This window comes from Temnothorax nylanderi, unplaced genomic scaffold (assembly GCF_030848795.1).
Source record: "Temnothorax nylanderi isolate EJ_2023f unplaced genomic scaffold, tnyl_v1.0 TNYL_tig0153_pilon, whole genome shotgun sequence".
Lineage (NCBI taxonomy): Eukaryota > Metazoa > Arthropoda > Insecta > Hymenoptera > Formicidae > Temnothorax > Temnothorax nylanderi.
This window is the reverse complement of record NW_027249215.1, coordinates 154147-226235: the sequence shown is the minus strand read 5'-3', so window position 1 is coordinate 226235 and position 72089 is coordinate 154147. Positions and strand designations below refer to the sequence as shown.

Below are 72089 nucleotides of genomic sequence, written 5' to 3'. Positions count from 1 at the left end.
TATTTTGATTAGATAAATTTAAAAGTACAATACAAGAATAGTTTTCATTCTTAAAAAATAAAGGACTGATCTGACCTAAAATTACGATTCTTTGTTCTTTGAATCGCGTACGGGTGTCACATGAAACGCAAACGTTCTAAAAAACCACTAAATAACGACGATGCTATTATCGTAACTGTATTAGGAATGGTAATAATGAGTCCGCACATTAGCCAACGTGAAATTAGTCGTGCTTTAAATGTGTCTCCTGCGACTGTAAATAGAATTTTACGTGCCAATCACATTCATCCTTATCAGATTTCACTTAATCAGTAGCTTTCTGATAATGATAAAGTTCTTCGTGTCACATTCTGCAGGTGGGCTGTAGCTCAAATTCAGCTCAATCCCACATTTTTTTCTCGTGTTATGTTTAGTGACGAGGCTGCATTTGAGAGTAATGGCTTACTGAATCGGCATAATAGCCATTATTATTCTGATGTCAATCCGCACATGGGTTCGTCATGTAGACAATCAGCATCGATGGAAGGTGATAGTTTGGTGTGGTATTTTAGATGGTCATATTGTTGGACCCTACTTTTTTATGGCAATGTTACAGGGGAATCATATTTACGTATGCTACGAGATGTGTTGCCAAGGATGTTAGAGTTTATAATAGAGGTATAATGTTCGACTCAACTGGCCAAATTTTATTGCTCAAAACAACGCTACGTTTCGACCGTAGATTCCGGTCCTTTTCAAGCGTATGTATTCACAAATACTGATTGGTCAGACATAATGTCCAAACTATGTCGAATCTAAAAACTAAGCAACAAAGTTGAGAGCTCCGCAATAAATATAAAAGAATATAAAAAAAATGTAAAAAATTCTACAAATAATATAAACCTGAAACTTACATATTTGTGCGTTGAAATTAAAACGATAGAAAACTTATTAAACGGCATAATTCGCTGTGTCAGAGCCGTGCGGTGGTAAAATCCAAACTGACGAACTTGACAAACAGACCAGTACCGTCAATAACAAACTAAGTCGTGGAGAGGGAAGTGGCGAAGAAGGAGAGAAGCAATTATATTTTCTTTATAATATGTTCGTAGAGAACGTTAAGATTCTCCGTGTCCTTTTGTAAGTTAATGGTGTCATCAAATTTTTTAATAAAAAACATCTCCGCCAATTCCCTCTTTTTGATCTGTCTCTCTTTATGCATTACTTCTGGTTTTTCCCAATCAAAATCGTGCCCGTAAGATATTCGGTGCTCGCTCACTACGGAATGATTGCTAGATTAGCCGTATTCATAGTCCTTCCTTGAGTAAGGATTCCTTGTTCCTCATTCTACACTTCATAAATTTTAAGGTTCCTTGATCGATCAAGGAAGGTTAATGAAATGTAGAATAACTAATAAGGAACAAGGAATCCTTATTCCTCAAGGAAGGACTATGAATACGGAGCTAGAGATAAAAAATGAAAAGGTTAATATATCAGAAGATTAAACAGTAAATGATTTATAATGATTATCTACAAACATTTTGTCTATAATAGTAAACATGCAACAGAATTCTATTAACCTTTACCTAACCAATTTTTATTTCTTATTTACAATTATTCATTATATAATATTACACACACATACAACACACGCTCGCACATATGTACACACATATGCGCATATACACGCATACGCATACATATACATAAATTATATTTCCTCTTCCAGCCTGCAAGAAACGAAGTACCCAGTTTAGAAGAAATGTGGCAAGAATTACAAGTGCTTCGCCAAAGAGTTAATGAGGATAATAAAACTGTTGGACATATAAGAAACCGCATCCAACAATTAGATATTAATGAAGAGGCTAGAGGACGCGGGCGTGGGCGCGGACGAGGATGAGGACGAGGACGAGGACGAGGAAGAGGGCGAGGACGAGGACGTGGACAAAACTATGTTCACATACATAACCCATACAGCACAAAATATTTCAAAAATATTTTTTAAATATTTTTTAGAAAGATTAAAATAATTCACAAAAATATTTTTTAAATATTTCTATGTCCGCCAGATCATGTCAGAAAATATTTCAAAAATATTGTTAAAAGATTGCAAATAAATATATTCAATAATATTTGTAAAATCTTTTTAAAATATTGCTTCGAAAAATGAAATATGTTTAACCCCATCAGCAACAATTATTTCACGTTTGAAAGATTTTTTTAATATTTGAAAAATATACATCTTTATATCTTACTTTGGAAAATATTATTTTATACATTAAAGTGCCGAAACGTCCGAATATGTATTGACTAATATATTTTATCTTATTGACTACCTATACTAGGTGCGCAACTAAGTTTCCGGGTTTCACACATAGATGGCACCAATAACACATGTACTCGACTTACATGTCTGTAGTTGTCTGAAGTTATAGCTTGGACATCTGTTAACAATAACCAGTCGTTATATAAACACATATCGCAACGCAAAAATATTTTTTCTAACAACGGAGATGTCGAGTTTTGTGCCAAATAAACAGCATTTGCGGGAAGCTTTGCTTTTCTGCTTTAACTTGAAAAAAAAATGCAGCTGAAGCACGTCGTTTGCTTGAGGAGGCCTACGGCGAACATGCACCATCGAAAACTACCTGTGAAGATTGGTTTAAACGCTTCAGAAGTGGCGATTTCGACACTGAGGACAAGGAGCGCTCCGGAAGACCAAAAACAATTGAGGACGCCGATCTGCAAGCGTTATTGGATGAAGATGATACGCAAACACAAGATCAACTTGCGAAGGCATTAAACATGACTCACCAAGGTATTTCCAAACGTTTACATGCCATGGGAAAAATTAAAAAGGAAGGAAAATGGGTGCCGCATGAGTTGACTGAGAGACAGATAAAAAATCGAAGAGCCACTTCCGAAATTTTGCTTTTGCGGCATGAAAGAAAGAGTTTTCTTCATCGAATTGTTACTGGCGATGAGAAGTGGATATATTTAGAGAGTCCCAAACGCAAAAAATCGTGGCTTTCACCTGGTGAAGAATCAACATCGACGGCACGGCCAAATCGTTTTAGAAAGAAGACAATGCTCTGCGTTTGGTGGGACCAGAAAGGAATCGTGTACTATGAGCTGCTGAAATCGGGCGAAACTGTCAATGGGCATCGCTACCGACAACAACTGATCAATTTAAACCATACATTGCTCGAAAAACGGCCAGAATGGGACACGAGACACGAACGAGTGATATTGCAGCACGACAACGCTCCGTGCCATCGCAGTTCCATCGTCCAGGACACCATCAAAACGCTGAAATGGGATCTGCTACCGCACCCGCCGTATTCGCCAGACCTGGCGCCTTCCGATTATCACTTGTTCCGGTCGATGGCGCATGGCTTGGCTGGGCTACACTTGACCAATTTCGAAGAAGTGCAAAATTGGTTGGATGAATGGTTTCGGTCCAAAGACGCGTCGTTTTATTGTCGCGGTATTCATGTATTGCCAGAGAGATGGCGAAAATGTATAGCTAGCGAGGGACGATACTTTGAATAAACCATTTTTTTTTATTTCTCTTGAAATTTTCCATTTTTTATTGATCAAAAAAACCCGGAAACTTAGTTGCGCACCTAGTATATTGATTGCGCAATAATTACCGCGCGTGGCTCTGATTGCCTCTCTCACTATTTCCTATTTGATTTATTCAGGAGAGCCTATACTTAGTTCATTATTATTACACACAGGCTGAAAAATGCGTTATTCGTTTTTTCAAAGTATCAAATATCATTATGGACCTCACGCGGTCAAATCGTTCAAGCTTTGAATCAAATATAATAAAGCCCTTATTAGATGCAATCTTAAAATTGAATTTTTACGTAAATGTATCAGATATGACATTATACCCTCGCACATCTCGAATTGTTTAACGAACTTTGAAAACACTTTGTTCAATTACAGGTCGATTGGTAAATATAAATATTGTAAGCTCCGTTTTACCAGACAACTGTTACATGTTGAACTTATGGATACATATTGTTATGTTAAGTTTGCGTATACACAAATTTTTAAAATTTCTAAATTGTTGTACGGGGACATTCCGATGTTCATATGCAAGTCATTTTTTAATAGACAAAGCGGCTCATTGCATTCCTTCTTTGTCAATCAGCGGATGAGGATTAATCAAAAATTCGACTTGCTTATCTCAAGATTCAATGACCAGTCCAAAAATATTAATCCGATAAAATATTACTGCAGCCTCCCACCTACACATCAAAACTTGAAATTCTCATTCAAGCCTCCGTACACTCCTCCGAACCACTCTCTGATTGAGGTTGATATTAAACCTGAATCGTTTAAGGATATACAATCACCGATAAGTAAAATTAATGACAAGTGGTTAATTAATTTATCCACCACGGTCATACCTAACGACATTCAAAGTTTACTACAGTTAGGAGACAATTTTAGTCTTCCTGCATCAAATACCAATAATCTAACTGTTGAATTCATTAAAAGCATCGAAAATAATTTAAAAAAGTTTCCTACTACAACACAAACTGCCGTAAGGAATCGTTTTGTCCATATTATCAACTACATCCCTAATTATTCAATTCCTAAAAACAATTTCAACAATAATATCCAAAAATTAATCTCCACAACTAAAAAATTCCTCAGTAATAACACGAATTTAATCTTTACAAGGGTTGATAAGGGGAACTTGCTCTTGACAAAGATAAATACATTGTTGAAATCGAAACACTTTTAAATGACAAATAGACTTATACAGCCATTAACAAAGACCCCACGAAAAAACTCACTTTATGCTCACGAGAATTACTAACTAGATGGGAGGACTTCCGCTTCCGGTGCGATAGAGTGTGACACGTGGTGGTTAGACGAGTGTTTTTCGGTAGTGTGTGAGAGCGTATGAGAGGGCTAGTGGAGGTGTGCATGTGAGAGGGAGAGAGTGGAGGAGCGAGAGTACGTGTGAAAATGGAGGGAGACCGTGAAAGAAAGAGAGAGAGGGAGAAAAGGGTGCGAGAAGCGTGCGTGAGAGCGGGACGGGCAAGGAGCACGCGAAACGTAGAGAGGGGACAGTGCTGAGCGGAAAGCGGCCGCGGAACACGCGAAGTATAGGCGGTGCGCAGAGCTGTGAGAGAGGCGGGCTAGGGATATATATAGAGTTATTAGAAGGGACTCTTCCTAAAGGTAGGAAAGGTAGAGGACAGTAGGTAGAAGAAATAGAATGATTGGGAGGATGGGGTATAATAAAGGGGAGGTGGGGGCGCAGGGAGTAAGAAGCGGCAGCGGCGGGAAGGCAGAGGACGCGGTAAAAAGGAAGAGGAAAAATGTCGGAGAGCAAGAGAAAGGGGAGGAGGAGGAAAAAACTTTAGCTAGGGGTAGTAAGAAGCCGCCCAGATCGCCAGGAGGTAGAAAAAAGGAGGAAAGTGAGTGGAGGGAGGACATGAGGAGGTGGAGGGAGGAAGTGGAGGAGGTTATGAAAGAGTTGAGGGGGGTGAAAGGGTGGAGGGAGGATTTTAGACAGATGATGGAGGAGGTGAAGGAGGGATTTAAAGAGCAAAGGATGTTGATGAGGAAGGCATTAGAGGAGTTGGGAAGAGAGTGTAGGGAGCGAGAGCGGAAATGGGAGAAAGAGAGGGAGAAGATGATGAGCTGTATAAAGGGTCTGGAAAGGAAGGTAGAAGAGCTGGAGAGAAAAAAAGGGGGAGGAAAGGGGGATAGGGCAGGGAGGGAGGGAGAGGGGGGAGATGGGGGATAAGGTAAGAGAGCTGGAAAAGAAGGAGCGGGAAGAGAGGAGAAAAAACGTAATAATAAAAAGATTGGTGGTAAAAGAAAGAAAAAGGAGAGAGGCTGTGGAGGTGTTAAGCGTTTTAGGGGTGAGAGGAAACGTAGAAGAGGTTAAAAGAATTGGGGGGGATAGAGAGAAGGATAGGGAGATGATCCTGGTAAGGATGAGGAGTGAGGAGCAGAGAGCAGAAATTATGAAAAGAAAGAGAGAGTTGAAGGGTAGAAAGGAGAGAATTATGGAAGACTGGACGTGGAAAGAAAGAAAAATAAGATGGAGGTTAGAGGAAATTGCGAGAAGGGAGGAGAGAAGGGGAAGAAGGGTGAGGATCGGATACGGAAGGTTATGGATAGATGAGCAATGCTGGAAATGGGATGAGGAGGAAGAGGTTTTGAGGGATGGGAGGGGAAAGAAAAGAAGGGAAAAGGTGGGGGAGAGAAGGGGGAGCAGAGTAATAGAATAGAAGTAGGGATGAAGAGAAAGAAGAGGAGGGAGGGAGAGAGAAGGAGAGAGTGGAGTGTGGCTTTTTGGAACGTGGCCGGGGTGGAGAACAAAGATAAGAATTTTTGGACAGGGCTGAAGGAATGGGATGCAATGGTGTTGTAAACATGGCTTGATGATAGAGGGTGGAAAAGAATTAAGGAAAGGTTACCGGGAGAGTATGAGTGGGGAACGCAGGTGGCGAGGAGAAAGATTAAGAAGGGAAGAGCTATGGGGGAATGGTCTTGGGTATAAGGAAGTTGGTGGAGAAGGAAGAAAGGATTGTGGGGGTGGAAGGGGGGATCATGATAAGCAGAGTGAGGCTGGGGGAGGAGAGGTGGAGGATGGTAGGAGTCTACGCAGGTTAGGGCATTGAGAAAGCGCTGAGGGGGCTGGAGCAATGGGTGGAGGACAGAGAGGCAGGAGTTAGAACACTGATAGGGGGGATTTTAACGCGAGGACAGGAGAGGAAGGGGAGAGGTAGGCGGAGAGGACGGGGAAGAGGGAGAGAGATGCAAGAAAAGAGACGGTCAAAGGTTCGGAATATAAATAGAGAGGGCAGGCTTATGGTGGACTTCCTTGGGAAAAGAGGGTGGAGCATATTCAATGGGAACATAAAGGAAGATGAGGAGGGAGAGTATACATATACCGGGGGAAGGGGGTGCACAGTTATAGATTATGTAATAGGTGAGGGAGAGGTAAAAGATAGAGTGGAAAGGATGAGGGTAGGGGATAGGGTGGATTCTGACCATCAACCAGTGGAGGTATGGCTAAAAGGGGAGCGGGGGAAGGGGAGAAAGGGCAAGGGAGGAGAAAGTTGGAGGGGTGTGTGGAACAAAGAAGGGAGAAATAGATTCAGGCAGAAGCTGGGCGGGGTAGAGTTAGGGAAGAGGGGGATAGAGGAGGAGTGGGAGGAGATCTCTCTCGTGGTGGACCGCCTTGGCGCTGCGAGAGGGCTCCCCGTTCGGATCCGGCGGGTCATGTCCGGTGGCTTCTGTTGGTAGAAGTCACTGTGGTGACCCGTCGGTGAGGTGCGGGGTCTAAGAGTCCACCCTTCCTGCCGCCGATCTATGGATCGGAGTGGCGGGAAAAATGGGAGCCTGGCGACTCCCTTAGGGACTGGCCTTCGGGCCGGTCCCAATCGCCGGTAGGGGAAGGCGATCCTGACTTCAAACGCCCGGTCGGCCGGGACCATTAGGGGGGAGTTTCTACTCCTCCCACCGGCCTAGAGGAAAAAAAACCTCGATAAAAAACCATGGGGTGGGGTTTTTGGGGGAGGGTGGTCCCCGTTCCCGAGGTGGGCAGGGATGCCGTCTCACCGAGGGGACGGGAAGACCCTCTTTCCTCTTTCCATTGCACGCCGGTGCTCCGGCAGGAGAGGGAGAGAGGGTAACCCTCTTCCAAGCCGGCCCAGGACGTGGTCCTGGGTCAGTTGGAGGAAAGGCCCACACTTGGCGGTTGCACACCAGGGACGTGGTCCCACGGTCTGCCAAGTGTGGAGGGTCGCCTGGGCCGCTCGAACATATTCCGAGGTCGGGGCCGGCGGGTCTAGCTGCCGGACGTATGGGCCGGCAGCGCGCAGATAACTCCGGTGGTCGGGGATCGCATCCCTCCCGAACCCAGCCATCGGAGTAGAAGGTTAGCCGCCGGCGCGGAGGTTACCTCTGCCGGCGGTTAAAGACATTAGCTGGTCGCCACGGCGGGCAAGACGCTGGAGAGGGTGCGACCTCCTGCGCCTCAACCGTCCGTGGGGCCCCCCGTGTGGCGGCGCCCGTCACGGTGCCCGGGTTGTCGGAGGCCCGGGACCCCCGAAAGCCCGTGGGAAGGAGCTTGCTCCGCCCACGGGTCAGTAGGGAGCTGGAACCCTGCGCCCCCGATGATTATTCCGGGGGCCAGAGGTATAACAACCCCCCCGGGGGAACTCGGGGGAACCCGGCCGGCTAGGAATTTTTTCCTGGTCGGTCGAAAAGGGCATGCCCTGGGTGGCATAGCTGTGACGGGTAGTGGGATAAATGAAAAATGAACTCTCCAATAAATAAAAACGACGCAGCGAGGATGGAGGAAGTTGGGAAGCCTCTAGCAGCCTCATTCAAGGCCAATAGAGGAAGGACCAGGAACGCTAAGACTAGCTCTCCTGACCCTAAGAGCGTGAAGGATGGGATAGGAGCAGAAGCACCTCCAGAATCTTGAGGAGCCACTCGAGATCGCGGAGATCTTCTGGATCCAGTGCGGATGAGGGGGAGCAGGGGGACCGCGTGTTCGCGGTCCCTGGCACCCCCGCATTGGCACGATTAAAAGAGGTGGTAGTGACCTTGAACAGAGTTGACGGGGCGATGGATAAATTTGAAGGGGTTTTGGCCGAGGCAAATGCGCCAAAACCAAGCTCAAGGTCCAGATCTGCATCACGCGACTCTCTGGAACCCAAGTCCAGATCTGCGTCGCGTGGTTCGCAAGCGTCGGAGCCGCCGGCGCCGGTGGAGCCGGAGGAAGTACCAGAGGACTCCTTCGTCCAGAACCCACAAATGGGTCTCTGGCACTCTAAGGAGAACAAGGGACACAGAGGAAGGCCCATCACCCCGGGCGAATATAAGCGCAAAAAAGCCCAAATCGCCCAGAGACAGGCTAAGGAGGAAGAAAGGAGGGTCAAGGATCTCACAGATCCTACGTGGCCCCCAACCTCTCCAAGGATAGGAAAAAGCAGGAGGTCCTTGTGCTTAACGAGCTGAAGATGGCGGCCACTTCGGACCTGTCGAGGAGGATCCTGGAGGGGGTAAGGACCATAGACAAGGTCTGTGGTTCTGCCAAAAGTTTGAGCGGCCGTGACCAGAGAGCCCTGAAAATGGCGGCGGCAACCATCACAGCGGCGATTACCCAACCCATCCAGAGAAGGAGAGAGGAGGACGAGGTTTCGAGAAACATAGACCTCGAAGAATCGACAGCAAGTTCCCGAGATGGGCCCTGAGGAGGCTGGGTCGCGACATGTTCGGAGCAGCTATACGCCGCGACGGTGCAGTCCGTGGCACTCTACGGGGCCCCAGTTTGGGCCCCAGAGGCGGAGAGCACTGAGCGAATCAAGGCAATTCTTCGCCGAGTTCAACGCCCAGTGACTCTAAGAGTGTCACGGGCCTACTGCACCGTCTCGCATGCGGCGGCGACCACCCTGTCCGGACTTCCCCCGCTAGAGCTCGCGGCTCGCCAGCACGCGGAGGTGCACAAGCGGATCAGGCAGCTGCGAGCTGGGGGAAGAGAAATCCCGGACGGGGCCCGAAGGGTCATTAAGCTCCAGGAGAAGGCGGTCCTCGTAGGGAGGTGGAGAGAGTATCCCCAGAATCCGGCTATTGCCGGCAAGAGGACCGTCGATGCCATCCAGCCCTGTCTAGCCGAATGGCTAGACAGTCGGCGGTACGGGATATCGTTTCATGCGACACAGGTGCTCACCGGACATGGATGTTTCAATGCGTACCTGTGTCGCATAGGGAAGGAGGCCATCACCATGTGCCACCATTGTGAGGAGGAAAGGGACACGGCGCAGCACACGCTGGAAGAATGTCCAGCGCCGTGTCCTAACAGGCGTGATCGGCAACGATCTCTCCCTCCCGGCCGTCGTCGCGGCGATGGTCGAGAGAGAGGAGAATTGGCGGGCATTCTTGTCCTTTTGTGGACAAGTAATGTCCGCCAAAGAGAAGGCTGAGAGGGTCCGCCGCGGGGAGAGAGCCCCAGATGCGGCGGGTCCCTGTCAGCGATGAGACAAACGGGCCTCCTAGGCCCGTCCTCCGTCCGGCAACAGCTGGACGGAGGCACCACTGCTGCTGCCAAACAAGGCAGCAGCAGTAAGGGTAGTGCTGTACCTCCGGTCCCTTCTCCCGACGGGGGCGGGTCCTGGGGGATGGGAGGTCAGCATCCCGGCGGGGACCCTGGGGTGTCGGCCATACTCCCGCAACAATGGGAGAGACGGCGGGGTGTGGGTGTCCCCATCCCGCCGAAACGATCAGTAGGCTCCCCAGAGCCACCGAGCTTCGGCTCTAGAAGTGGGCCTGATGGCCCGTCACCGGGGGGCGCCTGGACGCAATAGTAAATGTTCCCAGGCGTCCCCCGCAAAGGCGCAGGTGGGACACCGTAGGGTTTTAGCCGGTAGGCTATGCATGCAGTATCGTGGGCGATGTGCATGCATAGAATCCGGCACTCCCCTTGTCCTCTCCCCGGAGGGCAGGGGGGTCTTCCCCCTCTCATAAATAGAGGGACTACCGAGGGAACGGGCCTGACCTATGATCCCTCGGTAGTGGAAGATTTCCCTACGTTAAAAAAAAAAGAATGGGAGGAGATGGAGGGGAGGTTGAAAGAGGCAATGAAAGAGACAGAGGGGGAGCTAGATAAGGGGGGAAAGAGGAAAGGGGGTTAGTGGGACAAGGAGTGTTTAGTAAAAAAGAGGGAAATAAGAAGGGAATTAAGAAGGTGGAGAAGAAAGGGAGGGAAGGGGGAGGATTATAAGAAGATGAAGCAGGAGTTCAAGGAGTTATGTGGGAAGAAAAAAAAGGAAGAGAATGACAGGTGGGAAAAAAGGGCGGCGGAAGTTAGTAGGGAAAGTGAGGTTTGGGAAATAGTGAATAAGGAGAGAAAAAAGAGGAGGAAAATGATAGAAGGGATAGAGATGGCGGAGTGGAAGAAACATTTTATGAGGCTGTTTGGGGGGTGGAAGGTAGGGTAGTTAAGGGAGGGAGAGAAAGGAGTCGGGAGGGAGAAGAAGATGAGGAGGAAATAAGTAAGGACGAAGTGGGGAGGGTCTTAAGGAAATTGAAGGAGAGGAAGGCGGCCGGGGTAGATGGTATTCCGAGCGAGGTGTAAAAACACGGGAGGGGAAGAGTTGGAGAAGTGGGTGAGAGGGTTTTGCAACAGAGTTTGAAATAGAGGAGGGTGGCCAGAGAGTTGGAAGGAGGGGGTGATCGTGTCTATAGTAAAGAAGGGAGAAGGGAAGAGGGTAGAAGATTATAGGGGGGGTCACCTTGTTATCCACCTTATACAAGGTGTACGTGGCAGTGTTAGCGGAGAGACTGAGGGAGGAAGTGGAGCACAAGGGGATCATCCCGCCAAATTAAACGGGATTCAGAAAGGGGATGGGGACAGTGGACAACATCTATGTGCTTAATTATTTAGTGAATAGACAATTGGAAAAGAAGGGGGGAAAGTGGTGGCGATGTTTGTAGATTTAAAGGCAGCCTTTGATTCGGTAGACAGGGAGGTGTTTATTGAGGCGCTGAGGGAAAGGGGAGTCAGGGAAGGTCTAGTTAAGCGGATAGAAGAAGTGCTAAGAGAGACAAGAAGTAGGGTCAGAGTTGGAAAGGAGCTGGGCAAGAGCTTCTGGACAGCAAGAGGGGTAAGGCAAGGGTATCCGCTGAGCCCGCTACTCTTTATTATACTGTTAGCGGACTTGGAGGAGGAGATAAAGAAGGTTAAGTGGGGTGGGATCAGGTTGGGAGGAGGAAGGGTGTATGACCTAGAGTATGCGGATTACATGGTGCTGCTGGCGGAGGGGGAAGATGAAATGAGAAGCATGATAAAGAGGCTAGAGAGGTATTTAGATAAAAAGAGGTTAGAACTTAACGCGGAGAAAACTAAAATTATGAGATTCAGAAAGGGAGGAGGAAGGATGGGGAAAAGAGATTGGAGGTGGAAGGGAAGAAAAGTGGAGGAGGTGAAAGAGTTTCAATACCTAGGGTACACGCTACAAAGGAATGGAGGTCAAGAGGCACACGTGAAAGAAAGCGTTAGGAAGGCGGCGGCGGTAATGGGTCAAGTATGGGGGATAGGGAAGAGGAGGAACATTCGTATGGTTTATTATTTTACTGATTTGACTGCGCTTGTCGACCGATCGACTATATCATTTTATCGCTTTTGACCGTTAATCTTATATCGTTTGTAATTTTCATGTATATTAATTTTGTTTACACGCTGAAGATGACACAAAGAAAGTGTTGAAACGTCCGAATATGTATTGACTAATATATTTTATCTTATTGACTATATATTGATTGCGCAATAATTACCGCGTGTGACTGATTGCCTCTCTCACTATTTCCTATTTGATTTATTTTATACATATATCTATATCATCGCAGCAGTGTTGGGTGAGCCTTGCGTTGTATTCCTGGCAAAGATATGTCTCGCAGATGTCATGCTTTTGCTTCGCCGGAGGCCTGCTTATATTAGCCCCCAACTGAAATTTACTTACAAGTTAGTCTTACCATTATGCGCCGCCTAGCGGCGTCATTGCGAACTAGCACGGAAAGATGCGCTACCGTGCATCTTTCTTAATTAAGAATATTTCACAGTATTTTGAAAATAATTGAAGAAGAATTATAAACCCAATAATAAATAAATTTTAAATATTTTGGAACAAGATTATAACACAATAAATATGTAGATTTAAATTAATATTTCAAAAATATATTTCAAATATTTAAGAAAATATTGTCTGGGTGATAAAGAAGAACATTTTAGTAGAAATAGAATGGGCGTTCTACCCCGGGTGCTCCGAGGGGGGTGAGGGGGGTACCGCGGGGAGGGGGGTACCGCGTTTTCGGGCGCCGCGGGGTGAGGGGGAGGGGGGTACCGCGTTCACGTTTTCAAGCGCCGCGAGAAGAGGAGGAGGGGGGAACCGCGTTCGCGTTTTCGGCGCGCCGCGGAGGAGGGGTCCGCGTACAACGGCAGCGTCGGTCCGCGTGACGTCACACGGCGCGCTCCCACTCGCGTTCTTTCTCTCCCTCGCTCCCGTTCCCCCCTCGTTGATGTTCTCTCTCGCTCCCGGCCCCCGTTCGCGTTATCTCTCCCTCGCTCCCGTTTCCCCCTCGTTGATGTTCTTTCTCGCTCCAGGCCCCCGTTTGCGTTATCTCTCCCTCGCGGTCTTTCTCCATTCCTCTTCATAGCTCGTATTCATGTCCTCTTTTAACAGTATTTTATTTTTTCGGGTAATTATTATTAATTTATTTAAATAAACCTGAGGACAATATTGCAGCGTAATTAAATTTGCATAAGTCAATGACATGATACCTTTTTCAAGGACACATCGCAAAGCGTCTCACGATGATTTCATCGAACACGTGCAAAACTGCAATTGTTGCATTTTTCTGGTCAATGTACGACTACTGTGATTATGTATGGTAACGAAGTCCACTTTTGATACAATTTTAGCATAAATCAATGGCGCGACATCGTTTTCAAGAACATGTCGCGACGTGTCTCGCGATGATTTCATCGAACACGTACAAAACTGCAAATTTTGCAATTTAGCATAAGTTAATGACGCGTTATTGTTTTTAAAAACATGTCACGATGCGTCTCGCGATGATTTCATCGAACACGTGCAAAACTGCAAATTTTGCAAATAGCACCGATATATGGCTGCTGCAGGTATACAATCAACTGCTATTGAACCGCTATCAAACATCTTTAAAACATCTTTAAAACAACTAAAACATCGTTAAAACATCTTTTAACCCTTAAATGCCACCCGGAGTCCAGCGGACCCCAGACTCTTTAGAATAATATATTTTCAAATGTTCCCGCCAAAAATAGAGCTCATATTTATTTATTTATTATTTATTATTTTTTTAATTTTGGAGCCAATATTTTAACTGTTGGCGATCTTAATTTTTTATACTATGTTGAAATTGAAATTTTAACAATATAAGCATTTTATTCTCTTTTCTAAGTCTTGAACATTGAAAATAATTTTCATAACTAAATATAAAAAAATCAATAAGTAAGGAGACATTTTTCATGCTGGGGTCTTTTAGACCCCATGTGTCATTTACGAGATTCTTGAGAGGTGTGGCATTTAAGGGTTAAACAACTAAAACATTGTTAAAACATCTTTAAAAACAACTATCAAACAACTAAAACATCTTTAAAACAGCTATTAAACATCTTTTAAACAACTAAAACTTCTTTAAAACATCTTTAAAACAACTATCAAACAACTAAAACATCTTTAAAAACAACTATCAAACAGCTAAAACATCTTTAAAACAACTTTTGAACAATTATTAAACAACTAAAACATCTATATTATACTACAAACTATGTGGGAAAAGGAAATAAAACATTGTAACATTTATATATACATATATAGTTTATTTAAAAAAAAATCATATATGTTTCTGGTGTTGTGACCACCAGTTAAATAATTTTAATACATTTTGTAAAGCGCAATTCTTAACATGTTTTCCGCATCGTATAGTATTAGTAACATCTAGATTATTTAAAGATTCGATATCTTCGTAATCTGCATCTAAAGTCTCAATGTTTAGGTTTTTTTCTCGCTTTATTCTCAAGCAGATCCACCAGCCATTCTCGTTTCTGGCATCCCTTGACGTATACAAGAGTCGACGTCTCGTCACCCTCTCCAAGCACGGCCGATGTAATTAGGTGTTTCGCCATGCTGTACGGCACGTTTCCGTCCTCCCATCGTAGTCCATGGTGATTTGCAATCAACCAGGAAGCACATGACTTATCGGATTTTGTGAGGAGATTCCATGGCATGGGGCATGTAAAAATGTAATGCGCCAGAACGGCCCCGTTTCTCAGAACCGCCACCTCCTTTACGACAAATTTCATCCCGACGACGAATCCTTGCAGATCGACAAACGTTGGTACGATCATGACGAAGCGACGGAGCAATCTGTATCTTATCGCGGTACATCAGTGCCTCTTATATGATTTTGCGCACTACGTTCGACAACGGACAGTATTCGATTACGCGATCATGCAAGATGAGACAATAGGCGGTAGTATTTGCCGGTACATTCTCTTTGCAGTCAAATTCTATTCGCACATCCACTGTGGCGCTCTTGACAGATTCATTTTGTCGCGAGCAATCAATGACAACAAAAGGTCCTTTTGTTAGAAATGTGACTACGGTGCAAAGCGTATCGAAGCAGTCGTATCCGTAATAAGCTTTACGAAAACGCGCATACATATCGAAAAGGACGACGTATCGATTTTTGCCAAAATCCAGATTCAAGTCATCGTACGGATAAAATTCAGAGTTTAGATAAAGTTTCACGTTGGACAAGTTACAGTCATCAAATACGCTAACATCTTGTGACATATTCTTGCGCCCGGTCTGCAGCGCAAAGATAACGTACCGCGGCTTCTCCAGCTGATTCGCCGTTTTGACGGCCCACGAATGCTTGGTCGTGCTCTGCAACATGGGGTACTCGTACAGATCCCACGAACGGAAACTGACACTAAGATATCGCCCGCTTTCCAAAGCCCGTAGCATGGATAGTTTATTGACCTCGTTTAATGTGACGTGAGGCATTCGCCACTGTACTTTAAACAATTCAATTTCCGGCTCCGTGGCCGGATTTCCTACAATGCAATTGTTATCGCTGCGCGCTCGTATCAAAATTAATTCGTGACGAGCGTTAACAACCACGCGTTTGTAATCCTCGCAAAAGCCCAACAATGTGTTGAGCGGTACGCAAAAGTTGAAATATCCCTCCGGGTGAGAAGATGAAAAGTCCCATCCAGCATTTTGCATAATCTTTGCTTTGTCATTTGTAAACGATACATAGTTCTTGATGGTACTGATTATTCCAACGTTTCTGTTGCGATCAATCTCCACGCCGTTGAGCTCGTATCGAATTTCGTCAAACATGAACGCCACGCAATTATTCGCAAGGGTTGTCTCAGACTCGTCATTTTTTCTCTTTATCGTCAATCTTTCTTCAACGTAGAGAAAGCTTTCGCACGGCAACGTATATAAATCCTGCTGTTGTATGGGTATTCTTATCTCATCGTTATGTCCAAACGTTTTGTTGGCGTACGGATTGTACGTGTGTGTCTCAATCTTGACGACGCTGTCGTCAAAGATCGGTTTACCTCCAATATTTAAGATATTAGCCATTTCGTACGACAAAACGCAATGATTTCAAAAATTCAACGTTCGACGCAGTGAGTTTCTTCTTTGGCGATCGGATTGTCTCTCTAATTTTGTTTCTCGTCTGTTGCACCTGCTCAGCTTCGTTCAGTACGAGCATCTCACGTTACCGCTGTCGTCTTCGTACATGCAGTCTAACGGTCATCTCCTCTCCGCGAAAATCAATCAATCGACCGTCCTGATCCACGACGCGAAGCGTCAAGTCCGAAATGCTCCGTACGATGATCGGAAGGTAAATGATCTGTGCCGGCGTTTCCGAAATCTTATATCCTGGAGGCACACTCGGTGAAAACTCGTGTATCGTGTGCACGTACTTGTCGTTGCTGTACGCACCCGCGGTCACGTTGAACTCTATGCGAATGATGTTTACGTTGATGATATTTATCGGAACATCCGATTCGTGCCATTGTCGCGACTCTAGCACGCGATTCGCTGAAAATCTCAGCAGCGATCCAATATTGTTCGGTTTGGTGAAATTTATCTGATAAGCACACTTGATCTCGCTCTTCATCATATTGTTATTAGCCGAATAATAATCAATGGGTGCGGTTCATCTTCGTTTGTCGAGACATTATTGGATTGGTTCCATAAAAGGGCGCGTTTCAGATACATGTCTATATCACGCAGTTCATACGATCCTTCGGGAATGGTAATCTCTTTGTCGTCGTCAAAGTAGAATTTATTATTCGACGAATTTACATTCGGTATCGTGTGATAGGTTTCAAAATCTGTCAGACCGAGCTCGTAATCGCTATCGCTCAAATCCACGGCGAGAAAGTAGCTTACCGCGAGGATGCTGCTCTTGCCGGTGAGCGTTAATGTCAGTGACATGTTTGAATGGATACTGAGTTTAAACAGCGCAACGCAGGTCTTTAAATTGATTGTCAACCGACTGTAGAAAGCGCAGACACAGTTGTCCGCAATTGCTCTGATCGTATCGCTGATAAGACGTACGATTGTACTCTATCTTTGTCACATTGTTCTTTAGATACTGCGCCAATTCTCTCGGTGGTCGAAGATTGCCAAAACTGTCGAAATATATGGCACGATCTCCCCTCTTCGCATACGCCACCCAGTGAGTACCCGGCCTCTCAGCATTATCCAAATACACGATACCGCTCTCGTTTCGACGTATACCGCCGATCGGTAACAAGTCGCTCATAAAAATACCTCTAAAATATAGAATGCGCATACGTTTTGCCAGTTGTTGCAGTTGTACGTTGGTAGTTACACCCTTGGGAATTTTTAGCGTCTCTTCGACGTTTTTTTTTCTCGAGACTCCCCGTCCGCGTTTGTACGGAGCGAGATAAAGTCCGTGACCTTCCATGGCGCGATTGTGACGTTGCATCTCTTCCAGCTGACGCCGCGCAGCTTTGTTATCGTTCACGGCCTTTGCGACTCCCGCCTCTCCACCGACCAACGAACCGAGAACCCCCAACAACGGCAGGATCGGCAGGATACCGCCGCGTTTCACTACCGGAAGTATTCGCTTGTTCTTCTTCTTTTTCTTCGTTTTCAAACCCATACCGAGTTTCGTTTTAGTCTTCATGGCTGCCCAGACGGCTGTAGCTGCAGCTCTCTCTCCGAGAGTAGAATCTTTCGCGGTGACACGTTTTCGCGCTTTCGCGGCGAGTATATGGTCGGCCACGTGTCGTTCTGCGAGATCGTTGCTACGCGAGTAGGCTATGTCGTGCTCGCAACACGCTGCGTCCAATGGATTAGTACCCCGATCACCTCTTGCTAATCGTGTTTCTAAATGAGTTCCCGGACCGCAAAATTGATAACCGGGAATATGTAATTCGATCGAAAGTGCGTTTATCGCGCGATTCAACAGACCTCGACCTATCTTCGGTGGCATTCGCCGCAGTTTTTTATCAACGGCGGCGGACCGTCGATGTGCGTTTGATGACACGGCAAATTATAATGTATTAAACAGCGTCGATATTGCTGAACCTACAAATCTGCCTTGATATGTTCGGGAAGCTTATCCCACAAATAATCTATGTAATTATAAAACTGTCGTAGTAGAATGACCTTTGGTATATACTACAACTGCTCGACGGTTAAATCGTAAATATTGCTGTTATCCGACATGAGCAAAAACATTTTAAAGACTGAGCACCTTACCTCTACGCGCTTCTAGAAATAGGCCAGCTTTCTCGATACTGTTTTTCATTCGTTGTGGAGGGGAGGTAAAATGCGGTTCGTACGACAATCGCGGACGATCAAAGTGACAAACTTTGACGATAGGATACAGTTAACGAAAGAGGTACGCAAACATGGAGACATGCTACCGATTTCTATACGTGGTATCATATGCGGTCCGTCGAATTGCGGCAAGACAAACGTCTTGATAAGCTTGCTGGAAAGTCCGCACGGTGTACGTTTCGAGAACGTGTATGTGTACTCGAAATCGTTGCAACAACCGAAATATTGATATTTGGAGAATATACTAACACCGATAGAAGAGATTGGCTACTTTACGTTCTCGAATAACAGTCATTCCACCGAGCGAGACGCTCCCGAATTCTATTTTTATCTTTGATGACGTGGCGTGCGACAAGCAGGATACGATAAGAGAATACTTTGCAATGGGCCGACACGCGGACGTTGACTCCTTTTATCTTTGTCAGACGTATGCAAAGATACCGAAGTAGTTATACTAGGAGAGTTCCACCCCGGGAGCTCCGAGGGCGGTGAGGGAGGGGGGGTATCGGATTGCGGGGAGGTGAGGGAGGGGGAATCGGGTTACACAAGGATATCGGATTTCGCGGGGGGGGTGAGGGGGGGGGGGATCGGGTTACACAAGGGTGTCGGACTTTGCGGGGGGTGAAGGGAGGGGGGGTATCGGGTTACACAAGGGTATCGGATTTCGCGGGGGGTGAGGGGAGGGGTTATCGGGTTACACAAGGGTATCGGGTTACACAAGGGTATCGGGTTATACAAGGGTATCGGGTTACACAAGGGTATCGGGTTACACAAGGGTATCGGGTTACACAAGGGTATCGGGTTACACAAGGGTATCGGGTTACACAAGGGTATCGGGTTACACAAGGGTATTGGATTACGAGGGGGAAGGAAGAGGAGGGGTGTGACCTTGGCATACCACGTGTATGACTCACGTGTATGACTCACGTGTATGACTCACCAGGATGACTCACCCGCGCCGCGGGTCCGCGTGGGGGTGCGCGTCGCGCCGCGGGGTCCGCGTGGGGGTCCGCGTGGAGGTCCGCGTGAGGGTGCGCGTCGCACCGCGTGGTCCGCGTGGGGGTTTGCGGGGTCCGCGGGGTCCGCGTGGAAATCCGCGTGGGGGTGCGCGTCGCGCCGCGGGGTACGTTTGCAACGACGCCGCTCTATTTCGTCATCTCTAATTTTCCCCGCGTGTCTCTCTCTCTCTTTTTTTTGCATTTATCTGTTGTCGTTTTGCGCTACTGTGTTTGGTCTTGTATATATACGCATACACGCACGCACACGTTTAGGTTTGCTCCCCGTGGCGGCAATCGCGTTTTTTATGTCCCCCAGCAGCGTATGCAGACAGCCCGCGTGTGTCATTTAGTGTGTACGGTACGTGCGCGGGCGCGAGAGCCGCGATTAAAGGTCGATGACGATGCAACGGGTTCAAGATCAGGACAATGGGATCAACATCAAGTTCGGCCCGAGCAAGCCCCGGAAAAGCGACTACAGGCCGGTGTCGCAGAGTCCCGATGACAACAAAGACCGTCAAAATGGGACTAATAAGCCAGGTACCGCATTTTGTATTGATATGATATCGTTAGCCCGAGTTTGTGGAACAGCTTTGTCCTTACAGTATCGTTAGCGCGAGCGACAATCGCTAGTTAACGATAACATTGTCGTTAGGAAGTTAAAGAACCAGGCCTGCAGGTGAGTCAGCCGATTGTCGACAATTGAAGCCCGGAAGAAGCGACTCCGCTCGCTCTTTCCGCACTTTGGTGGGCTGATTTTTCAGGGAAATCCAGGAAATCGTGTGTCTTTTAATCCCCGGACAGCATCCGGCCTCGCGATATTTTTACACGACCCATCGCGGTTTTCCGCGTGAGATTGCGAGTCGCGAGGCGTTATTCAAAATTAAATGGGTCGTGGCGAGAATTTTCTCCAAGGTTTATTTATATGTACATTTATTTTAGTATTTGATATTACGAAAAGAATATTTTAATTAATTAATATTACGATCTCAATGTATATAAATAAATATGGTCGAAACTCCTCGACACTGTGAGAGAGTATTTCTCGATGGGCAGGCACTCGAGCGTCGATTGCTTTTATCTCTGTCAGACATACGCGAGAATACCTAAACATCTGATACGTGACAACGTGAATTTGCTGATCCTGTTCAAACAGGATGGCACTAATTTGAAACACGTGTACAACGATCACGTAAATACCGACATGTCGTACGATGAATTTTGCTCGTTGTGCCACGATTGTTGGGAATGCAAGTACGGATTCGTAGTGATAGACAAAGACAGCGCGCTTTCGAACGGCCGATACAGAAAAGGATTTAACGTGTTCGAGATACCGCAAAAGCGGTCAGTCGTCGCCGATACGTCGTCGAAGGTGAAACGTTAGCGTTAGAGAGAGATCGACACTCTGCTTTGTTTTCCCCGCGATGGCTGCGATCGCCGGGAGCGAGAATATTCGCGAACGCGAGAAGATCGTGAAAGATATTGCAAAAACGAGTGATTCGATTTGCAAGAAACTTTGCGCTTTGAAGACCGGTAAGATCGAGAAGGACATTGAGTTGGACACGCACTTTAGACCTCTCATCGGGCCGTTGAAAAAGATCGTCGACAACTCGAGCTTGATCGCGGTGAAGAAAGAGGAGCCGACGGAGAGCGACGCTGACGCGAAAATCGAAACGCAATCCGTTCAACAGCGCGGGGAGGAGGAGGAGGAGGAGGAGGATGCTACACCAAAGAGAAAGAGGAAACGATTAGACTCCTGGTTGGATCTGTCATCAACACCGCGTAAATCTAATTAATCGAAACGGTCAATAGTACTACCGATAATCTCTACACCGTCCGTGGCGACGCGAACCGTGCAACGTACAAATCCCGAATTACTCGAAAACGGGGATGTTTTCGAAACCACGGACGACTCGATCGGAACGACTGTTCGAAAGCAGTTGCAAACGTCGGAAGGTCGAGAATTGTTTATAGAAACGTTGCAAAGTCGCTTGGGTCCACTGAGCCGATTGTACATCGCAGAGGTTTTGGGCGCCGATCCAACGATAGACACCGTGTACGGCGTTTATCTCGGCAAGAATAAAATGATGCTCGGTAATAAACGTTTTGACGTGGACACCGCGGATAAGATTTATATCGGCGGCGTACGATACGCCGACACACCCGGTATTTATGAGTTGATCTTCAAGAGAATACCCGATGACAAGCTCTACACGGAGGACGATAAGCAAAAGTACAGGAGCATGCTGTTGGCAACGAGTGCTCATAAATTCAAGCACAATCCTCGCGAGCGAGTACTGGGCAACAAGGAATACAAGTATCAACGTGTAATCTCACCGTTGATATCGACCGAATCCAAGAAGAAAAAATCCGGAAAGGGATTATTCGCGCCTCACGCGATGACGCTAACCGACAATAAGATCGACTACGTGCACTGGGGCGACCCCAACGAGCTGGTGGAACGTCTGCGATTGCTCGACGCTTCGCGTCAAGCTGGCAACAATGCCCACAACAACGAGATCATGTCAATTATCGAGGAACTTCGCGAGGCTGGGCTTATTATAAATTAAACAACGCGACAGCGATCCGTTCAATAAGCGTCGAAATGCAGATCAATAAATTTGGATTGTTCGAGCAGAGCGAAGACGCGACGAATCCCATTTCGTACCATCGGTGGAGCGAATTAGTGAGAAATTTCGTGCGCGACAACGCTCTGTGTCGCACCGCCACGGACTTTGACGCAAGGTCGCGAAAGATTTGTCGCGTAGCGCAACCTGAGACTGACGGTGACGCGGTTAACAAACTATACGTGGATCAGTGCGTTAAAAGTTTGAGAGATCAACGGAAAGAGTCAGACGAGAAGCTTACCGCGTTCGAGAAGGACGTGCGAGCGTTACAGAGTGCGATAAACAAGTTTCAACGTGCGAATATCGTTAGATTAAAAACGGCTAACGAACGGTTACGAAACGGCTCAGAAACGACTACCGAACGACGATTAGTGACAAGAAACAGTTAAGTGACGACGACGACGACGAACGACAACAAACGGTTCAAGAACGGTTGTCGGACTGCTGTCGAACGGTTCACGAATGGCTCAGAAGCGGTTACGAACTGTTCAAAAGTGGTTACGAACTGTTCAGAAACTGCAACGTATTAAATACAAAATATCCAATATATAAAAATATGTAAGACGTATGCAACATATAAAATGTTTGAAATATGAAATACATATACGATATCTTTATTAATATCTTTTCTAATATAATACGTTATCTACTCGAGGACTATTGCGGGTTTTGTGTTCATCGTGGCGCCATAAACAAATTTTTTTCTTGGAGAAGGGGGCTGTTATTGCGTAGACGTGTATCTATTTCACACTATTTTTTTACTACGTAATACGCAAAACAAAGGAAGAAATGCAAAACAAAGAAAAAAATAATCTTTCAAGATTCAGTTGGAGCGAGAGAAAGAGCAAAGGGTATATAACGAGGGATGCGTCAAGCCGCAGTAGTATGATTTGAGAGCTTATGTGCAGTGATACATCTGTGCAGTGATCGAGACATTTAAAATCTGTGTGCAGCGATTCATCTGTGCAGCGATCGAGACACTTAAAATCTGTGTGCAGAAATAATAGAGTGTGAAGTGGCATACTTTTTGTGACACCATAATTTTATAACACCATACTTTTTTTGCCAAGGGTTTCCACAGTATGGAGGTGGTGGTAGGTTTCGGTCTGAGGCTCACGCAAAAGGATCTTCACACGCTGGTCGACTTAAATTGGCTAAACGACGAAGTAATTAACTTCTACATGAATCTGCTGATCGCCAGAAGTACATCTTCGAACAAGTATCCGAAAGTACACGCGATGAACACGTTCTTTTATCCAAAACTTCTGTCGGGCGGTCACTCGTCGCTAAAGCGATGGACTAGGAAGGTGGACATATTTGCGCAGGATCTTATTATTATCCCAGTACATTTGGACATTCACTGGTGTATGTCAATAGTAGATTTCCGCGATAAAACGATTGTTTATTACGACAGTATGGGCAGCAATAATCCGAAATGTCTGGCTGCGCTAAAACTATATTTACAAGATGAGAGTCTTTACAAAAAGAAACAACCTTATGATATGAGTGACTGGGAATTGAAGTCCGCCAGGAACATTCCGCAACAGACGAATGGCAGCGATTGTGGTGTATTCTCTTGCATGTTCGCCGAGTACGTCTGTGCAAACAGGAAGATAACGTTCACGCAGGATGACATGTCGTACTTTAGGAACAAAATGGTTTATGAGATAATAAATGGAAATATTGTATAAAAAAAATTTTAATGAATAAATGTTTATAATATAAAATACATAAATGTGTAATTAATATTCCTTCATCTATTGTAATACATACGTTACATTACATACATACACACATACATACATACATACATACATACATACATACATACATACATACATATATATATATATATATATTATATTACATACATTGCATACATTGCATACATTAATCTTCACTGTTCCTTATCACTCAGTTCAAACTCGCTATCATCATTATTATTGTTCTTTCTCTTCGAGCTGTTCGCTCGAAACTTTATTCATTTCGCGCAATGCAGCTCGTTCTCGTAGAGCACTCAAGCGATAGTATTCCGGCCATACGGCGTAATTCACTGTTCCTAGGTACTTCGAAGTTAACTCTATCCCACCGATTCCAAAGTTTATCGCAAAACGCGTCTTCGTCAGCAGCGCTCATGTAACGAAATCTCTTTGGAATTTTTATCGCAACTCCACTCATATACCGTTTCGATCTATTACCGAAAGCTATTATTGTTCGTATTCACAGTTCTTCCCGCACACATGGATTTCCGATCCCCCTTCGCAGAGGGTACGTCGTCAGATTCCAGCGAGCGTCCTCCTTCAACTCCTGATTCCAGCGATTCTGCACCCCCGCCATATCACTATATAAGTTCGGTGATGGAGTCGCTCTGTTTTGCAGCGAGTCATCGGAATCGGAATCGGACGCATACATATTCATTTTATTTATTATTTCTTCCATTGTCCCCGTTTACAATGTGAAGTGAAAAAAATCAAAAGTTTCACGTATATATACAATAGTATTGTCACAATCTTAAAGATTCTCTTGCAGCAGTTAGATCACATTACATTACGTTATACTACATACATTTTTTTTTGACCCGGGGAAATCCTCCTAGGATACCCCCGGCCTCCGGAGAGAGGCCGGGCGGTTATGTCGGGCTTTTACCGACTAAAACCCCGGGGGGTGTCGTCGCGGCACTCTGGGAGGGGGCCCCGGGAAACGCACTGTTCCTTCCGGGACCACGTTATACTACATACATACATACATACATACATACATACATACATACATACATTGCATACATTATATTACATACATTACATACGTATATACATTACGTTATATTCGGTAATGTCCCCACGGCAACGTATCGGTCGAATCCGGCACGATATATCGCTTATCGTCGTACGGACTCAGAGCGATTTTCGTCTCGCGAATAGTGTACACTTCGTGCATTTTCAATCTTATGCACGACTGCGGTCGAGTCATTTCGATCTCATCGTTCAGACACTGCGTGTAGTCGTCGAACGTGATGGTACGCGCGATGACGTTGCTTTTGACACCTTTCGCTTTTTTACAGTCTTTTTTGCCATCGACTCGCAAGGCGTACATTTTCGCCCTAAGTCCAACGAATTCGGTCATGATCGCACCGTTGTTTTCGTCCTTCATCAGGCCCGGCACTTTTTTATTGACGAGTGTCGAACCTGGCTATATCACGTTTCATGTTCTCATACGCGTCGTCGCACTCGATATGATAAATCAGACTGTCCATGTCGGTATACATGATTCTACACGAATCGCGGTACAGGGGAGACATGTACTCGTGGTGAAATTCGTATAGGCACACCTTCGACATGTCGAGGATGCACATGCCGACGTAGATCGGTTTGTCGAATTTCACCTCGAGTTTGCGCAGTTCGACGGCTATCAGATTTTCCGAAAACACGCTCCTGCTGTGGAAATTCGGTCGCGCGATCATTGCCGTGATCGACGTGATTGCGTACATTTTCCATTGTTTTCCCGAAAACCGCGTTATTCATTAATTTATATAAATTTTTTTTGAACTCATTTTTGGCCAATGTTCTAAATTTTGTATTGAGTTCGATGTAAGCGCGGAGCCACGCAGATTGAGCGAATTGCAATACGCGATGTATTTTTGTGACGCGAAGGCCGTGGCGCGTGCACTGCTGCAGATTGCGATAATGGATGACATAACGCTCCTTATCGTGCAGCGTGGCGAGAAGTTTGTCCTGCCGTTTGCCGGGCGGTTTATCGCGCATCGGACAAAACGGTAGGTCAGTGTGCGCGTCGTGTTTATCCTGCGGATACTCTAGATCGACCTCGAGAATATAACCCGTGGGCGAATCCAAAGCCATCGCGCTAAAGTCGAAATTCGAAACGTCTTCGACCCATCAAAACTCCGCGTAGGGCAGTGGCTGACACATCGCCCAGCCGTACAGGTTATTTACATCAAAGTACACTAGGTACGATGACGGTTTCGATGGATCGTACGACTGCATGTACTTGTTGTTGGCCTGCGCGTATCTGTTTGAACACTGACTCAGGCCGCCGCGAATACCACGTTCGATAAACATGACCATGTCAATGTCGGTCAGCAGTTCGAAATGACACACGTATGTTTCAACATGGCGTCCCACGTAAAGCCTGGTAAAGTGTAGTAGTACGCGGGATCAAGTCCGTAACTCGCGATACAGCTGTCACGGAAATTTTCAAACACGTCGGCCAACAGCAAGACATCGGTTTTGAGGTATAGATCACTGTATTCGCCCAGGGTTCGAACGGAGAATCGATGCCATACGTTCGCGGCGTGCGTGTAATCGCTCTCGGATACGGTGTCACCGGTCAAGGAACTGTAAAATAAATTGCGCGGTGGTAAACACGTATCCTCCAGCTTTTCGATGCTGTCCACGTATTCGTATGAAAAGACACCTTTTCGCGTCAATAATTCGAAATCGTCGTCGGATAACGCGGAAAATTTAAAACGTATAATTTTCAACTTATCCTTATCGAGGAAGGATGCCAATTTTGCGAGACTGGTACTCAGAAATTTGTACGAGTCGATGAATCTTAATTTTATATCGCTTCGCGAATCTGATTTTTCGGCGGTATCTTTTACGTGTTTAGTGAATGAGATGTACTTTTCCTTTGTTATAAGTAGTACATTGATTGAGCCTTCGAACGCGGCAGCTATCTCCGTGATAATAAAATGCGCGTCATAGCCCGATAGATTGTGAAAAATGACTGGAATATCGTGCGAATTCTTATAATTTAGATCGCATGTCGAACATGCTGGACCTCTATAACGCCCGGTCAGGTGACAATGATCGCGTACACGATTATCATTTAGCGCGAACGGTTTTTCGCAAATGTGACATTGCGCCGCGGTGTGAAATGTCTCCCACTCGTCTCGCGTTAGGTCTACCATGCATACATTGTCGGACAAGATGTTCTTTACGCGATGCGCCAATCCTTTGAGTTCCTCAGCGAACCACGCGACGCAGTCTTTATCGCAACGAAATCGATACGCTGATAACGTTTCATCATACGAGCACTGTACGTAGTATCCTATACTACATATCCGATGATGTTGATAGGCGTATGACGCGTGTTCCGTCTCCGGTTGTGTCTTCTTCAGCACGCACTCCAGATCGGCATACACTACAAAGGGTAGTTGCTCTTTCCTGCTGTGGTTCTTGAAGCTCAGCCTCGCTCGGTAGTCTGATAGCGCAGTTGTTTACCTCTCGGCAGTCTGCCGAGTCATCCCGGTGAGTCATACACGTGAGTCATACACGTGGTATGCCAAGGTCACATTCTCCCCTCCCCCTTCCCCCTCGTAACCCGATACCCTTGTGTAACCTGATACCCCCCTCGCGAAGTCTGATACCCTTGTGTAACCCGATACCCCCCTCCCTCACCCTCTACCCCGCAATCCGATACCCCGCCCTCCCTCACCGCCCCTCGGAGCTACCGGGGTGAAACTCTCCTAGTATAACTACTTACCGAAGCATCTTATACGCGACCACGCGAATTTATTCTATACAAGAAACGATCGAAAGCTCCATTGGATGAACCACCGATAACCTCTGTGCCTTCCGTACAACCCACAATGCTCGAATCACTCGCAAACGAGGATGTTTTCGAAACAACGGATGACTCACTCGTGACGTCCGTTCGACAGCAGTTGCAAACATCTGAGGTTCGAGAAACGTTGCGAGATCACGTGGGTCCATTGAGCCAAAAGTACGTCGGGGCAGTTCTGAGCGGCGATCAAGAAAGCGGTATAGACACCGTGTACGGCGTTTATTTCAGCAACGATGGAATAATGCTCCGTAATAAACGTTTTGACGTGGACCACGCGGACAACATAATTATCGACGGCATACGATACGCAGGCACACGCGGTCTTTACGAGTTGATCTTTAAGAAAATTCCCAATGACGAGATCTACACGGAGGACGACATGCAAAAGTACAAGAGCATTCTGTTGATGACGAATGCTCATAAACGCAATCATGATGCTCACGCTCGATTAAATGGCAACAGGGGATACAAGTACAGAAACATAATCGCACCGTTGATTTCGGGTAAAAAAGCTGGAAAAGGTATGCCATGACATTAAACGGCAACAAGATCGACCATATAATTGCATCGTCGATTTCGGGTAAAAAAGCTGGAAAAGGTATACCGCGTGCCATGACATTAAACGACAACGAGATCGATTATGTTCATTGGGACGATCCCAACGAGTTTGTAGATCGTCTCCGATTGCTCGAGGCTTCGCGCCTAGCGGGTCACAACGGTCACGATAACGAGATCCTGTCGATTATCGAGGAACTGCGCGAGGCTGGACTTATTATAAATTAAACCGCGGCCGTTGGCGAGTCATTCAATCAACATCAAAATGCCGATCAACAAGTTTGGTATATCACTCGTAAGAGGCGGTGCGGAACCGTACTATCAATGGAGCGGATTAATCAGAAATTACGTGCGCGATAACGCTCTTTGCGTGGTCGCCACCGACTTTGACGCGAAATCGCGCAAGATTCGACGGATAGCGTCGCCTGTAGATGATGGCGATGCCGCCAATAAACGCTACGTGCAGCAGAGCGTGCAAATTTTGAAAGATCGACAGGATGAAATCGAGAGAAAGATGATCGCATTCCAGAATAACGTGCAAATTACTCTAAACGAACTTTAAAAGATGATTCAAGATGTAATTGCGAATCATCGCGAATAGATAAGAACGTACATCTGATCTCTGCGTCAGTTGCGCGTCATCGTCATGGCTAGTAAGAAGCAATCAACTGAGAAACGGAGGCTGGTGGAGGAATTACACGCTCCTGCGAGAAGAAATTTTTCGCGAAAACGCGTCATAGTGCGCGGATACGATGACCTGTGGCAGGCGGATGTGGTCGAGATGCGTCCATACACACGATTCAACAGAGGCTACCACTACATACTCACCGTTATCGACGTGCTGAGCAAGCACGCATGTGCCGTACCACTCAAGGCCAAGAGCGGAACCGAGGTTACTACAGCGATTGCAAAAATAATTCGAGACGGCGGAAGATGTCCGAAAAATCTGCAGACTGACAAGGGGAAAAAATTTTACAACGCCAACGTACAGAAACTCTTGAAGAAACATAATATCAATCACTATTCGACCTATTCCATAATGAAGGCATCGGTCGTCGAACGATTCAATCGCACGCTCAAGAACGATATGTGGAAAATGTTTACGCGCAATGGAAATTACAAATGGATCGACTCGCTGCCGGGTCTCGTATCGGATTACAACGAGCGAAAGCGTCGAACTATCGGCATGCGACCCATCGATGTTACCCCCGCGATCGCCGACAAGCTCCTAACAACGGTGTACAGTCACGTAAAGATCGCTGCTTCCGTGCGATTCAAAGTGGGCGACTCGGTACGCGTGAATAAATTCAAGACAATCTTCGAGAAAGGATACACGCCAAATTGGATCACTGAGGTGTTTAGAATCGTCAAAGTGCAGAAAACTAATCCCGTGACGTATCTATTGGAAGATTTCTGCAGAAAACCCGTCGCCGGCGGCTTTTACGAATACGAGTTACATCGCGTTGCTAATCCCGACGTGTATCTCGTTGAAAAAGTTTTGCGCAAAAGGGGAGATGAGATTTATGTAAAGTGGTTAGAATTTGATAATTCACACAATTCATGGATACACAAGAATAATGTATTGTAAAAATTTATTACAATATAAAAATATATTACACATACAAATGAGTCATTTATTTTCAAAAATATCTAAATGTAATTACAATATATATTTACGATGGTATTTTATAATGCCCCCATGGCAGCGTCTCGGTAGAACCGGGTATAATGTATCGCTTATCGTTGTACGGACTTAGAGCTATTTTCGTTTCGGACACGGTGTATACCTTGTGTAGTTTGGACCTTATGCAAGCCTGCTGTCGCGTCATTTCAATTTCGTCGCGCAGACACCGCATGTAATCGTCAAACGTTATCGACCTGGCTACGACGTTACTCTTAACACCTTTAACCTTTTTCGTATCTTTTTTACCGTCGACTCGCAAGGCGTACATCTTTGCTCTAAGCCCGACGAATTTGGTCATTATCACACCTTTGTTTTCGTCTTTCATCAAACCCGGAACTTTTTTATTGGCAAGTAAGATACCGTACGCATTATCGATCGCATAATCGCTAGGGTCAAATCTATTAATGTCGCGCTTCATGGTATCGTATACGTCGTCGCATTCGATGTGATAAATAAGACTGTCCGTATCGGTGCACATAACTTTACACCTGTCGCGATACAAACATGTACTCGTGATGAAATTCATACAAACATGTCTTGGATATATCGAGGATGCACGTACCCACGTAGATTGGTTTGTTGAACTTCACCTCGAGTTTTTGCATTTCTATTGCTACTAGATTCTTCGAAAAGACGCTTTGACTGTGAAAATTTGGTTTCGCGATCATTGCCTCCGCGCCGTATCTACCCTCCCAATGAGTCACAAGTCGCACGTCAACGTGATTGCGCACGTTCTCCATGGTTTTGCCAAACACAGCGTTGTTCATCAATTTGTATAAAGTTTTTTCGAAATCATTCTTGGCCAATGTTCTAAATTTCGTGTTAAGTTCTATATAATCGCGAAGCCATGGAGATTGCGCTAATTTCAATACGCGGTGAATCTTTGCTATACGGAGACCGTGACGGGTACACTGCTGCAGGTTGCGATAATGTATGATAACGTTTCTTATCGTATAATGTTGCGAGGAGCTTGTCCTGCCGCTTACCGGGTGGTTTATCACGCGTCGGACAGAACGGTAGGTCAGTGTGCGCGTCGTGAAGTTGTTGCGGATACTCCAAGTCGACTTCGAGAATGTAGCCTATCGAGGAATCCAACGCGACATCCATAACATTAAAATCGGTTACGTCGTCGACCCATTGAAAATCTGCGTAAGGCAATGGTTGACACATTGCCCAGCCGTACAAATTGTTTACATTGAAATACATCAGGTACGACGACGGTTTCGATGGATCGTACGACTGCATGTACTTGTTGTTGTCCCGCGCGTATCTGTTTGAACATTCACTCAAACCGCCGCGTATACTGCGTTCGATAAACATGACCATGTCAATGTCGGTGAGCAATTCGAAATTGATACGCGTATGCTTCAACATAGCGTCCCACGTAAAACCCGGTAGAGTGTAATAATACGCCGGATCGAGTCCATAACTCGCGACGCAGCTATCGCGAAAATTTTCAAAGATATCGGCCAACAGCAAAACATTGGTTTTGAGATATAAATCGCTGTAGTCACCGAGCGTTCGAATGGAGAACCGCTGCCAGACGTTAACGGCGTGCACGTAATCGCTCTCGGATACGGTGTCACCTGTCAATGAACTGTAAAACGAATCGCGCGGTGGTAAGCACGAATTCTCCAACTTTTCGACGCAGTCAATGTACTCGTACGGAAATACGCCTTTTCGTGTCAGCAAATCAAAATTTTCTGCGGATACTTTACAAAATTTGCGTTGCAATATTCGCAGTTTATCCTTGCTGAGATAAGATGCCAATTTGTCGAGACTAGCGGTGAGAAACTTGTATGAATCGATAAATCGCAATTTGACGCAAGTTTTCTTATCTTTATCTTCGGTGCTTTTAACGTTTTTCGTAAACGAAATGTATTTTTCTTTTGTGATTGGGAGTAAGTCTACACGTCCTTCGTACGCTGTAGCTATTTCCGTGATATTAGAATGCGCGTCGTAGCCCGAAAAATTGTGAAAAATTATGGGAATGCAATGCGAATCTTTGTAATTTAAGTTGCAATTTGAATGCGCGGGACCTCTGTATCGACCGGTCAGATGACAATGATCGCGTACTCGCACGTCGTCTGGCTCGAACGGTCAAAAGATCGCGTATTTCGGTGTCCAACTGCACAGGCCGCGCATTCTGGTGTCCAACTGCACAGGTCGCGCATTTCGGTGTCCAAATAATCTGTGTCCAAATAAACCGTGTCCAAATACACGGTCTCCAAACGAACCGTGTCCAATTGAACGGTGTCCAAATGAACCGTGTCCAAATGAACCGTGTCCAAATGAACCGTGTCCAAGTAAACGGTGTCCAATTGATCGTGTCCAAATGACCGTGTTTAAATGAACGGTGTCCAAATGAACCGTGTCCAAATGAACCGTGTCCAAATAAACCGTGTCCAAATAAACCGTGTCCAAATAAACCGTGTCCAAATAAACCGTGTCCAAATGAACCGTGTCCAAATGAACCGTTTCCAAATGAACCGTGTCCAAATGAACGGTGTCCAAATGAACCGTGGTCAAATAAACGGTGTCCAATTGATCGTGTTCAAATGACCGTGTCCAAATGTACCGTGTCCAAGTGCATCTCTCCCAAAAGATTATATAGTCACTGGCAAAACTGGCAAAGAATTGAGTAAGAGCTGAATAAAAAATTATATTAAATATTCAATATCAAAGGAAAAAGTAACAATCGTAAAAAACCAATAAAAGTTAACAATAAAAATACACTTACATGTTCACAAAACGACAGCGTACAACACACAGTTCTTTACACTTCAAACTTACGATCTGAAATGCTTGCTTTCCGGAATTATGACACGAGCAAATGATATTCAAATGCGTGAATTTGGTTGTTGATTTTGTTGGCCGGGGTAGTATATTATTGTAGCGGTTAATGTGACGCACGTGTTCGTTCAGATTATGATTTGCGACTGCCCGCCCGATCTTACAATTTGTCGGAGTCGACATTCCGTTGCTAGTCTAGGACTCTCGAAATAGCGTTAACCTCTCGCTGTCAGTGCCTTGCGCTGGCCTTTTCATCAGCGCTTTCGGTCATCCCGGAGTTGAAATGGAAATTTTTAAGCGTACGGCGCAACTGAACAGAAATAACGCAACACCTACCTACAGCGCGACGCCTATACCACATATCATCTCGTCTTGCCAAAAATCTAATAATGGTATCATAATAAAAATACACATGGATGTATTTGGCATTTGACGCTCTTAAATTTGCGTTGGAAAAATTGTTATATTTGGCAAAAATAATAGGTGGGGGTGGGGTTAAATTAAAAAATGTGACAAATTTGAAAAATCTGATTACGCCATTGTAAAGAGCACAAAAAGCCATAAACATTTTGTACAAATTTTTTGTCGTTACGCCTTATATTTTCGAAGATATTCGCAAAAAAACTATAAAATCCGTTATTTTCGAGGGGTTGTTTCAACCCCTAAACGTCGAGATACGCCGCAAAAAAAATACGTGTCTAATGTTTTTGATGCTCAACAACATATCCAAAGCGCATCCAAATCGGGTAGGTTCCAAATCGGGTTTTTTCAACCAATAAACGTCGAGATACGCTGCAAAAAAAATACGTGTCTAATGTTTTTTGATGCTCAACAACATATCCAAAGCGCATCCAAATCGGGTAGGGACACTTCCGACCGTTCCCTTGTAAGAGATACTTATTTCCAGAATGAGTTGTCGGGAGGGGACCAAGGATGTCCATCTGCACCCTAACAAGCGGAGCCCCGACGTTATAGATCTGAAGAGGAGATTTCCCCTTTCCCATAGGGCCCCTTTTGGCTATGCAAATATCGCAAGACTTACACCAATTCTCGACATCCTGCTTGCAAGTCGCCCAATAAAAGCGTTTTCGGATCTTTTCCAGGATTTTGTTCACCCCGAAATGACCACCTGATGAGGAATCGTGAGCCCCTTTCAGAATCTCCTTCACGCGTTTGCGAGGAACAACAAGTTGGAGAAGACTTGATTTCAAATTGGGAGCCTCCCATCTCCGAAAAAGGACTCCATCCTTAAGGACAAGTGCATCCCAATAAGCCCAGTAGATTCGAACAGAAATACCTTTTGCGATTATCTCGGAGCGCGGAGGACGTTCCCCCGCCTCCTTGGCTCGAAAGAAGATCGCAATTTCAGGGTCTTCTTCCTGATCCCTATGCCAGCCCTCGAGACTCTCCCCCCCGAGAGCTATACGAACGACGGACTTTACTTGCTCTTGGGCACTCTTTTCCTCGACCTTGGTGCAGTACCCACAGCCGTACATCTCACATTGTCGTCTAGACAGCCCGTCGGCATTCTTGTGAGTCTGTCCCTTCCGATATTGGATCTCAAATTCGTACTACTGGAGTTTCTCCAGCCAACGTGCCAACTGCCCTTCTAATTTCTTGAAGGACATCAACCACTTTAAAGAAGCATGATCCGTGCGGATCAGAAATTTCCGTCCCAAAAGATAATGACGAAATGACTTTATGGAATCTACAATAGCAAGAAGTTCCCGCCAGGTCACGCAATAGTTACGCTCAGTCTTGCTAAGCACTCGACTAAAATAAGCAATTACCCTTTCTTCTCCTTCTTGCCTTTGCAAAAGAACTGCGCCGATGCCTATGTTAGAGGCATCGGTATCTAAAATAAACTCCCCCTCTTCTTTTGAAAAAGTAAGAATCGGGGTAGCAGACAAGACCTGTTTCAGTTTTTCAAAAGCATCCTGGCATTCCTCTCCCCAAACAAATTTTGAACAGTTTTCCGTAAGTGAGTACAAGGGCTTTGCTAATGAGGAGAACCCTTTCACAAATCTACGGTAATACAAGATAAATCCCAGGAAGCTTCGCAATTGCTTCTTATTATGTGGGACTGGCCAGTTACTCACCGCAGAAATTTTCTCAGGGTCTGTGGTAATACTCTCTGCCGAGACTATATGTCCCAAATACTTTACGCTCCTCCCGAAAAGAACACATTTTTTTGGATTTACCTTAAGGTTTACTTCCCGAAAACGTTGGAGAATTTTTTTTAAATTGTCCAACATCTCTGAAAAACTCTTTCCAAAAATAATCACATCGTCCAAATAGACCAAGCAAATTTTCCTTAAGAACTCCCTTAAAACTTTTTCCATCAAACGTTGGAATGTCGCGGGGGCATTACATAAACCAAAAGGCATCACGGTAAATTGCCACAACCCGTTCCCGATGGAAAAAACGGTTTTCTCACGATCTTCCGGGCGAACTTTCACCTGCCAGTACCCACTTTTCAAGTCTAAAATGGAAAACCAAGAGTTACTTGCAAGTTGATCGAAAATGTCATCAATCCTTGGAAGTGGAAAAAAATCTTTCTTAGTAATGGCATTTATTCCTCTGTAATCTACGCAAAATCTTATCGTTCCGTCTTTTTTTTTACCAAAACAACGGGCGAAACCCAAGGGCTTTGGGATTCTTCTATTACTCCCTTTTTCCTCATATAATCAATTATCTGATTCACTTCGCCACGCATTCGGGTTGGAACACGACGAGGAACCTGCTTTATTGGGGAGGAATCTTCCACATTTATGTCATGATAAATTTCATCACAGTTACCCGCAATAATTTCATCGGAAAACACATCTTGATATTCGTTTAAAAAGGAAAGGAAAACGTCCCTCTGGGTTTCATTAAGGTTTACTAAATCTCTCTCATAGAGTTCTTTTAAAAAGGGCAAAATTTTCTCAGAAGACTTTACTACTCGAGAACAATCATAAATCTTTGTTCTCTCTTTGAATTCTAGATTTCCCAAAGAAGACTCGAAAATATCTTTCAAATTTACCGTCTCGAGAAAATCTACTCCTAATAAGCACTCGTCACTAATTTTCGTTACAAACATAGGCATCTTTAAAGAATATTTTCCGATTTGAACATCTACAATGACTTTAGACTCAAATGGAACTCTCTCTCCTGTGGGATATCTTAAGTCTTGATTTTCTATTTTAACTCTTTCTTTATTCCTGTCAATCAATTCTTTACTAACAATTGAAATATCGGAGCCCGTATCTATTTTAAAAGAGCAACGTTTTCCGTCTAAATAGCCATTATAACAAAAATCTTTCCTATCTAACTTATGACTAACAAAACGTTTGACAAACGGGGTATTATTTTCGTAGGTCGAACCCACCCCGCAGAGCTCGACTAATCCGCGTTTCCCTTCTCACCGGGACATTCGTACCGGAAATACTCCATTTTCCCGCAGGTCCAGCACTCCTTATTCCGATTGGCGCCAAATCGGCCGCCTTGCCGGTTTCCTTTTCCGGCTATCCCTCCCCCTCCCTCCTTTTTTCCCTCACTTCCCTCTTTACTTACATTTTTCTTTTCATGATTTTCATTAAAATTCCCTTTCTTTCTTTCAAAATTATCCCCTTGGATAATCTTAACCGCCTTTGCTCTCTCTACAGCTAACTTTAGAGAGGTTATCCCCTCCAGCTAGAGAGTCCTCCGAAAAAAACCATTTGAAAGCGCGGAAATGAATTGCGCGCAGGCGATTTTATCACGAACCGAAAAAGGGCATTTGGGGTACGCCAGACGAGCCAATCTTTCGAGATCCGATCCGAGCTCGGCGAGTTCCTCCCCAAATTTCTGTCTTTGGTTCGTAAATTGCGAATAATGGTTTTGTGAAAGAAGCCCCTCACCGAAACGCAACTCGAGTTTGGATTTTAACTCCGCGTAGTTCAGATTCTCCAAATCTTGGACATTTTCGAGGATTGAACGCGCTTTTCCTCTTAAACTAGAGGCTAATATAGCTGTTTTTGACGCGTCACTCCATTTATTCGCCCGAGCAATTAATTCGAATTGTGAGAGAAACTCACGTAACGGGATTGTCCCGTCATACGTGTCGGGCTTTAATTTAATACTCTCCGTCTCGCGTCGCGGGTCTCCCTCCTCACGATTCACTACCGCTGACGCGATTCGCGACCCTGAATCCCCGAAAACTCTATTCTCGGAAGGACTTATCTGTGGGAGTTCTCGACGCTGTGGCTCCACTTCTCGCTGCCGCACCAACGCCGCGTGCTCCTCACGCATCATCCGCATCTCCTGCAGCATGGCTCGCAGGATCTCCGTTTCCGCTGAGAACCGAGGGGCGCTCGGGCCAGGTCGGGGAATTTCCGTCCCGCTCTCGAGCTGTGGTGCACTCGGCCTTGGAGTCGCCATCCGCGCTCTTTTCTTCGTAGTAGGAGCTGTCGATGGCTCGGTACTCGTCATCGAGTTCTTCGTTCGCTCGTCCGTCCTCGCTCGTCCGATCCCGGACGAGCTCCCAAAATGTTACGCTCCCCGCGTCACACTGTCACTCACTCGCTCTCTCTCGCACTCTCACTCCCGGCACTCGCGGAAATGAAAGAAACACCGCGGTTAAACAAGGAAACAATCTCAGCGTTTATTATAGATTCGATAAAGTACAGCGCGGACTCGCGTCCGGACCGTCCAGCTGTTCCAGAACAAATCTGACAGTCGTCGACAGAAAATCAATAAATCAATAATTCATAACAGCGTCCCGTTGTCAAGGGACGCACTCCGGCTTGAAGCTTCCGCAGAGCGAAGCCAAGTTCAGCCCACGGGTAACGGGTATCACGGCACGGGCGCAACAATATATACAAAAAAAGGAGGGGGAGGAACGAGAGGGAAAGGAGGAAAGAAAGGGGAAGCACAAAGTTACTAAGGTGGGAACAAATTAAGAACAGGAAGATAGTCTACTGAGAGAGATTCCGTATCTTTCTGTTTGTTTAACGGAGATGACTGTCGCTTAATGTGTACCAACTTGGAAATTAACCTCTTACGGAGAGATGGCTCAATGTCCAGAATCTCTACGTTGTCCCAATCAAACTCATTGTCAGTTTGTATACGATGGCACGAGATGACAGAAGGGGAACCCGAATTTTTATTGATGTCTAATCTATGTTCCTTGACTCTAGTTTTCAATTGCCTTTTGGTTTGTCCCACATAAGTTACCTCGCAATCTTTACAGAGAATTTTGTACACAGTTTGTCCTTTCCTGTTTTAATAATTTTTTTAAGAGGGTGCGAGACGGGGAAGGCCATCTCAAGATAAAGATCTTTTGCGATACTTTTCAATTTATTAGACGTCTATTTTACGTAGGGGACAGTAAAGTATTTATTGCCATTAGATTCCAATGAAGTATCCTCGCTTTTCTTTTTGCAAAGAAAAGCTTGCCTTAATCTGTTTTTTATGGTCGAGAAAATAAAAGGTAATGGGTAATCATTCTCTAAGAGCACCTGAATAATTAAATTAAAGTTTTTACTCTGAAACTATGGATGTGAAACCGACACAATCTTGTCAACAAGGCCATATATCACGCCCCTTTTATGGGAAATTGGATGGTGTGAGTGGTAATTGAGGTATCTCCCAGAGAAGGTGGGCTTATGGTACCAATTAAAAATAAATTTTCCATCTCTCACCATCACAGTTACATCGAGAAAATCAAGTTTATTATTTTCACTAATTTCCATAGTAAATTGTAGTCTCTGGTGGAAAGAGTTGAAAATTTCTAAGATGCGATCAAAAAATTCAGGAGGAGCTGCCATAATAACGTCGTCAACGTATCTGCGGAAGAACGTTACGTAAAAAGGCAACAGAAGGATCGCCTTGTCCTCAATGTCTTGAAGTGTGATGTCGGCAATGATTGGTGAGAGAGGAGAACCCATAGGAGAGCCGAAAATCTGCTTATATATACGGTTATTGAAAATAAAAAAGGTGGAGTTTAACACTAAACGTATGCCTAATATAAACTCATCTTTCGGTATGTGAGTTCGCTTAGAAATAGAGTCCCATCTTTTTTCAATACTGTTAATAGTTAATTCTATCGGAACGTTGGTGAATAGAGAAACGACATCCAACGAAATCAATTTGTAATTTGATTCCAATGTGATGCCGCTTAGCTCATTCACGAGCTGAGAGTTATTTTTTAGATGCATAGTAGGAAATGTAATGTTTTGGTAGATTATGTTGTGCAAATATGAAGCTAAAACATATAATGGGCTATTGATCGATGAGACTATAATTCTAAGAGGACATCCCGGTTTATGGATCTTTGGTAAACCATACGCTCTAGGAAGAACACCGTCGGTTGTAAGTAGTGCTCTATATTCTTGATCCGAGATAAATTTCTTGTTCTTCCATCTCTTAAGTAACTCACGTAAGTCGTTGGTAATCGTTTTAAGAGGATCTTTTTTGACCACGGAATATGTCTCAGGGTCTGAGAGTGTATCCTCCATTTTTTCGGTGTAGACATCTCTATTGAGGGCTATGGTAGCGTTGCCCTTGTCCGCTCGAGTGAAAAGAATGTTTGGATGCTCCAGCGTGAATTTCTTCGTGGTTTTCCACCAAGACGCAAGCATTTTATCCACCGGATTCATTTTAATGTGGTTTTTGTAAAAATTATTGACAATACGAATAGATCGGTTTCTAACAGGCTTGCACATTTCTTCCCTAAATCGAAATAGATTCTTTTCGATATGTTTAATAAAATCAACAACTAATTTTTCTTTTCCTTTTCTGGTAACAGGCATGTTAAAACAGTCGCCCAGTTGTAAGAGATCGTCAGGAATGTTGGTATTTGAGAGATTAAGGAACCATTTATCCTGATGGTTTTTTAGTGGAACTTCAAGCTCATACTTATTCGGTAAGATTTCTATTGTGTGTAACTCTTCCGCTTCAGAATTAGTAGGAGGGTTGAAGGAGTAAGAAATGTTAGATGGATCACTTCGAGAGGAAGAGCAGTAATATTTAATAGGTTTAATATTCTGTTTGACTGTTATGTTTTGTTTATTTATTAACCAATCTATTCTCTTGTCAATCCTATTGTTTTCAAAGATCCAAATTCTATTGTTTCTGTTTTCCTGACATAAAATAAAGTCGTTATATAAATTTACAGGTAACAATGTCAATAAATGTCTCGTTCTCTCAAGTATTTTGTTTATAAGAAAATGCGAATGTTTGTAAACATCTTTCAACTTTAACCGCATGACTCGTTTTATATGTAACAGTTTTGAACTTTTTAATCTGTTTCGATAACTATTTTGGTATAGATGTACAGATATAACCGACAAAAATCTGAGATGCGGAGGAATTAAATTTTGCTTAATGCACGCTTTAATGAATTTAATGCGTGATTGTGTCTTCGTATGCGATTGAAACAGTTTAGCGCAGTCTTTTAATAAAAAACAAATAAAGAATCCAAAGTTATATCTAATAAAATTGTAAAAATTGAAAAACCGCATGTTTATGCCCGCGTATAAAATATATATCAAAAAGGCTCACAAGATGAAAAATAAATCACAGAAAAAGGAGCATCGAGCCGCAACAAGATGGAAGTGTTGTAAAATTCTATATTAAGGAAACAAATTGACAATTGTTTCGGCCCCTTATGGGACCATCTTCAGTGTCAAATAACAATTAAGATCAAATTTCGAAAAAGTTAACACGTTACATACTCTTACACTAAAATTAACGCAACTAAATTAACGCAACTACAATTAACGCAACCACGTTGAATCCGAAGTGGACCATACTGTAACAATTGTGATTGAGTCAAAATTAATTCAGCGGGTTTGTAGAAGGAATAATAATCAAATATAAGAATACGTACATCTGAGTTTGTTTCTGTCTGTTGTAAATTATTTCGCAGGATCGATATTTCCGTGCTGATGTGTAAAGTTAAAATTGATTTACAAAATTGGTACTCGGCGGCGAGAGAACGAACCGTATATATATACAAAAAAAGGAGGGAGAGAGAGAGAGAGAGATATATAGATAGATATAGATATAATTTATTATGCCCAAGCAAAGGCTAAAGGGCAAAAAAGTAATATAGCAGTTACAATAATATCGCAATTACAATAATATAGCAGTTACAAGATGCAGAGATACAATAAGATGTAAACAAAAGCGAAATATAGCGGTCAGAAGTTAGTATGATGTGCATGCTCTCTCTCATAAGGCAAGCAGCAGCAATCTCAATAATATACCATGTAAAAAAACTAAGAACTAACGCAACTTAACTAATAATAAGTACAGTGAAAAAAAATAAGATAAGGAGCAGTATTACCAAAGAGAACTAAATAGTGTATATAAAACTAAGAACTAAGGCGCAGCGCAATTTATGAACTAATGATAAGGAATGAAAGCACTAGAAGTTCTATACCAGAAACAATGTTATCCAATTTCACGTGTAAGCAAGTCGATATGTCCACGAAAGGAATAAGCGTTGAGTTCAGCAAAACGTATCCCAGAAGAATTACATGTTGATTAAGCCGAACGATCAAAGAACAAGGAACGAGCCGGTCGGACCAGTCAGATAAGCTTAGCTAGATCAGTGTCGGAATCAATATGAATAACAGGTTGACCATCAGAAGACCTAACACATATTTGACCATTCCTTACCCAGACATACTTATACGACCTCTCTTTAGCAACACTCTTAGCCCGTTGTAACATGTCGTAAGTGCTCTTGGATAACAACTCGTTTACATAAATGTAACGATCTGAGTTACCACCGCATACGTCCTTACATTTGAGAACACCCTTTGCCCGCTTTTTTGAAATAACCATATCGCGCACGGCACTCGAGGCCAAGGTAACAACGACTGAGCCGGAAGATGCAGCAACAGTGGAAGTCGCCGACAGTGCCTTCTTAACAGTTCTGACACCGAGAATATGGCAAGACAAGTCAGGAACATCCAATGCCTTTAGCACATTCCTGGCAAGCTCAGATGGAGCAACAGATAACGCCAATGGTAAACCCGAAATGATTAACTCATTTCCCCCATGAGTTCCCTGAAATGACTGAGCAGATTTTAAGTCGTGAATTTCGCGAATAAGTTCAGCGTTATCCTGCTCCAATTTGGCAATGCGCTGACTATTCTGACTAACGGTGTCAGCAAGCCGATTCAAGTGATTAAGTTTATCACTTAGTTCTTTGTTAGTACGTTGCTGACCATCCATAAAAGCGGAAAACTTCGCAATCAATCCACGCAAAAGATCATTGGTAGAGTCATGTATAGTGTCATGCATAGTGTCATGCGTAGTGGAATGCATACGTGCACCGCCAAGCGAGGCATCAACAATGTTAGATACTTTAGTAAATGGCATGTTTAAAAATTGTAATTCACAACAAGCACTAGCGGACTTCGTACCTACGTAAGCTTTGACACAACCCGGATGAAATGCTCTATGACACTCAGCACATGAAACAGATTCACCAGCAATCTGTTTAGTACACTTACGCTGCATGTGTTATCTACAATCGCTTAATCACTTAAAAGTAGAGTTCTGTAGTATCGATCCGCGATCAGAGTGTTCCGTATAGATCACAAGAAATATCGCAGAGTCAGCCGTCACTTAGATAGCACGTGTTCAGAAAATAGCATGTAGATAGGGAAGATCGGCAACGATAGGCGCATGCGCAGAGAGAGAGAGAGAGAGAGAGAGAGAGAGAGAGAAGAGAGAGAGAGAGAGAGAGAGAGAGAGAGAGAGAGAGAGAGAGAGAGAGAGAGAGAGAGAGAGAGGAATGGGAGGGAAAGGAGGAAAGGAAGGGGAAGCATGAAGTTACTAAGGTAGGAACTTAAGAACAGGAAGATAGTCTACTGAGAAAGATTGATCTATTTAAAGGACTTTATTGTACATGTCTTAAAGTGTATAAAACATTTCTTTATTTTTTAATGGCGACGCTGGAGCCTTGTAAGCGTAAGCGTTTCTTTGCGGGACTTGCAGCATAAGTGCCGCAAATTTTGACCTGGAACAATAAAACCATTTTTCATAATCTGCATGATAATAGAGTTATACGTAGGGGATTTTTATAATAGTGTTGCGCCCGTGCCGAGACGCCCGGTAGAGGCCCGAAAGGCAGTCGCGAAGCGCTGCGTGACGTCGAGCCTTGACGACGAGCTGTTGCGTTTGTTTGTTTATATATGCCGTCTGTCAGATTCTTCGCTGGGCCTTCGTGTCGAACAGACGTGTTCACGAGCCCTTCGTTGTATTCGCTAATACCCATTAAACGAGTTCCTTTCTATTTGAGAGAGTCTTTATTCCCGGCAACGGGATCGCGCGCCGCGTTCGCGAGTGAGAGTGTGTGAGTGCAGCGAACGCGCGGACGAGCGCAACATTTTGAGGGCTCGTCCGGGATCGAAGGACGAACGACGAGCGACGTTACGACGAGCGACGTTACGACGAGCGACGGCCAGGAATATCATCATGGCCACGAGGAAGAGGCTCCGGCTGGAGACGCCTCACCGGGATGCCGCCGAAGCGCCAGCGATCACGACGCTCACTGAGACGCTCCAGGCCGTCATCCAGGACGTCCGTCTCTTACGAGAGGATCAGGCGCGAAGGGAGCGCGAATACGCGGAGACGTTCCGCCGCCAGGAGGAGGAGCTACGTCGTCTTCGTGGGACGAACTCCAGCGACATCCCGCAGCTAAGTCCTCTCTATATTAGAGCGTCCGGGGACGCGGAAACGCGGGCCGTGAGCGATGCAAGGGCGCGGGACGCTCGCGAGGGGGGTGCGGTCGCGAACGACGCGGAAGCGCGAGTCACGGGCGGCCGCGGCGCGGAGATGCGAATCGCGAACGGCGCGAGAGCGCGGGACGTCTGCGAGGGAGCCGCGGTCGCGGATGGCGCGGTAGCGCGAGTCGCGGGCGGCCGCGGCGCGGGGACGCAAGTCGCGTGCGGCGCAGGGGGGAGTGTCGTGTACGCGAGTGAAAGTGCCGCGGACGCGAGTGACAGGCTTGGTTACAAGCTCAAGCCTGATACGTACGACGGGACGGTTTCGTTACACGAATATTTCTCGCAATTGAATTTGATCGCGCGTGCGAATCACTGGGATGATGCTACGAAAACAATCGCGTTGGCGTCGAGTCTGAGAGGGAAAGCACGCTCGGTTTTAGAGACGGTACAAGACGTCGAGCGGTTAGATTTCGCGGAACTTAAAGCAAAGCTTGAGTTGCGTTTCGGAGAGGGACGCCAATCCCAAAATTGTTACGTCGCGTTTACAAATCGTAAACAAAAATTCGGAGAGGAATTGGCCGCACTCGGCTCCGAAATCGATAAACTTTCGCGCCTGGCGTACCCCGAGTGCCCATATGAGCTTCGTGACAAAATCGCTTGCGCGCAATTCATCACGGCCGTTTCCGATAATTTCATTCGGCGAGCGCTTCAGATGGAGGGAATAACCTCCCTGAATCTGGCCGTTGAAAGGGCTAAAGCGCTCAAAATTATCCAGGGGGATAATTCGGAGAGATATAGGGAGAATTTAAATAAAAATTTCGTGAAAAAGGGAGATAGAAATTTGGTAAAGAATGAGGAACGTGACGACGGAGGGAAGGCTGAGGGAAAGGATAAGGAGGGAAAGGGCCCGAAAGGGAATTGGCGAGGCAGCAAATTTGGCGCCGGCCGGGGGGAGTGTTGGACGTGCGGTAAAACTGGGCATTTCCGGTCAGAATGCCCTAATGAGGGAAACGCGATTTAGTTGAGCTTGGCGGGGTGGGCTCAACTTTTGTGAAAAATTCCCCGAAAGTCGGTATTGTTCGTTTTGAACATTTAGAAATTAAGAATAAGAAAGATTTTTATTATAAAGGTTTATTAAACGAAAAATGTTGTTCTTTCAAGATAGATACGGGCTCCGATGTCTCGATTGTTAATGAAACTTTTATTGGAAAAGAAGTAGAGAGAATTAAAATAGGAAACTGTAATTTAAGATACCCGACTGGAGAAAGAGTTTCTGTAGAATCTAAAGTCTTAATGAAAGTTCAAATTGGTAGATTTTCCGTAGAGGTCTTTATGTTTGTTGCAGAAATCAGTGATCAATGTTTATTAGGAAAGGATTTTCTTGAGAAAGTGAATTTGGAAAATATTTTTGAACCTTTCTTTAATCCCGAATTGAATGAGAAAAAAATTTTTGATTGTTCTCGTGTTGAAACTTCTGTCGAGGGAGACTCTTCTATCTTAAAAGAACTTTTCGAAAATAATTCTGAGAGTCTAAATGAGGCTCAGAAGGAAATGTTTGCCGATTTCCTGAAAGATTTCCGGGATGTGTTTTCCGAAACTATTGTTGCAGGAAATTGCGATATTATTGAACATGTGATAAATGTGAGAGATTCTTCCCCTATTAAACAGGTTCCTCGTCGTATTCCTGTCCACATGAGGAAGGAAGTAAATAAAATAATTGAGGATATGTGGAAAGAAGGGGTAATTGAGGAGTCACAAAGCCCCTGGATTTCGCCTGTAGTTTTGGTTAGAAAAAAAGACGGTACAATTAGATTCTGTGTGGATTATCGGAAGCTGAATTATTTAACTAAGAAAGATTCTCATCCTATACCTAGAATCGATGACATATTCGACCAGTTATCAGGTAACGTTTGGTTCTGTACTTTAGATCTTAAGAGCGGATATTGGCAAATAAAGATTCGTTCCGAGGATAAAGAGAAAACTGCGTTTTCTATTGGAAATGGCTTGTGGCAATTTGTCGTCATGCCCTTTGGCCTCTGCAATGCCCCTGCTACATTTCAACGTTTGATGGAGAAAGTTTTAAGAGATTTATTGTCAAAAATTTGCTTGGTTTATCTCGACGATGTAATAATTTTTGGAAAAAGTTTTTCTGAAATGATGGAAAATTTAAAGACGGTACTATTACGATTAAGAAAAGTGAATTTGAAAGTTAATCCAAAGAAATGTACTTTTTTAGAAAGAGTGTTAAATATTTGGGGCATGTAGTTTCGGCGGAGGGCATAGCCACGGATCCCGGAAAAATATCCGCGGTAACTGATTGGTCGGTTCCGCATACCAAGACACAACTACGAAGTTTCTTAGGATTTTGCTCATACTATCGCAAATTTGTTAAAGGATTTTCTTCTTTAGCAAAACCCCTGTACTCTCTTACGGGGAATCAGTCTAAATTCATTTGGGGGGAGGAATGTCAAAAAACGTTTGAAGAATTAAAACGGGTTTTATCTTCCCCTCCGGTACTTTCTTTTCCTAAAGGGGAGGGAGGATTTGTTTTGGATACCGATGCTTCGAATATCGGTATTGGCGCGGTGTTATCGCAGAAACAGGAGGGAGAAGAGAGAGTCATAGCTTTTTTTAGTCGGGTCCTCAATAAAGCTGAGAGAAACTATTGCGTTACTCGGCGAGAACTCTTAGCAGCAGTAGACTCAATAAAATTTTTCCGCCACTATCTTTTAAGACGGAAATTTTTAATTCGTACAGATCACGTTTCTTTGAAGTGGCTTATGTCCTTCAGAGATTTAGAGGGACAGCTGGCACGCTGGCTGGAAAGACTCCAAGAGTATGAATTTGAGATTGTGCATCGGAAGGGGCTATCACATAAAAATGCTGATGGATTGTCCAGACGACAATGTGAGAAGTCCGATTGTAATTATTGTGCCAAAATTGAGAAGAAGTCAACGGAGGAATTGGATAAAACGATTGCTCGATTAATTTTACAGGGAGAGAATTTGGAAACTTGGCGTAAGGAACAAGGGGAGGACGAGGGAATAGCTTTTATCCTTCGGGGTAAGCAAGCTGGAATCCGTCCTCCGCGTTATGAGATCCCTGATAGGAATGTTTCTGCTCAAATTTATTGGTCGCATTGGGATGCGCTAATTCTAACAGAAGGAATTCTTTATAAAAGGTGGGAGGCTCCAAGTCTGAAAACAAGCTTTCTTCAGCTTGTTGCTCCTCGAAGTCGGGTCAAAGAAATTCTCGAAGAAGCCCACGATTCTTCTTCAGGTGGGCATTTTGGAATTAATAAAACCTTGGAAAAAGTTCGGAAGCGCTTTTATTGGGCAACTTGTAAGCAGGATGTTGAAGATTGGTGCAGGTCATGTGAAGTCTGCGTCTCTAAAAGAGGTCCCTCTGGGAAAGGGAAATCCCCTTTACAAATCTACAATGTTGGGGCACCATTTGCGAGAATTCAAATGGATGTTCTTGGCCCCCTCCCTACAACCAATTTTGGAAACAGATATCTCCTTGTCATTGTAGATTGTTTCACCAAATGGGTGGAAGCATTTCCTCTGAAAAATATAAGAGCTAAAACTGTGGCGGAGATCTTCGTAAATCAATTTGTCTCTAGGTATGGAGTTCCCTTGGAAGTGCATACCGATCAAGGAAAGAACTTTGAGTCGAAGTTGTTCGCAGAGTTAATGGATCTTCTTGGGATTAAAAAAACGAGAACTACTGCCTTACATCCTCAATCGGATGGACAAGTAGAGCGACAACACCAGACTATTACTAACTATCTGGCAAAGTTTGTTTCTGATAGTCAAAAGGATTGGGATCGGTGGGTTCCCATGTTTTTGTTAGCTTATAGGTCTTCAAAACATGAGACAACTGGCTTTACTCCTGCGGAATTATGTTTTGCTCGAGATTTGAAGTTACCCTTAGATTTGTTACAGGGAGGTCCTCCAAGGCTTTATGAGGAGGAGGCGCAGTCAATGGGAAGCTTCGTTAGAAATTTGAAGTCAAAATTTGAAGAAATCCATTCTATAGTGAGAGAGCGTATGGATGTTAAATCTTCCCGGGTGAAGGCCTGGTTTGATCGTGGAGCTAGGCGAATTCTTTTTGAAGAAGGGCAGAAAGTTTGGTTCTACAATCCTCGCAGAACTAAGGGAAAAGCCCCAAAATTGCAAAGCAACTGGGAGGGGCCCTTTTGCATAGTGAAGAAATTGAGTGACGTGGTATATTGCATCCAAAGGTCTCCCAAACATAAAAGAAAGGTTGTCCATTCGGACAGGCTAGCTTTATATTCTGAAAGGAAGTTAGTAGGGGGGAGGTTAGACTAGAACGGAGCCCGGTTTTGCAGTAAATTTTGTTTGGACAGATTATAAATAAAAGTGTTTATTTTAAAAAAAGTTTTGTGATTGATTCTTTTTAATCTTTAAAGTGTTATGTTGTTCTGTGTTTCTGTGCGTTGTATGACTTTTTGTTTTAGAGGAAATTGACGGCACGTGTAGGAATCTCCATGTGAGGCAGTTCAACAGCCGAAACTCCCAATCCGAAGTGGACCGCCTGCCCACGGTTTTTGACCCGTGGTTTTCCCGTGGGCCATAGGGCGAATGCCGGGCGGGGACCTGGGGAGCCCTACGGGGTGCAGGGTCCACGGGAAGTTTCCCCCCCCTTGTCCGAAGATTTTGCGGGAGAGCGGCGGTCGAGGAAGAGGACGACATTTCGGAGTACCGGAGGACTCGAGGGCGAGACAGTGCGGACGGCCCTCCTGAAGACGACTTGGGAGAGTCTGGCCAGCTCTTCCCAGAGGTCGATTCTGAGGAGAAGGACGTGGCGGCAAGAAGCTGTACTCGTCTGGGCGCTGCTCCCCTTTGATTGTCGGGACGACAATCTAGGAAGAGGGGGGGCAGTGTTGCGCCCGTGCCGAGACGCCCGGTAGAGGCCCGAAAGGCAGTCGCGAAGCGCTGCGTGACGTCGAGCCTTGACGACGAGCTGTTGCGTTTGTTTGTTTATATATGCCGTCTGTCAGATTCTTCGCTGGGCCTTCGTGTCGAACAGACGTGTTCACGAGCCCTTCGTTGTATTCGCTAATACCCATTAAACGAGTTCCTTTCTATTTGAGAGAGTCTTTATTCCCGGCAACGGGATCGCGCGCCGCGTTCGCGAGTGAGAGTGTGTGAGTGCAGCGAACGCGCGGACGAGCGCAACAATAGTGTTTTTCATAGATATGGCAAGCATTTGAACAAAAAGTTAATTAAAACTTTCAAACAACTTTTTTTTCAAATGCTTGCCATTTCTATGAAAAACAATATTTTAAAAATCCCCTACGTATTTTTCCAGCTATTATTATGCAAATTATGAAAAATTTTTGTTTTTATGTTCCAGCGTCGTTATTTAAAAAATAAAAAATTGTTTTATACACTTTAAGACATGTACAATAAAGTCCTTTAAATATATTTTTTTATTTACTTTCTTTTTTAACCACAAAAAATTCTTCTATTTTCGGGCCTCTAGAGTGGTGTTACTCCTTAACCCAACTGATAGGGTATTGTGTGACAATAGATTCAAAGTGTTAGATAAGGTGTAACATGGAATATAAATAGGCACTATCCGATGCAACTTTAAACGCTCAGTATAATGTAATTGATTTTGAAAGATTTCGCTGTGCTGCGAATGCTGATTTTCTCTGACGACTTGAAGTACCACAGCTTTCATTGTCTCCTCGTCTACCTTAGCTTTGCTGGTTTTCGTATTTGCTTTTAAAATTTTGTCCATTTTTATAAAAAAGTAACAACTTTCAAAACCTTCTCATAATCTGCAGAATACCAAAATAGACCACATACAGATCAAGCTATAACCTCTATTTACTGTATACATAACTTATGTCAGATACATTTATCGCAAAATTTATTTATTGGGTGTACAACTTAGTTCGGTCCGTTTTCAAAAGTCGGCTCTAGGTGCTATAAATGGTTGACGGCGACAGCTGATTTTTGCTGTATCGTGAAGTGTCAACATCTGTCAACCAAATATTGTTTACAAGCCTTTGAGTTTTGCACAACAAGTTTAATTTTTACTGCGTTGAAAATGTCGAGTTTCGTTCCAAATAAACACCATTTGCGGGAAGTTTTGATTTTCTGTTTCAATTGGAAGAAAAGTGCAGCTGAAGCGCATCGAATGCTTGAGGAAGTGTATGGTGAATCTGCACCATCGGATAAATCTTGCAGAGAATGGTTTCGACGATTTAAAAGTGGTGATTTTAGTGTTGAAGACAAAGAGCGTTCGGGTCAACCGAAAAAGTTTGAAGATGAAGAATTAAAAACATTACTCGATCAAGATTCGTGTCAAACGCAAGAAGAGCTTGCAAAAACATTGGAAGTTACTCAACAAGCTATTTCGAAACGACTCAAAGCCGCGGGATACATCCAAAAGCAAGGAAATTGGGTCCCATATGAATTGAAACCGAGAGATATCGAACGACGATTTTGCATGTCCGAAATGTTGCTTGAACGGTACAAAAAGAAGTCTTTTCTGCATCGAATCATTACCGGGGACGAAAAATGGATTCACTACGACAACCCGAAACGCAAAAAATCGTATGTAAAGCCCGGCCAACCGGGAACGCCGAAGCTGAATATCCATGGTGCCAAGGTAATGCTCTGTATTTGGTGGGATCAGAAGGGTGTGATCCACTATGAGCTGCTAAAACCTGGTCAAACCATCACGGGAGACTTCTACAGGCAACAATTGATCCGTTTAAAGCGAGCTATAGCCGAAAAACGTCCAGAATATGTGACCAGACACGAATCCATAATCTTTCACCATGACAACGCTCGGCCTCATGTTGCTGTTCCGGTTAAAAACTATTTGGAAAATATCGGATGGGAAGTTCTGGCTCACCAGCCTTATAGCCCAGACCTTGCCCCTTCCGACTACCATTTGTTTCGATCGATGCAGAACGTTTTGACTGGAATACGCTTCACTTCAGAACAGGGTATCAAAAATTGGCTCGATTCATTCTTGGCTTCAAAAGATGAACGCTTCTTCCGCGACGGAATCCATAAATTGCCAGAAGGATGGGAAAAAGTAGTGGCTAGCGATGGACAGTACTTTGAATAAGGTATTAATTTATTTTATCGTTCAAATAAATGCGTTTTTCAAGCAAAAAAACGGACCGAATTAAGTTGTACACCCAATATATAACAATTTATAATTATTTTAGAATACATGTAATACGATTTATAACAAACTAACCTACAAATACATACGTACATACTTAGGTTATACGCACCGCAGCGATAAATATTACAAAAAGTTTAGGCGATAAAATTTTTGGATATAGTTCCGAATGACCTCTGCTCCCGATCGACCTAAAATTTTACACATAAGTTGTGTTCGATATGAGAAATAAAGTACGCGTAGTCCCAACTTCGAGAAATTAAAAAAATTTTATGAACACTTATCGACTAATAAAATGTATTCTATATGATATACGACATATAAAAAATATAACATATATAGTTTATATAATATGAGAGGCTTCCGTTTCCGGGACGAGTGAGTTGATAGCGTGTGAGAGTGTGCGAGTTTAAAGGGAAGATTAAGGAGAGTCAGAGGAAGCTGAGGAAGGCGAGAGTGTGCGAGAAGGGAGGAGTAAAGGTGAGTGAGCGTGGAGGAGAGAGGGGAGAGTGGTGGAGGAGTGGAAAAAGGGAGTATAAGGAGGAAAAGTGACAGGGCTCAGACAAAGCGTACGGCACGAACGATAGTTGGTGTAGAGGGGCGACGCGATAGATAAGCCGAGACGCGTGCGGAGCGCTGGGTAGGGCGAGAACAAGAGGCGGTGTAGAGGGGCGACTCGGCAGACGAACGGAGGTACGTGCGGTTGTGCGTGGCAGAACATAAAGTATAGCACGGGAAGAGGGAGAAGTGAGACATTGAGGAGGTAGAGATGAGCGAAGAGAAAGAAAGCGGAACGGAGATAAAGAAAGCGATAGATAAAGTAAAAGAAAAGGATAGAGCCAGAAGGGGGAGTACGGGGAGCACGGGAAGCACGGGAACCTTAGAAGAGTTTTGGAAAAGAAAGAGAGAGGGTTTAGATAAGAGTGAGGGGGAAGATAAGGATACGGCTTTCAAGAGAAGCAATATAACTGCAAGGTCGCCTAAAGCGGAAACGGAGGTAGGTGAGAAAGAGTTGAGGGGGATAATTAACGAATTGAGAGAGGGTTTTAGGAGCATGAGAGAAGAGTTAAGGGAGGGCTTTAAGGAGCAAGGAAGGGAAGTAGAGAAGATAAGGAACGAGTTAAGAGTGCGAGAGGAGAAGTGGAGCGCGGAGAGAGAGGAATTTAAGAGGAGAATTGATGATTTGGAAAGAAAACTGGAAGGGATGAGAATGGAGTATAAGGAGGGTGGGCAAGAGGGAGGAAAAGGTGCGGAAGGAAGCGCAGGACTGAGAAGGGGGGAGGGGAGGGAGGAGTCTGACTGGAAGGAAAGGGTAGAAAGGCTGGAAAGGAGGTGTGAAATGAAGGAGAGGGGAGAAAGGAAGAGGAACATTGTGATTAAAGGAGTAAAAGAGGAGGAGGGAGGAATAAAGGGGGGGATAGAGGAGGTGATGAAAAAGATAGGAGTGGAGGCTAAGATAGAGGAAATTAGAAAAATAGATGCTGGAAGGAGAGAGAAGAGAGGTATGGCAGTGGTAAGAGTAGGAAGTGAGGAGGAGAAGGCAAGAATAATAAGAAATAAGTGGAAATTGAGAGATGGAAGTATTTGGATAGAGGAAGATTTAACATGGGAAGAAAGGAGGATAAAATGGAGGGTAAATCAAATTGCTTGGAAGGCGAGAAGAGAGGGAAAAAGAGTGCGGATAGGGCAGGGAAAGATATGGATAGAGGGGGAGTGGTGGATGTGGGATGAGGTAAGAGACGTACTCAGAGATAGCAGAGGGAGGTGTTGGGAGGCAGGACAAGGGAAAGAGGAAGAAGGCAAGAGAGATGAAGGACAAAAGCAGGGGAATAGAAGAGGGAGAGGGAGCGGATAGGGCAGAGGGGAGAGAAGTAGAAAAAGGGAAGGAGAAGAAAGAGGATGTGGAGAAAGGAGTGGGAGAGGAGGAAAGGGAGGAGGAAGAGAGGGGAGAGAGAGAGGAGGGAAGGAGAGTTTACAATGTGGCGAAAGATAAAGAGACAGAGGTCAGATGGGACGAGGAAGGGGGGAGAAGGACTGACTGGAGGGTAGTATTCTGGAATATAGCGGGTTTGGAAAATAAAGATAAGGAATTCTGGGAGGGGCTGAAGAAGGAAGATGTGATAGTTTTGATGGAGACGTGGATAGGAGAAAAAAGTTGGGAAAGAGTAAGGGGTAGGCTGCCAAAAGGGTACGATTGGGGAGTGCAATGGGCGAAGAGGAAGAATAAAAAAGGGAGAGCGATGGGAGGGATGTTAATGGGGATGAGAAAAGGTTTAAAGGAGAAGGGAACTGAAATCGAAATAAGTAGGGAGGGACTGATAGTTGGAAAGGTAAGGATAGGTGGGGAGAGTTGGAAATTTGTAGGGGTGTATGCAAAAAAGGAGGAAATGGAAGGAATTATGCAGGAGTTAGGACAAATAATGGATAGGAAAGAGGAAGGAAGGTATACGATAATTGGGGGAGATTTTAATGCGAGGACTGGAGGAGAAGGAGGAGGTGTGGAAGAAGAAGAGCGGGGTAGGGGAGGGGAGATGGTGGGGGGAAGGAAATCGAAAGATAAGAAGACGGATAGAGAGGGGAGACTTTTGGTGAGGACCATAGAGGAGAGAGGATGGGAAATATTCAATGGGAGCATGAGAGGAGACGAGGAGGGAGAATTCACGTTCACAGGAGGAAGAGGAGCAACGGTAATTGACTACGTAATAGGAGAAGGAGAAGTGAGAGAGAGGGTCGTGAGCATGACGGTGGGGGATAGAGTGGACTCGGATCACCATCCCTTGGAAGTGGTGTTAAGAAGGGGGAGTGTTGAGAGAGACAGAGGAAGAGGGTGGAAGAAAAGAAGCAGGGGGGTCTGGAACGAGGAAGGAGTAAAGGTTTTCATGGAAAAAATAGGGAAAGTGGAGGAAAGGGGGGAAGAATTAAATAGAGAATGGGAGGTAATGGAATCAAGAATAGTAGAGGCGTTAAAAAGGGTAGAGGAGGAGTTGAAGGGGAGCAAGAAGGAGAAGGTGGGATGGTGGGATAAGGAGTGTAGAGAAGCGAAGAAAGAGGCGAGAAAAAAATTGAGGGAATGGAGAAAGGAAAGAGGAGAAGACAGGGCATTCAAGGAAAAAAGGAAGGAGTTTAAGGAGCTATGTAAGAGGAAGAAGGAAGAAGAGAATTTGAGATGGGAGAGAAAAGCGGAGGAGGCAAGGAGGGAGTCTGAGGTTTGGGAGATAGTAAATAAAGAGAGAAGAAAAAGGAGGGGAATTGAGGAAGGGATAGAGGAGGGAGAATGGAAAGAGCACTTTATGAAATTGCTAGGAGGAGTGGAGGGGAGGGTGAGGATGGGGAAGGAAGGTGTGAGGGAGGAAAAGGAGGGAGAGGGGGAGGGGGAGATAAGTATAGGAGAAATGAAGAGGGTAATGAGGAAGTTAAAGGATGGAAAGGCAATGGGACGGGATGGGATACCAAGTGAGGTATGGAAGCGCGGGGGGAAGGCGTTGGAGATTTGGGCGTGGAGATTCATTAATAGGATCTGGAAGGGAGGGGGATGGCCGGAAAACTGGAAGGAGGGAATAATCGCACCAATTGTAAAGAAAGGGGAAGGAAAAAGGGTGGAGGAGTATAGAGGGGTGACAATAATGTCGTCGCTGTATAAGGTGTATACAGCAATCTTGGCAGAGAGGTTAAGAGAGGAGCTAGAGGGGAAGGGAATAGTACCGCAAAACCAAACTGGTTTCAGAAGGGGAATGGGAACAATAGATAACATTTATGTGTTGAATTACCTGGTGAACAGAAAGTTGGAGAAGAAAGGGGGAAAACTGATAGCATGTTTTGTGGATCTTAAGGCGGCGTTTGACTCGGTAGATAGAGGGGTATTAATAAAAGCGATGAGAGAAAGAGGAATAAGGGAGGGGCTGGTGAGGAGGACGGAGGAGATTCTGAGGGAGACGAAAAGTAGGGTAAGGGTGGGAAACGAAATAGGGGAAGAGTTCTGGACGGGGAGGGGGGTAAGACAGGGGTGTCCGCTGAGTCCGTTACTTTTCAACATAATGTTAGCAGATATGGAAGAGGAAATGGGCAGAGTTAAATGGGGAGGGATAATGCTAGGAGGTAAGAGGATATATACGTTGGCGTATGCCGATGACGTAGTGTTAATTGCAGAGGATGAGGATCAAATAAGGAGTATGCTTGAGAGATTAGAGGGATATCTAGGTAGGAAGAGGTTGGAGTTAAATGTGGAAAAAACTAAGATAATGAGATTTAAGAAAGGAGGAGGAAGGGACTGTAAGAGAAGATGGAGATGGGAAGGAAAAGAAATAGGAGAAGTAAAGGAATTTCGGTATTTAGGATATGTGTTCCAAAGGAACGGAGGGCAGGAGGCACAGGTAAGAGAAAGGATCAAGAAGGCGGCAGCGGTGATGGGGAAGGTTTGGGGGATAGGGAAGAGAAGATTTGGGAAAGACTGGGGAAAAAGAATGTGGCTGTTTGATAGACTGGTGTGGACGGTTATGGGATATGGAGCAGAAATATGGGGATGGGAAGAGAGGGAAGGAATGGAAAGGTTGGAGGAAAGGTATATCAGATGGGTCTTGGGAGTAGATGGAAAAACGCCGTGGTACTTAGTTAGAGAGGAGCTCCAAAGGGAGAAATTAAGAGGGAGGGCGGGAATAAGCGCATGGAGATTCGAGAAGAAGTTAGAGGAGGGAAAAGGAAGTGAGCTGGCGAGGTTATGTTGGGAGGAGCTGAAGGGAAGGGAGAAGGAAGGGAGAGCAGGATCGAGCTGGGAACGGGAGAGAGAAGGGTTCTTTGAAGAAAGAGGAGTGGGGTTAAAAGAGCTTGAAAGGTTGAGAGAAGAGGGAGACGGTTGGCACCGCAAGCTAGTTGGAGGAGACAAGGAGACGCAAAGGAAAGAGAGATGGGAGAAGATCGAGAAATCGGATTATAATAGGTGGTACAAGGTAATAAAGGGAGAGGGTATCCCAGGATGTCTGAAGAAGGGATGGGGAGAGAGCAGATGGAGAAGAGTGGCGAGGTTTAGGTTAGGGAGTGAAATGAGAGAGAGCAGGTACTGGGAGGGGGAAGAGAGGAAGAAATGTAGAATGTGTGAATATAGGGAAGAAACGTGGGAGCATGTGTGGGAGGAATGTAGAAGGTGGAAATCAGGAGGAGGAAGTTGGCAGGAAGCGGTGGGTTGGGTTTTGGGTGAGGAAGGGGGAGGAGAGGAATGGATGATGGAAATAGAGAGGGAAAGAATGGAAGGAAAAGGGGAGTTGGAGGAGTAAGGAGAAGGATTAGGGGATGAGAGAAAGGGAGAAGGAAGAGACAGACAAGGGAAGGAGGAGAAAGAGGAAAGTAGAATAAAGGAGAGGAGAGCAATATGCGGAAGGGCTGTAGGTGAAGGCGGAGGAGCTTCTGAGGGATCCGGACGAGGACAGGGAGGAGCCGAGACAGGAAGGATGGAAGCAGACGGACGTAGAACCGGAGGAAGCGGAGAAAGACAAACAGAGGGGGAAAGGAAGAGGGGGAGGGAGAGGGAATTTAGGAAAATTGTAAGGTCGCATAAGGCCAGGGAGCGAAGGGGAGTTTATGTAAGAGGTTTGGGTACGTTCCTCACAAAAACGCCTTGTAAACCCTACGGGGATATACAATAAATTTATCTATCTAGTATATATAATATATGAGAGCGAGCGTGGCGTAGCAGACAGCGCACTGGTCTGCTAAACCAAAGATCTCAGGTTCGAATCCAGTCCTGGTAGAACCAAAATAAATAAAATTGTATCGCTTGTCTCTCCTCCTCGACGGAATGGCAGACCGTCAGGAGTATTCCTTGCCTCGAAACCCCCTCTACTTGCCGTTAGGATTCGGCGTTAAAACTGTAGGTCCCATGTGCTTGTGTACAACCTGCGTGCGCACCACAAGCACATGACTTTGGGGGAGGCCCAGGTCCGACTAGGACTGTTGCGCCATTATGAATGAATGAATGAATATATAATATATATAGCACGCGTAGAAAGTAGAAAGTTATAAACCCATGTGGCAACTCGTCTCACGTGGAAAGTGTATGCGTGGAGGCAGTAGGTTCCGCCCCCCTCCCCCTGCGGGGGGCTCCACTACCGTTAAACTAGACACAAAACGTGCCTTGCAAAGTACATGCGTGGACTTCCCACTGTGAAAAGTTGTAAACTCATGTGGCACCGCGGGGGGCTCCACCTCCAAAAAAATTAACCTAACCCAACCCAATTGTTGTGTGAATGGAAAAGTATATACGTGAATACAATAGATTCACTCTTTCCTACCCACAACAAAATTAATGAAAGATTTATTACTTTACCAAAAAGTTTTGGTTACAATTACCGGTAAAATTGATGCTATAATTTATCACATTACCACCGTATCTTGAAAATTATGCATAAAAACCGGTAATTAGATATAATTATCGAATTTATCACTTTTACAGTAACAAATATATCATATAGAATCGATTTTAGTTGATAAGTGCTATCATAAAAATTTTTTTTTTAATTTCCCGAAGTTGGGACCACGCAGATTTTATTCTTTACATCGAAAACAACTTATGTGTAAAACTTTAGGTCGATCGGGAGCAGGGATCATTCGGAACTACACCCAAATATTTTCTCATGTATGGTCAAAAGAGATTTTTACCAGTACTTTTTTCACTTCTTGAATTAATCCCTCTTTTGGATTAATATTATCGTAGTTACATATAGATCGAGTGTATAGTCACAGATAAAATTGAACATAGTAGGTATACTTCACAAAATAATCGCAGTGTAACACCTGTTACCAGGCTGCCTGTGTCACAAAGTAGCCTGGTCTCTCCTATCAAAAGACATGGTAGTGTCTCCGCGCCAAGTGTTTGCGCCAGCGGCACGGGCAGCGAGACCGAAAGTGTCTCTATACTTCAAGTATCGAGTTGAGCGGAAACATGATAAAAAACGGCTAAGCGGATAAAATTTTTAATAGGCTTAATCGATTGCTTGGGGTCCTATTATATAATAAAAGTGTCATTACTTTTTTTCTACATTGAATATTAAGGAAGATTTTGTAATTTATATGTCAAAATCGGGTAATTTAGATTTTAGTCGTTCAGTTCATCGACTACAATTGGCAAATACTTCCGGGTAATTTAGATTTAAGAAACGTCATCAACGTCGTCGTCCCGGTGTCCGGTTATAATCGACATTCCAATACTCGCGTAGGGGCGACCGGGGCGAAGTCGTCACCGGGGCGGAGTCGTTATTGCAATTATCTCGAAATCTGTATGTTGTGTGAACTCGCTATTAATACTGTAAACGCGGCTTATGGTGCCTACGTGACCAACGGAGTTTAGTGAGGTTATGTGCCATGTTGTGATTCTTATCGAGGCAAACGTGTTTTCGGAGGTCAAAAGTAAAATTTTTTGCACGTCGAAAATTTGTAATATCTTAAATATTATTGTGTCTCCGAATCTCAAAGTAAGTGATTCTAAAGAGTAATGTGTGTCTGTGAAGTTGGCATATCATTTTCCAGCAGATCAAAAATAAAAGGGAGTTCTTGTCGCATGCAGTCAAGTTCTATAGTTCCTGATACGTTTTAGTAATAGTTCTGGCGATTTTACCCAAAAAACAATCGATCGAAAAAATGATCTGCTAACTTCCCGTAGCAGATCATTTTCCAGCAGATCAAACATAAAAGAGAGTTTTTCTCGCATACAGTCGAGTTCTATAGTTCCTGATACTTTTTAGCGATAGTTCTGGTAATTTTGCCCCAAAAAAACTATTGCAAAAATTATTTGCTAGTTTTCCATAGCATAGAGTGAGATGCCGACAAAATCTCGGAGTTCCGGTTTATATAAAACATTTTTCGAATAGTTTTGAACATACTGAAGCATTTTCTAAAAAGTTCCCGGCACTAGCAATGTTACATGATTTTTTTATAAATTAATACGGCCCGAAAGCCAAGTACTTAGAGAGAATAGAGTGATATCTTTGACTATATAACCATGGACTGCCAGTTGGCTGTTTTTGATGTAAAGAACATCAAACGCGCCCCCATCGCACAAGTGGCGACTCCCGGTACTTCAATGAACTGTGAGCTCAGTCTGCTCCAGTAGCTCACGCGTGACAGCCAGTGACAGCTAGACTTGCGTTATCGGGTTTCGTATAACTATGGTTGTTTATTGTTTTATTGACGGTTGCAAATCAACCAAATATAAAAAAGAAAAAGCAGACAGCAAGATTTCTTTAACATTTTTTGGGTAAGTTATTAGTTTATCGTAGTCTAATCTAAAATGTGTCACATTTTAAAAGAGTATTTTGTATTTGAAAAAGTAAGTGTTAAAATTACTTGTATTAGACATATAAAATGTTTCTTTAAATTTAAATATTATGACATAAAATATATATTAATGAATTAATTTGATTGGTATTACACTGATGAATAGATTTCCAAAGGACCCGAATCTTCGAAAGAAGTGGGAAGAAGCACTTGTTAATTCCGGTCATACTCAAAAACATATGGCAAAGATATCGAAATATAGTTACATATGTAGCCTACATTTTACAGAAAACTGCATCGAGAAAACTGGATTTTCATGTCGGTTGAAATCAAACTCTGTGCCAACAATATTTCCAAATGCACCGAAAGAAAGGTACTAATACCAGTATATGATTATGGGACCATATTTTTCAGATTATTGGAATAACGATGCGGCACTTTTGCGTAATGAGTTCGAGAGAGATATCGATGGCATGAGATTGTGGTTACAACCAAATGATATTTTAATAGTAGACCGCGGATATCGCGACGCTATTCCCCTGCTCGAAGACTTAAATATACGTTATCATATGCCTAGGCTACTCGAACGTGAACAAAATCAGTTCACTACTGAAGAAGCAAATGCATCTAGACTAGTTACAAAAACTAGATGGATCGTTGAAGCCAGAAATGGCCACATTAAAAGTGTTTTTAAGTTTTTGGCTTAACCGATCAACACTTCTCATTTGCCAAATCTTGGGTCTTTTTATCGCATAGCTGGTGCTTTAATTAACAGATACCGAGATCCTATACTTATGCAAGATGCAACTGCAGAAAAAGCTCGAGAATTATTACAAAGGTCACAAGAACCAAATATAGTTCAAGCATTAGTGGAGGTAGAGAATTTACGTAGAATAAGAGGTCAATGGGTTGATCTTGATCATAACCAAGTTGTAGATTTTCCACATCTCACTTTAGAATACATTAAAGATCTGACCGTTGGTACTTATCAAGTTGAATTGGCTCCGTCATACGTACAAGACTCAATGCAGAGAAACGAAGAAAATGCGTTCGTTTTAGATATTCAAGAAAACGGTCGAGGAATGATAAGAGTAAAAATATATTCTCGTTTTAGACATGCGACGTCTTACCAACTATGGATAGCGTACCTAATCGGTGAAAATGATGATGATGATGATGATGATGATGATGATGAGCAGGAAGATTCTATTTTAGGTTACTATTGTACCTGCAAATCAGGAGCAAAAACTTTAGGAACTTGTGTTCACATAGCAACAGTCATCTGGTTTCTTGGTCATGCGCGCCATCATGAAGGAATAAAATATCCATCGACTCGACTATTATATACGATATTTTAGATGCTGCTGGAAGACCAATGCCACTTGATGTAAATGATGGAGAGTAAAGATATGAGAGGTAAGGTGACTCATGAAAAAAAAGCACCCCGGATGTGAGAGGCAAGGGGACTACATTAAAAAAGCACCCAGGATGTGAGAGGCAAGGGGACTCACATTAAAAAAGCACCCCGTATGTGAGAGGCAAGGGGACTCACATTAAAAAAGCATCCCGTATGTGAGAGGCAAGGGGACTTACATTAAAAAAGCACCCCATGTGAGAGGCAAGGGGACTTACATAAAAAAAGCCCCCCAATAGGATGAGAACCCTATCACGTCCACGTCGTTCATCCTGAGTAGCGCTAAGAAGAGATATTTTAAGAGAGTTTTTGTGTGTGTGGGTGTGTGTGTGTGTGTGTGTGTGTGTGTGTGTGTGTGTGTGTGTGCGCGCGCGTTTGTGCGCGCGTATGTGTAATGTGTGTAATGTGTGTAATATGTGAAGCGAACGAGCGTATGGTACGTATTACGACGCGCGCGCGCACACGCACACACACACAAACACACACACACACACACACATCTACACGTTGGCTCACACGAACATTCGCGAAAGTGGATTCGCGGCGATCGTTGGCGTTGTCGCGGGTCTGGCTGACTTGTCGGCCTTTGACTCCCGGCGTCTTCGTCGCTGTCACGGACTCGGCCGGTTCGCTGTCACCTTAAGCTCGTAACGATTTCCTTTTTTTATATATTTCCGAGCGGGTCTGAAGAAGATCGACCACTGCATAAGTAAAATCCAACATAATAGTTATTTTAAATTAAATGAATTATATTTCCAATAATGTCCTATTAAACGTCAATTAAATCGACGGAATCGACGGAACAGGCTTATGGAATCAGTTATGGAATCAGTAAAATCAAACGTCTTAAAACCTTAAATAACCTTAACCTTATTTCAATGGCGGTATTCTTATTTTCTATGCATAAATTCTTGTCTCTCTGTTTTCACCCCGCGAACATCTCTTTATATTTTATTTTTAATTGCGACTTAATTTAGTTTCAAATACACATATACAACACACGCACACTTAATTAAACCATTATGTAATTCAATGCCGATCTCGATGTAATAATAGCGGGCAGGATGTCCATTTCCAAATAGGTTTCCCCTTAGAAATCCTGCCCAATCACCCCCGCACTTTTGTAACACCCGCGAGAAGTACACACACATACACCTTACACATACATTTTTCACTTTAAAATGTTTTTAATCCCGTGTTTAATTTGCCTAGTTCTCACCTATTGTAATGTTGACAGTTTACTTAACTTACATTTATAATAAGTGTTTTATTTATGTTAAATATAAATTTCCATTTATTTATAACCTAAGACCTCACCCACCACTCATTCACCTCTCGAGATCGCATGAGATCCTGAGTTAAAGGGATTAAATTCCGTGACTCAAAAGAGGACCGACGATCGCACCGCTCACGGAAGGCGTCCTAGCGTCCCTACGGACGTTGACCCTTCCTGAGCCATCGAAAGTGCGTTCGGCTCGCGCCACGCGCCTCAGAGCGTGTACCTGCGGGCAACATTTGTAAGTATCTGGTTGCGTCCTTCCATACCCCTACCCCTCTGGTTAGCCTTTCCTTCGTTTCCCAGTTTTTTTATCCTAATCCTGGGGTTGGACAATTCATTGGTAATTCATGAATCAAATTTTAATTATAAATTAAAGCCTGTGTAATTCATAAATCAAAATTGATTTTTGAATTAAAGCCTGTGTAATTCACGAATCAAAATTGATTTGTGAATTAAAGCCTGTGTAATTCACGAATCAAATTTTAATTATGAATTAAAGCCTGTGTAATTCATAAATCAAAATTGATTTGTGAATTAAAGCTTAGTATAATTAATAATAATTTAAAATTGAGTTATAATTTGCGATCCGTTTTCCTTCGGTCTCGCTAGCCGAAGGAGCGCTGCCGCAAATTACCTGCCAGTAGACGGTAGCTCCGCGGTACCCGCGATATTACTTTCTCGACGAAACACTCTAAATGGGCGCCAGGTGCGATTACGCGCACCACGTTTCAACAACTCGATTCCCGGCACACATGCATGTATATATCACGTGAACGCAAACTCAGGGTGTCGGTTACGTCCTTTGTCAAGGAAGGAAGGTGGGGGAGGGGGCGCAGCGCAATCAACACAGATTGAACAATATAAATAATAATAATATATTTCAGATAGAGTCCTGTGGGAACGTCATACATCCTACTCGCGAAACCGTGACTCTCGATAATCACGCGCCTCGATTACACACGATGTTGGCCGCGGCTTCCACGCGGCCGCAACAACGCAATACTTTCGCGAGATTCCCGCCCGAGCGAGCGCGACGACATTTGCCCGCCCGAATAACGACTCGAAACATACGTGAGACTCCCAACACGCAATAATACACAATAAGACGAGTACAACGCAATATCTCACTCAATACGTCCGCGAGATTCCCCGTCGAGCGAGCGCGACGATACTTGCCCGCACGAATAACGACGCAAAGTATCCGCGAGGCTCTCCACGAGTATACGCAATGTCTCCCGCAAAGTACCGCCCGCGACACGTTTCCATTCGCGACACGCATCAACACTTATCCCGACACATTCTCAACAACGCATACGATATTCCGCGATGCGTACCGTTCGCGGCACGTCTCTATTCACAGACACGCAACAATACACAATAAACACGAATTGACTGTCGGCCGCATAAGAGCTTCCAAGAAGGGATTTCTAACTCTTTCCGGGCTCCATCTCGGCCGGCCCCGTGACCACGCGTTCAAGCAAAATACAAAGGTAAATCGGCGTCTGCGATGCGGGAACCGGTACCCACACGCAGTAGATAATCTGATCGATATAAACGGTAATCTAATTGATATCTGCAATCAACAGATCGGGTCTTGGCCGAGATCGAGCCCTAATTACCGCGGTAGTACCGGAGTGGAGATCTTACAAATTGCTGCTCGCTGCTCGCAGCTCTCCGGCTGCGGCTGGTTCGACAGTGACGAGTGGCCGGCCCGGCGGGACCACGCTGGGCCCCCGCGCATGCGCCCCAAGCTCGCAGTTTTCCGCCCTGCCGACCTGTCGCGCGCGCCGCCCTGCTCGCGGCACCGCTCAATCCGCTGCCTGCCCGCGGCATTTTCAATCGGCTGTCACGTATGTGGACCCATCTCAGTTTTAGCCAGGCTGGCCAGGCCATGGCTATGCTGCTCGGCGCCCTTGGTACCGTTGGAGGAAGCGTCCGAGGTCGTCCACCCGCTCTGCATCGCGGTGTCGCACCCCTCGTTGTGCTGCGGCGGGGCCAGGGATATGTCGTGCGAGACATTCCATGCGCTTCCGCGGCGGTGGGCCCCGGTGACCCGCCCGTCGGCCCACCACTCCGTCTAGCGTCCACCAAGTGTCCTTCCTTCCCTCGTTGCGACACAGGTCGTTACATTTTCGTGTCGTCGCCAATCACACGCTCCGGCACCACCTGTCGTACCTACGAAATCTAACTTACAAGCAATTAACGCAAATAGCCCTCCCCCACTCACGTCGAAGCGCCATTTTCGACTTTCCCCTCGGCCGAGCTACCGTCTGGGCGGTGGACGCGACATTGTCACGTCACAGATTTACTGGTGTATTAGATTAAAAATTGATTTAATTATTTGCAACCCTGGTGATGTGTTTGGGTAAGGGTGTATTAGGGTGTGTTGGGCTATGTTGAGACGTTTTGGGGTGTATTAAGGTGTTTTAGGATGGGGGTGAGAGTGGGGGGAGTGGGTGTGGGTGGTGATGTGTTTGGGTGGGTAAGGGTGTATTAGGTTACATAGGGACGTGCTGGGGTATATTAAGATGTCTGAGGTGGGGGAGGGTGAGGGTGGTTAGGTGAATGGCGTGGGTGGAGGTCAGTAAGAGTGTGAAGGGTGCTTGGGAGTGTGTGAGGGTATAGAGGAGACCGGGGCGAAGTCGTCACTATTTTTTCGGTGCCGATTTTTAACAACAAAACAAATAATTTTAGTAAAATGTGGTATACCGTTGTAGAGAGTGAACCCTTGGCTACAAAATTTATACGGACATTTTTGGTCTATGTCGCTTTGTTCAACTGGTATAGAGTGAAAACAACAAAGGTGCAAAAATTGAAATGTCAAAATTGCCGGGGCAGAGTCGTCACTCCATTCTCGGACTGAATTTTAAATGGAAATTCATAATTCCGATTATGAAAAATGATAGGATACATTTTATTAATTATTTTTTATTAGAAAAATGGAAACATTAATTAAAAACACGATGGCGGTAAATAATTACAAGAAAAGCGCACACATTATGTGCCCTACGCTCGCACGTTTCTCGTCAGCTCTATTCTGTCATCTCTGAGCACACGCAGCACATATTATCCAAGACCTCGCCGGAATCCGACCACTGCTGCTTCTTTGACTTTGATTTTCGCCGGAAGCCTCCATGATATGGCTTGGTGACGACTTCGCTCCGGACACAAGTTTCAAGTTTGGTCGCTCATAAAATATTAGAAATCAATGAAAATAAAAAAACTTCACTGGATTCGTGTTCAGCATGCATTACTCATGTCGGTGAAGTTGGCATATCATTTTCCAGCAGATCAAAAATAAAAGGGAGTTCTTGTCGCATGCAGTCGAGTTCTATAGTTCCTGATACTTTTTATTAATAGTTCTGGTGGTTTTACGCAAAAAACAGTCGATCGAAAAAATTATCTGCTAACTACCCGTAGCAGATCATTTTCTAGCAGATCAAAAATAAAAGAAAGTTCTTCTCGCATGCAGTCGCGTTCTATAGTTCCTGATACTTTTTAGCGATAATTATGGTAATTTTGCCCAAAAAATCCACATGATTTTCTTATAAATTAATACCGCCCGAAAGCCGAGTACTTAGAGAGAATAGAGTGATATGCTGTATGAAATGTCAGAGTTCTGGTTTATGTAAAATATTTTTTGAATAGTTCTGAACATACTGAAGCATTTTCTAAAAAGTTCCCGGCACTAGCAATGTTGTATGATTTTTTTATAAATTAATACCGCCCGAAAGCCGAGTACTTAGAGAGAATAGAGTGATATGCTGTACGAAATGTCGGAGTAACGGTTTATCTAAAATATTTTTTAAATAGCTCTGAGCATGCTGAAAAATTTTCTGAAGAGTTCCCGACACTAGCTATATTGCAAGATTTTTTAATAAATTTATATCGCCTGAGCACCGCGTATTTAAAGAGAATAGAGTGATATGCTGTACGAAATGTCAGAGTTCCGGTTTATGTAAAATATTTCTCGAATAGTTCTGAGCATATTGAAACTGATCTGCTAGTTTTCCGTAGCAAACGTTTATTCCCGATACGATTGTGATATGCTGGAGCGTCGGCGCGAGTTTTTTTTCGAGGCCTATATAGTTTTAGTGCTCTTCTATATGTATTTCAGAAGAATAAAGCTTCTAGCAATTTTCGAAAAATTGTTATTTTTATTAACACCTTACCCACATAATCGTGATATGCTAATACATTATTGTAAGTTCAAGGTTCTTTTAGAATGGTAAATTGTAGAATGTATTCTTATTATAAGAATTAACTTATTGAGTGGCATCATGTTCAAAGAAATCCTTTAAAAAATGTAAATTCCGAAAAAAAAATCATAACTTTTATTTTTCAATGTTTCTTGCTCAATATTTTGCTTAGTTTTCTGTTTTCTTGATATGTTACTGTAATTTATAAAAAAAAAATAGACTGCGGTCACTTTAATTAACCCCGTGTGACAACCGAAAGTTAAATCAAACAAGTACTAGGTGCGCAACTAAGTTTCCGGGTTTCACACATAGATGGCACCAATAACACATGTACTCGACTTACATGTCTGAAGTTGTCTGAAGTTATAGCTTGGACATCTGTTAACAATAACCAGTCGTTATATAAACACTTATCGCAACGCAAAAATATTTTTTCTAACAACGGAGATGTCGAGTTTTGTGCCAAATAAACAGCATTTGCGGGAAGCTTTGCTTTTCTGCTTTAACTTGAAAAAAAAATGCAGCTGAAGCACGTCGTTTGCTTGAGGAGGCCTACGGCGAACATGCACCATCGAAAACTACCTGTGAAGATTGGTTTAAACGCTTCAGAAGTGGCGATTTCGACACTGAGGACAAGGAGCGCTCCGGAAGACCAAAAACAATTGAGGACGCCGATCTGCAAGCGTTATTGGATGAAGATGATACGCAAACACAAGATCAACTTGCGGAGGCATTAAACATGACTCACCAAGGTATTTCCAAACGTTTACATGCCATGGGAAAAATTAAAAAGGAAGGAAAATGGGTGCCGCATGAGTTGACTGAGAGACAGATAGAAAATCAAAGAGTCACTTTCGAAATTTTGCTTTTGCGGCATGAAAGAAAGAGTTTTCTTCATCGAATTGTTACTGGCGATGAGAAGTGGATATATTTAGAGAATCCCAAACGCAAAAAATCGTGGCTTTCACCTGGTGAAGAATCAACATCGACGGCACGGCCAAATCGTTTTGGAAAGAAGACAATGCTCTGCGTTTGGTGGGACCAGAAAGGAATCGTGTACTATAAGCTGCTGAAACCGGGCGAAACTGTCAATGGGCATCGCTACCGACAACAACTGATCAATTTAAACCATACATTGCTCGAAAAACGGCCAGAATGGGACACGAGACACGAACGAGTGATATTGCAGCACGACAACGCTCCGTGCCATCGCAGTTCCATCGTCCAGGACACCATCAAAACGCTGAAATGGGATCTGCTACCGCACCCGCCGTATTCGCCAAACCTGGCGCCTTCCGATTATCACTTGTTCCGGTCGATGGCGCATGGCTTGGCTGGGCTACACTTGACCAATTTCGAAGAAGTGCAAAATTGGTTGGATGAATGGTTTCGGTCCAAAGACGCGTCGTTTTATTGTCGCGGTATTCATGTATTGCCAGAGAGATGGCGAAAATGTATAGCTAGCGAGGGACGATACTTTGAATAAACCATTTTTTGTATTTCTCTTGAAATTTTCCATTTTTTATTGATCAAAAAAACCCGGAAACTTAGTTGCGCACCTAGTATTACAATAAAAAAGAGAAAATTCTGATTCAAGAGGTGGCAAGTAAATTTTCGAGCATTTTAAAATATCAAATTAATGTTCTTCAGCTTGAGAAGTAAATCAAAGTGACGTATTATTAATTAAAAGAAAGTAGTACGCGGCGCTCGAGCGATATAAATTTATTAAAAATTTATACAACATTATTAGTGCAGGGAACTTTTTAGAAAATGCATAAATGTGTTCAGAATTATTCGAAAAATATTTTACATAAACTGGAACTCCGAGATTCAACACAGCATATCACTCTATTCTCTCTAAGTACGTGACGCTTGGGCGATATAAATTTATAAAAAAATCTTGCAATATAGCTAGTGTCGGGAACTCTTCAGAAAATGCTTTAGTATGCTCAGAACTATTCAAAAAATATTTTAGATAAACCGGTACTCCGACATTTCGTACAGCATATCACTCTTTGACTATATAACCATGGACTGCCAGTGCCTATATCCTCACAATGCTCCGATGTGTAATAGACATAAAACGCGCCCCCATCGTCTAGGTGGCAGAAAATCGAAACATTAAGTGAGATCCCGATGGTAAAAGATGAGGAAAGAGAGAGAGACAGAATAAGTCATTCATCGCTGTTTTATCAACTTTTAACAGATTGTCAGAATATGTATTTAAAAAATTAATATAAATAAAGACTAAATTAGTTTTATATATGTATATATACATATACAATATATATATATAATACTTACGCAGGTAGTCCTGTTAATATATTCCCACTATAAAATTAGAAGTGATTAAATTAAGAACAAAATAAATACAAAATGTTAAACGATATATTTTATTATCAAATAAACTATATAAGATATATAAAAATATCAAGACACACAATAGTGTCTCGCGCCAAGTATATAAAAAATATTGTTGTAGACAATAATATAATCGGTACAGATATTTAAACAGTTTTCTCAATATTAGAAGAAGAAAGATCATTAATATGATATAAAATATATGTAAGATATATTTATGAGAGATGATATCAATCAATCTTTCAACCTTATATATTGGCCCAGGCAGTACCTAGTTCGCCTATACGGCCATAAACACGTCAGGGATTAGTAATCTTTTGAATTTTTCAAACGTAGTAATCTGTTAAAAACGTATTATTAATTCATGCGGATCTTTAATCCTTAACTTTTCCTTTTTAAAGAAAGTTTACCTCTTAAGCAGTCACGGAGTCACGCGTCATCGGGAGATGATATTACTGTTTATAGAAAACATCGGATTATATATATTCTACTTACTGAGAATAGCGATTAGGTTTACAGCTTGAGAGAAAATAAAAATTATAGCAACGGATCTCATGTGTAGTATATGTGTTGTCACGTCTTTTTCACTCCCGGTCGTACCCGGGGCGTGCGACGGATCAAAAGGGTCCGGGGAGAGAAGGGTGCTGGGCCTCTCCGACAACTCCTCGCACGGCTCGGTAACCCGACGCGAAACTTTAAGATTGGGCGCCAGACGCGTAGACACGCGTCCACGAAATACTCCAAAACCGCGAAAAAATCCGGAAACACCAAAACGCAAGAGATCCGGCGTGCGAGAGAGCGGCCAGCTCGACTACTGAGTGTGGGCGGGGTTGATAAAAGGGCAGCGCAACATTCGGCGGGGTGACGAGTAAATCGCACTCACATTGTTAATGAAATTAGAGAACAAGGTTTATTGTAAAGAGTCGTGTAATGAATGAACAAAAGAAGGATGAAATTATGAAATTCAGACAGTAATTGTGTAATTAATAAGCAAAGGAAAGCTGAACTTATCAAACTCAGACATTAGATAAATTTTCCGATTGTCAATGAACGCAGTTAGATAACGTAGCATGAAAGATTTTAGTCTCGAGCTTGGATGAAATACAGTAAACAGAACAGATTAAATAATACGTTAATTCACAGCAGACGCGCGGAATGCGTCGGGATCAAGAAAATTAAACTTACAACTAACATAGAATATCGGCAAAACGACACAGCCGAATATGAAATAACCGGAATAAACGCGAAATAATAGCATCAATAACACGAAGTATCGCGAAAGAGTAGTGGGCCACGCTCGGAGCGCGTGAACGCCACATCCCAAAACCGCACAGGAATTCTGTCGCCAGATTATCTTAATCTAACGCCAGGATCTTAATTCTAAATCTAACGCGAGTATCTTAATTCTTAGTCTAACGCGAGTGTCTTAATCTAACGCGAGCGATAATTGTGGCGCAAGCAACGTCCAAGCGCAACACACGCTATTGCCAGCAATCCTTTAACGCGAAGAATGAGGAGCAGAGGCCCTCGACATAACGCAAAATACTGTAGCTAACGCGAAAATCTCGCAAGTAACAACGCAAAATACTATAACTAACGCGAAAACACGAAATTACCGCGAGCAACGGAGGAACGCAATAACGAACGCGAATGCCATTCTAACGCGAATCGTATCCTAACGCAGAAACGGGCTGAACGCCATCATTCGCACGCGAAAATCAAACGGGACGCAATAATAAGTCACCGCGAATCATACGTTAACGCAGGAAACAGCCCAACGATTATTTTCTAACGCACTTGATATCCTAACGCCAAAATCCACCGAACGCGAGTAACATTCCAACGCGAATAATCTCTGAACGCACTCATTCCAGCGCGAGAAACGACCAAATGCAATTATCAATCTAACGCAAATGATATTTCAACGCAAGTACTAGCGGAACGCAATTACTTCAACGCAAAAAATAACCGAACGCGAATGATACTCTGACGCGAATATCCTAATGCACGAAATTGCCGAACACGAAAAGTTCGAACGCAATTACTGTCGCGCGTGGAATCTAAGTCCCGACCGTACGAACTGCGACTCATAAAGAAAACGCGCGGACGCGAACGCGAAGGTCGCGAGACATGGCGAATTCCTGATATCGGAACTCGTCAACGACGCATCGGCCGCGATCTCCAGAGGCGCGCAATTTTCGGTCAAGATCCCGTGGCCACGAGACCATTCCGGTGCCCCTCGCTATCGTTCTCGATCGCGAAATCTACGCCTGCTCGGCGAGCAACGTCGACATTGAATTATTCCCGAGCGAGAGCGCAACCCGGAGGGCAGTATCGTGGCTTTACATGCTGAATATTACCGAGGCAACCTCACCGTTCGTCAGCTCTCCCAGGAGCTCCTCGCCGTCGCCCCAAGGGTCAGGAGAATCGCCAAGAAAATCGTCAGATAATCGCCAAGAAAATCGAATCAATATCGCGACGGACAACTGTGACGCGTGCGTAGGCTGTCGAGGACGATCCAGGAGTGCTCCCGAAATTTCGCTCGATGGCGGAATCGATTGCGCGCCCCACCCCGGGCGTACGCAGCCGCTCGACGCTAACGCGCGGACCAATTAGGGGCGAGCCCGCAAGCTCGCGACATATCCTTGGCAGGGCCGACAATTCTGGCTCCCGCAGGGCGCTTAAGGTTTCCTCGCGCGCACGATGATTTCGCCGGGATCCTTCCCGGTAGCGGACAAGACGCTAATGTCCCCGTGTTTCTCGTTTCGGAATGGTGGCCATCCATCCCGGAGTCCTTTTTGCAGGTGAGGAGGGCAGGCGAAGTTCATTCCGCCCCGGCGCCCTGCCTCTACGGGTCCGTCCGTCGCCGTATCATGCGCCACGCGCGTGTCCTTCCGCGCTCCCTTGCGCCCGCCGGCCTGCGAGTCTCGCCGCGGTCCGCTCGCGTCGATCGATATCCTGGCTCGATTCCTCTCGGTCGATTCCGCATTTTACGATCCGCTGCATCTCCTCAGGAACTCCAGTCTCAGCTCGGTGAGGCGCCACAAAATAACAAAAAAAAAGGATCAAAATACGGAAACGCAATTATAATTATGCCCCTGGAGATCTCTCGCTCTGACTCTGTGAACTGTCCTCGGGCGCGAAACGAATAATTATCGAAAACCCGCGCCTTGTGACGGCGGCGGGGCGCTGCCACGATGCAGCGAAACTGCAACGTCACAGTGTATGAAACATACATAATTTATAATATTATTACCTTTGACTATATAACCATTGGTTATATAGTCAAAGATTATTGCCCGCTGAAAATGACGGCTTTTGTTAAATTACGTCTTATTAAGTTTTTTTGCTCGCTAATGGTAATTACTTTACCTTCGTAAAACAATTTAATTTCGAAATAAAATATTATTATTAGTTTGATTAAAATATATTTATGGTTTTCTAATACATCTAAATCCTTAATATGCTCGTTAAAATTTAAAAATAAATTATCACAATTTAAATTTTGGAAAGTATCGTATACTATTTTAGAGATAATATTCCTCATTTTTAATTTAGCTTCTAATTTAAACAAATTAAAAATTTTGTCGCAAACTGTAACTATTTTATATGTGTCGATTCTGGGATATCTTAAAAAGCCGAAGCTCTTTCTTTTAATAAATTCGGAGTTAAATTCATCACATTTATTTAAAAGCTGGAAACATGTACAACATTTCAACTTTTTTTAAATTTTTAACTCAACAAAGCCTGCAATGTATGATACAGCGTGGTGTAAACTGTAAGAAATATTTTCGAGAGGAATATCATCCATGATTACATTACGATCGTCTTCCACAATGTCCAAAGCTTCATATGTCGTACATAATTTCTTTGCTGACGATGACACCGTTAAAATACTCGTATTGTCAAGTGCAATACAATTTGCCTGTGCTGATGATTTAACTTCGTCATAACGAAGTAACGACGGTACTACATAACGAACTACACCATAGTGTAGTAACCGTTTGTATGCCGATAGAAATTGCATGCAATTGGGATTATTGTTGTAGCC

At 44.1% G+C, this 72089-nt stretch overlaps 1 protein-coding gene, 1 long non-coding RNA gene and 1 pseudogene across 2 annotated transcripts; 2 read left to right on the top strand and 1 right to left on the bottom strand.

The window, feature by feature from the left end:
• The first annotated feature begins 23111 nt into the window (after positions 1-23111).
• LOC139777536 (sentrin-specific protease 1 pseudogene) lies at positions 23112-23720 on the top strand (annotated as a pseudogene).
• Positions 23721-38157: 14437 nt separating this feature from the next.
• On the bottom strand, positions 38158-39264 carry LOC139777534 (uncharacterized). The gene has a single exon (XM_071715037.1). It carries the CDS (start codon positions 39262-39264, stop codon positions 38158-38160), a length of 1107 nt encoding a protein of 368 aa, XP_071571138.1.
• A 7177-nt stretch (positions 39265-46441) lies between these two features.
• On the top strand, positions 46442-48460 carry LOC139777548 (uncharacterized). The gene is made up of 2 exons (XR_011719388.1): positions 46442-47179; positions 47295-48460. It is a non-coding gene; the product is annotated as an uncharacterized lncRNA (long non-coding RNA).
• The last annotated feature ends 23629 nt before the right edge of the window (positions 48461-72089 follow it).

Bases quoted from the DNA above. Each gene is read 5' to 3' on its own strand.
- LOC139777534 (XM_071715037.1), bottom strand. From the start codon at position 39,264: ATGAATCCGGTGGATAAAATGCTTGCGTCTTGGTGGAAAACCACGAAG.